Here is a 72089-nt window from a genome sequence, read left to right as displayed (position 1 = left end):
ATCAAATTTAAAATGGCAGGCAGCAATGCCCCAACCAGCACATAATGGAAAAGGAAAAAGGTGCAAGATGGAATAGTCGTTGGGCCCTCCCACCCACCCTTATGTTGTATACAAAACAGGACATTCACAGTTAAACAAACCAATAATTTCAGTGACAAGGACTGCCAATTGTGGCTGAAATTATTGGTTTGTTTGGACCCCCATAAAACAAGCTGCCAATGTGCATTGGACATGGAAATTAAAATGATCCCTTACATAAACTGGCTTTACATTACAAGTTGTCATCATCCTTGTCCTCGTCATCCCCATCAGTGTGTACATCCTCTTCTTCACACAATGTTAATTTGTCCCCGCTGGAATCCACTATAGGCGTCTCTGAAAGTTTTTGATGTAATTGTTGGTAGAGGTGTTTGTAATTCATTTTAATGAACATCATCTTTTCCACATTTTGAGGAAGTAACCTCCTACACCGATCACTGGCAAGGTTGCCAGCTGCACTGAAAACTCTTTCAGAGTACACACTGGAGGGTGGGCAACTTTAGTAATGCAAAGCCAGTTTGTGTATGGGACTCCAAATTGTCTCTTTTTCCTGCCAGTACTTAAAGGGACTGTCTGACATGCCTATTAGGAAGTTATCACTGAAATAGTCCTCCACCATTCTGTGAATGGAGACCATATCACACATAGTCACAGTAGACATGTCACTAGTAGGCAGTTCTCTCAGGCCCGACCAGATGTCATTTTGAACGAATGCCTGAATGATCTGCATGACCAGCAGGCATTCTGTAAGGAAAATTTAGTCTTTTCCTGGTAGCTGCAGACACTGAAGGAGGAGATGATGGCATTACATGTGCGGCTGCAGCTGACAATTGTTTTACCAACAGCTCTGTGCATAGTTTTAGATTTCAGTCTGTTGGAAAAAACTCACAAGGTAGGACTTAAACCTAGGATCCAGAATGGTCACCAAATATATTTTTCAGATTTCTATAGATTGATGACTCTTGGATCCTGGTGCAGTGAATCAAGGGCTTGATCCACCAGTCCGACATACCTTGTGCAATCGCTCCGTTTCAGCTTCTCCTTCAGTTTCTCCAGCTGTTTTTGCAAAAGTCTGATGAGGGGAATGACCTGACTCAAGCTGGCAGTGTCTGAACTAAGTTCACGTTTGGCAAGTTCAAAGGGTTTGAGAACCTTGCACAACACGGAAATTATTCTCCACTGTGCTTGAGTAAGGTGCATTCCTCCTCTACGGCCTACGTCCTAGGATGTTATATAGCCCTGGATGGCCTTTTGCTGTTCCTCCATCCACTGAAGCATATAGAGGACAGAAGTACACCGAGTTACTACCTTTTGCTTCAGCTGATGGCAGGGCAAATTTAACAGTACCTGCTGGTCATGCAATCATCGACAAGTGGTTGCCGAATGTCTAATATGTCCGGATATTTTGCGGGCCACCGAGACCATCTCCTGCACACCTCTGTAATTTTTTTAAATATGTTGCAACACCAAATTAATTGTGTGAGCAAAACATGGGACATGTTGGAATTCGCCCACATGCAATGCTCTCACAATATTGGTGGCATTGTCCGAAATCATAAATCCCGAGGAGAGTGCAAGTGGGGTAAGCCATTTAGCTATGATTTCCCTGCGTTTTTCTAAGAGGTTGTCAGCGATATGCCTCTTAGTGAAACCAGTTATACAAAGAGTAGCCTGCCTCTGTGTCTTTTGGTAGATGTTGCTGCTGCTGTTGCTGTTGGATCCCACAGAGAGGGAACAGGTAGGTGACACTGAACTTGTTATGTTTTGAGTTTTGGAACTTGGCGACATACACTTTGATATTTGATGAAAGCGCTCCAAGTGACGTAACAAGGAAGAGGTTCCTAGGTGGTTTAGGTCCCTCCCTCTACTCATTCTTGCTTGGCAATGGTTACATATGGCTTGACAACTGTTGTCCGGATTGGCGTGGAAATAATTCCACATGTGAGAAGTGGATTTTTTTGTCTTTTGCCCCAGCATGACAACAATGAGCTTTGGCTTTTTCTATCCATGGGCAACAGCTGTTGCCTTACTTACGCAAAGGACATACTCAACATCAACATCCTCATCACCAACATCTTCATCATCCTTAGCGCCTTCAACTACCAAAATATCCTCCTCCTCCATGTGCAATTCCCCAGAAGCATCCTCACTGACTATGTCTGCAAGGTGTTGACTGCCCTTTCCCACATTTGCAGAGGGCACACAAATGTTAGAACTAGGAGGATCCTCCAGTACACTAGTATTTAGGTCTGGCTCACACATGGCAACCGCGGACACATGCACTCTCCTCGGGGATTTGTGATTTTGATTTCTCAGGTCACACAGTTGGTTTTTCCGGAGCTGTCTTACTCTTCTTAACAACATTCAATTTTTTAATGGTACCACCACCACTACTACTACAAGCAGAAGGGCTATCAGAACCAGCAGTCATCATATATAAAGGCCAAGGACTTATCCTTTCCTTGCCACTTCGTGTAGTGAATGGGCATATTGCCATTTTTTTGTTTATCTAAAGGCAACTTGCCTTTCGATTTTTTTTTCTTTACTACAGTAAAAGTAGCTTTACCATATCCATGGCGTGACCTATGCCCTGGGGCATGGGCCTTCATAGAGGACGAGGAAGTTGACGGCCTTGCATTATCATGATGACTGCTGGCGGCAGCTACAACATGTGGTTCTTGGCCATGCTCGCCTGTCATGTGACAGTCCTCCATATTTTCTGCAGTCTTGAAGCAGTGTCACAAGCACCAATAGTGTAGCCAAGGTGCGGTTACAAAATTCACACACATGCAGTCGTGTGCACACAGAAAAAAAATAGACAAAAGACACTTTTTTGGGGGGTCCAGAACTTGGGCCCAAAGCACAGATTGATGACGACTGGAGTCGGGCAGCACTAGGTTGCATTACTGTATCTTGTGTGGCTAAGCCTAACATGCACACACAGAAAAAAAATAAAAAGACAATATATATTTTTTTTTTTCGAGTCCAGAACTTGGGCCCAGATGGACGCAGCAGACAGCACAGCACCAGCCCAGATGGATCAGCACCAGCCCAGGTGGATGCAGCAGACAGCACAGCACCAGCCCAGATGGATCAGCACCAGCCCAGATGGACGCAGCAGACAGCACAGCACCAGCCCAGATGGATCAGCAACAGCACCAGCCCAGATGGACACAGCAGACAGCACAGCAGTGACAGCACCAGATGGATCAGCAGTGCACCAGCCCAGGATACAGCAGACAGCACAGCATAGCACCAGCACAGGTAAGTAGTACTACCTCTCCCACCCCTACACTACCTACCCTCCCTGTTCAGTCTCCACAGCCGGAGTGAAATGGCAGCTGCCATGTGGTCCCTTATATACATAGAGATGAAAGCTCGTGAGCCTTAAGATTTCGTCTATATGGTTTTGCTTCAGTTGAGATTTGGGGCAAGCGCATGATCACAAAATTCGGGTTGGTTCGGATCTCTGATATCCAAACTCACTTATCTCTAGTTTATATACCTTAATAATTTAATTAATTGGCATGATCTTACCAGTTTTACTTTCAATCAAATTCCCTATATTAGTAATTCCTTGTCCCCTCCATCTCACAAAGGGGCTAACAGCCTCTCCTTTTGAAACTGTACATTTTAAACGAATGGCAAAAATAGTGTATATCTACTATTTAAACTCTGTTGTTTCTTTATATTTTTCCATTACCGTCATTAATAGTGGATTATTTGAACTTCTGTTGTTAAATCCGATCTTAAAGAGTGAAGGAATGATATTAATGACTCATTTTTTAGAAGTGTTTGCTCTAAGGTGGAATTAGCTTAGTTATTTCTGACATGTATCCAATCTCTGGTGTATCTCATTGTACTAGCCAAGTTGTATCTTCTAATGTTAGGGAGGTTTATTCCTCCTTCAGATGTATTTTGTTGCAACTTAATTAAGGCTATTCAGAGCTGTTTATTGTTCCAAATGAATTTTCTAAATACCTCCTCTAGGGTTTTCTCATTCCTTTTTGATATCAGTACTGGTAAGACCGGTAGGGGGTGAAATATTCTGGGAAATATGGTCATCTTTATCAGATTCACATTTCCCATGTCTGTGTGAGGTAGTTTCTGCCACCTCCGTAGGTCTGTCATACTTGCCTTAATTAATAGCCATATATTAAGACCAAAGACCATATAATCTATCAATATCTTTAGGAATTTGAACACCTAGATATTTTATTGAGGAGCCCATCCAATTCAATGTTGGGCCTCCCAGCCACTTTGGTTTTTTATCTCTATGTATTTGTAGCACGTTCAATTTCTCCCAATTTACCAAGAATCCTGATATTTCATCAAACTGTGAGATCGTTCCAAATATGTATCGTATAGATTATGATGGATTTGATATAAACAACAACAAGTCATCTGCAAATGCAGTGATTTTAATCTCATGCCTCCCTATTTTTATTCCTTCAAATTTACTATTAATGCGAAAGGTGCGAATCACTGAGTCTAGTGCTAGGTTAAATAATAAAGGTGATAGTGGGCACCCGTGTCTTGTGCCTCTATTTGTTAACAATGGTGTAATAAACAATCAAAGATGTCTTCTTGTGTAAATAAACTCTTTGAATTCAAAGATTTTTTGCAGGTGATTCCATGATACTTTATCGAATGCTTAAAAAGTTTTTATGCATCTAGACTTAAAAGTACATTTGGTGTTTTAGAGCCTGATAATCCTTTTGAAGTTATTGCTGCTATCGTCATCCTAAACCCTTTTACCGAGAAGTGGTTCTGCGTGAAACCTAACTGATGTGTAGTTATGAAGGTAGTATATTTTGTAGTCTGTTGGCTATTACTTTCACTAATATTTTAAAGTCTTGATTTAGTAATGTAATTGGAGAATATGCCGTAACTTCTTCCATTGGCTTTCCTTGATTTAAAATAAGTATTGTGTGTGCTGCATTAAATTGTAGATAATTAATGCTTTATGCAATCTATTAAATAGTTTAGTGAGATATGGTGTCAACTGTGGCTCTAATAATTTATAAAACTCAACACTATACCCATCTGGACCAGGAGATTTATTATTATAAAGTGCTCTTAGCACCTCCCTCACCTATTTTTCCATAATGTACTAATTGAGGATTTCTCTTTGTGATTCAGAGTTTTGGTAGTTGTGCATTGTGTAAGAATAAATCATGCAGTTGTTTGTGTGCAGATGCTTCTTTATAAAGTGATTCACAGTATTTGTAGAATGCTGACACAATCTTTGCTGCCTCTGTGTGTATTACTCTTGACTAAGAGTCCCTAACAGCTGCTATCCAAGGTTTTTTTTATTATCATTTTTGGTCATATTAGCTAAAACCCTATCAGTTTCCCCAACTATAAAATTTGATTGTAGTATAATCCATCTGATTGTGAGCTTATGTAAGCAAAAAACATTCCAATATTTGTCATGAAGCTGTTTAAAATCCCTAATTGGATTCAGTGGGTGAGGAAGTATAATCTTGAAAGGTTTGGGATAAACTTAGATGGAGCTCCTCATACTTAGCATTGACTTGTTTCTTTTGTTTAATTCTATAGGAAATAATATGTCCCCGTATGACAGCCTTAGCTACTTCCCAGAACACTACATGAATATTAATGTATTCCATATTATCCCTCATATATTCCTCCCATTTTAGCATTAAATATTTTAATGTCTTCTCATTGTTTCAAATAGGAGGGCAATCACCATCTAGGCATTACCATTTTTGTAACTCGTACTTGTAAAACTATTGATGTCGGGGCATGGTCGGATATTAAGATTCCGCTTCTTCAACCCTACCAGTCAGTGAATCAGACACCAACAAATAGTAAATTCTAGAAAATTATAAATTTGGGTGCGAGTAGAAAGTATATTTGCTATCACTAGGGTTAAATAATCTCCAGGGGTCCACCAGTGAGTGGCAATTTTTAATCATTAGAATGTTATCTTTCTTTTGATAGTTTCTTCTCCTTATTAATAAGATTTATCTAACTTTAGATTATCTAAACAGTTGAAGTACCCACCTTTTATTAGATTTGGGGTCTCATGCTATATTAACAGTTGAGAAATTGACAAAAAGAATTCATGATGAGGTTCATTTGGTGCACAGATGTTAATTAAAGTGAATTTCTCTTTACCTAACTAAGATCTAGTAGCAGGTATCTTCCCTCAGGATCCGCTAACCTGTGGTCTATAGTGTAGTCCAGATTTTTATTAAATATTATTGCTACTACCCTCGCTTTTTTTGATGTAAGAAGCAGTTACTCATTCACCAATACAATTGGCACTAAGCGGTAAATTTATTAAGATCCGTGTTGGTCCCAATTTGTCCCGTTTTTCAACTCAGATAGGATCGATCAAAAACGGATGTTTTTTTCACTTAAAAAATCTGGAATTTACCAAGGTCCTGATTTTAACAGGATCGTTTTGATTGATGGTGTATTTGGTCATTCCTGTCTGTTTTGAAGTCCCGAATTAACCGCCCAAATTTATTTCCCGAACAAGCAGCTTGCACATATCAGTGAAATATGTGCAGGCTGCTTGTTTTTTTATTTTGTTTTAAAAGTTAATTTTTTCTTAAAAATTGATGTGAGGTCCCCCCCCAAAAGGCTAACCAGCCCCGGACATGACAGCCAGTCCTGGTTCTTAAAATTACGGGGAACAAAATGAGTAGGGTTCCACCGTAATTAAGAACCAGCACATGGCTGCAGGGCCAGACCTGGTTTTAAATAAAGGGAGAAAAATAAAGCATGAGGTTCCCCCTGTATTTAAAACCAGCTCTGGACCCATACCGACTGGGCTGTAATGCCACAGCCTGAAGACCCTTTCACCGGGGCTCCATGGCCAAAGCATTCACAGCACAAGCCAGTCAGGCCAAGCTAGGGATTTCAGGGGAGGTGGGGACCCCCAAAGAAGGGGTCCCCACCCCAAGAACCCAGGCTTGGTCTGAAGCACGGGGCTCTTCCCCGCACCCCTGTAGTGGTGGGTACGTGGGTAATGGGGGGCCAAATAAAGTGTAACTATTGTATTTTACTGTGGAACTACACATGCCAGCATGTCCATCATTAAGCACTTGTGGAACTACAAGTGCCAGCAGACATCCGGCACCTGTATCTCCACTGTAACACAAATAGTTAAAAAACCACATCACTCACACACCTTTGAAAGTAGAACTTTATTTCACACCTACCACACTCTCACATACTTACCTGCTGCCTGATGTTCACATTCCCTTGTCAACATAAAGTATCCATGGATGTACCTGTTTAAAAAAAAATCCAATACTCACCTTTTGTCCCACGATGTTCTCTACAGAAGTCCATTAATGACCATGTGGACCCAGCCAACGAGCGGCCACTAAAGTAAAGCCGACGCTCATTGGCTGACGGCCCGGGACTAATGACAGCTCATTCCCATGAGCTGTCATTCGTGTACTGTAACTACATGCTGAAGCATGTGGCTACAGTGTGTACGTGGTCATTAATGGACTTCTGCGGAGAACATCATATATATATGTTGTGGTTAACGCGGCCGCTTTACAAATATTACTGATGGATCCGTCAGTAATATTTGTAAAGTGGGCGCATTAACCACAACTCTGTCAATTCTAAGCATGATGTATAGTGGAGTAATTTGCCTCTGACATTTAAAGACGCCCCAAACAGCCCAGACCTCATGGCTGAAGTTAGAGGAGCAGGAAGAGTGCAGTATTTTGTGAGTCTTGGCGATTTTTGGTGGGTTGGTTAGTGTGCAGTGATTTCTGAGTGTAGTTTTGTGTTGAAAATAGTCTCTTGTCTTTTGTATTGTCGTTTATTTTTGATTTGTTTGTATTTAATTTGATTATTGTAGTCTCATGTGTGTGTGTGTGTGTGTGTGTGTGTGTGTGTGTGTGTGTGTGTGTGTGTGTGTGTGTTTGTGTGTGTGTGTATTGAAAGTGTAGGAGTCTGTTTGTCTGATTTATCATTTATTTGTTCTTTGTTAAGTGCCTGATGTCAGGGACAGAGGTTAGTCAGGTGGAGGAGGTGGGTGGCCATGATGTGCAGTCCTCAGAGTCCGAGAGCGTGGGGGAGGACAGGCCCAGTACTAGCACCAGGTCAGGGCGCAATGTTTGCTTCGCTTTTGTGGAGAATATGGCTCTGGTGACTGAAGTTATGCTGCACCATCGGCAATTGTTTGGGCATGAGGCTGCATGGGTTAGCCTTCGGCGTAAAAATGCCATATGGTTGAATGTGGTGGCATCGGTGAAAGCAGAGGGTCCAGTGAGGCGTACCATGGACATCTATAAAAAAAAGAAACTCTGACATCAAAAGGAGAGTCAAGCTGAAGATGTCTGATGAGGTAATATCTGCTGCTGGTACAGGTGGTGGGTCACCCTATATTGCCACCTACCTGGAATATGAGGAGCCAATTAAGGCATTGATTCAGCCAGAAGTAGTGCATAGGGCACATGTGCGTGACACAGATCGTCCGAGGCAGCCTGGTAATTATTGTTTGTGTTTGTATTTCTTATATATAATTGTCTTTGATTTTTTTTATTTTGTATTAGGAATCATTATATCCAATCTCATTACAGCCAAAAAAACAACACAGAGGTCTAAACCACAACCTGAACAAGAGCCAGACGAGGAGAGGCCTGGTATTTGAGAATTGCAAATATGTTTTGTGTAAACAAGTTAACAGATTGGAACCATGTAACCGGTCTTTTTGCCCATTTCTAAAAAGGCCCATCTTCAGAAATGTTTATTTCACCACGAACAGCCAGACGCTCTCCAGAAAGGAGTCCCCAGTCAGTGGTTGTTGATGTACAGACTGAGCCACTACACTCCCTGCAGCCTCTGGGTGAGTCTGTGCCAGGTTGTAATGTTTTTTTGTTTGAAGCACGCACACAAATTTATTGATATGTAATGGTTTATTGGCAAATTTGGAAAATAAAAATAAAAATTACATTGTTCAAAAAGATGACCCATATATTTCCTTACATACGCAAGGAGAAATGTGGCCACAAACAGCATGAAGAGATTAAAAGAAAGAGCCTGCTGTCCTATTTTTAACTAAGGTCTGTGGATAGTTGGCCAACTAAGGCATAATTGTTTGTTATTTTTAGGGAAAATTTGGAATGTAAAAAAAAAAGGACGGAAACATCACACAGCAACCTAACTTTAAAGCAAAAACGATACAGTATTTGAAATATAAACATCCACATTTTACTGTATTAACCACTTTACTATTATGTTGATAAATTAAATCCATGGATTTGTATTTGGCCACACTGAAAGCATCCTTTGACTTTGGACCCTTAAATAACAGTTGCATGTTTTTTTGCTGCGAGATAGTAATGCTATGTTTTTGGTTTTGGAGAAGCAAATTACCATGTAAATTTATGTATTTTACATTGTCAACTTTACCCTTGTTTTTAACTTTAGAGCGTTAAGTGGAGAGCCTGCTTACAACTGAATCAACAGACATCCAGGGAGAACCTCCAAGTGAGTAGACAGTTACTTTACATTTTGAACCTGTATCACCTGATCCAAATATTGCATCAAAACGTGAGGCACAGAAACAGACAAATCTCAGGTGCACAACTCCAAATTATTAATAATATATATAAATGCAATAAAATTTTGCAATCAATAGAGGTTTTTAGCATAATCATGGCCAAGGTTATGGGCCTACCCACCATATCCAGGTAACCTCTTTCGGGTAGGTCCCTAACATACTAGGGTTCAAATCCAGAGCACAGGACCACCCAAAACTGGCCCAGCCAAGTTGCCCCAGGGCACCACCATAGTAAGAAAAGTGCAGTGTAAAGAGATAGTTAGGAGCAGCTGCAGCTGCATATAAGAATGAAAATAAAAAAAGTGAAGTACATATATATTAAACACACAGTGAAGGGTTAAAATGTGTTATAAAGGAAAATGTGTTATAATGTGGTGCCCTGAGACAGATCAACCAATGCAGGTTGTGCACCTGAGATTTGTCTGTTTCTGTGCCTGCAATTAGTCTCATCAGGTAGCACCTCCCATCATATATATAGTCAGGTTGTGCAGTACAGAAATCTTTCCCAACAAAACGTGAGGATCAATTTTGGAATTCATGGACACAACAACATAACCAGAAATTAGATTGCATGCAAAGGCACATTTCACATATTGCTGCACATACAAGAACAACCCAACGTGTTGGCAGGAATATTTTGAGATTAACAACAGAGGAAACCCATATGAGTAACACTCTGGGATTAATGCTGGGGGACATCAACCGGTTCCAAGAATAATTTCTTTGTCTAATAGAAGACAATCAACGCTTCCATGAAGCCTACCTCAATATGCTTGAAAGAAATCCAAGCAACCAACAGACCATCATTGGTCTTTATCAAGGTCAAACAGCTGCACTTCATGAATTAACTTCCACAATTCCTCAAATCAGAGCACAAATCATTCCCCAGCTACCCCATACCTCTTCCACTACATCAGATAACACCACCCAGAGAAACCCACGTGTAGTTTCTCCAGAAAGGCGCCCACTGCGCCAACGACCAGATCAAGGGACCAAACCAACATCATCCAAATCCTCTAGGGGTTGAAAGTGAAGTTGTGTGTAGGTTTAGTCCATAAAAACAATAAAAGGGGTTCATAAGGCAAATATTTTAAATCACATTTTTTTAATTATTATTTGTGTTTGTTATTTTTCTTGTTTTGTGTTTTCATATTAAATTTGTACATTTTGGTGGATAACAATTACAAACTTACCAATTTGCCATTAAATGTGAAGGTAGTAATCTAACTTTTATATTTAAACATAAGAATGAATGCATTTTTAGGGCAACAAAGAGTCTGCTGCTTATTCAATCTGGATACACATACTACCTTGTTTGTTGTGTTACATTAAAAGTGTCATTAAACTTTTTTGTGCAAAGAAAATGTACTTGACCTCTAATTAATGTTGTTTTAGGAATGTTTTTTCTGGTAATTTTGTGTGTGTCATTTTCAAATTCACTTATGTTTGCTATTTTATAGTGTAAAAATGGACAGGATCAACACTTGTGTTAAGCAGCTTTCTACTACAAAATGACACCGGTGAGGTAATTTGGCTGTTGAAAAGTTATCCCTTTATTCCTTTTGTAATTGTTTAAAGCATCAACTGGTGAATTGTGAGTTTGCATTAAAAATGACTAACATGGGGGAAACTGTATGTAGCCCCCAAAAAGTTCACAAAACATAGGGGGTCACTATAGGGGTGTTTTGGAACCGCCAATAAAGAACAACTGGGTATTTAAGTTTACTGAATTGCTTGCTGTTAGTGTATAGGCCAAAGTTGTTTTGTATGGTAGATTGCCGGATTGGAGGTACAAAAATAATATTATTTTTCTATTTGGGCCACGTGAAAAGAGTGAATTTGTTCACGTCGTGTTTATGCCACCTGCCACTAGCACCTGCAAAGCCCAAATCTCCAGGCACATACTTGTGGAGCCCCCAGAAGTCTATTTTATCTGTTTTAAAGTGTGTCCCCCATCTATGTTTTTCTTTAACCCCTTTTTCAAACGTTATTATGGGTGTGTTTGTAACAACATTTTATTCTTTACAGTTTACCTTGGGGGGACTGTCTCAAGGGTGCAGGGTGCTTTTCCAAAGGTTGCACCACAAAACCACAAAACCACACTTTTGAAGCCTGCTATTCCTAGGCGAAACTTTGCAGCAAGGTTCGTTGGGTAGACTTTTTGGGGACCCCAAAATCCTATCATTTTTAAAACATGCCCAAATTTGCACAAGGCAAAATAATATCACACTGCTATATTAACACCAAATGTGTCTATAAGCATGGAATAGGGACCATAATTGGGTGCAGAGGGTTGTCAAGTAGTTACACCTGTTGAAGCCAATGGAATGAAGCTGGTTTTGATTTTCATAACATTGTGTTTTTCAAAGTTACAAGCACCTAAACAATTCCCAAACAGCACAATGTTTAGGTGGTTGTCTTTTTTTATATATTTTTTTTTTTACAAAAAAAAAACTGTAGGTCCCCCCCAAAAGGCTAACAAGACAGACCCGGACTTGCCAGCCATTCCTGGTTGCTTACAATACGGGGACCAAAATAAATAGGGTTCCACCATATTTTAAGAACCAGCACATGGTTTAAAATATAGGGGTCAAAAAATTGCCTGAGGTTCCCCCTATATTTAAAATCAGCACTAGACCCTTTCTAGTGAGAGGCTGATGCCACAGTTAGGGGAGCCCTTTCACAGGGCCCCCCAGCCCCAGCAACAGCCCTGATCGCTAGTCAGCCCAGCCCAGGGATCCCTGGGAGGCTGGGACCTTCCCCAATAAAGAGGTCCCCCTCTCCAGGGCACCCCAGTCCCACTCTGATAGCCCGGGGGAGTTGGGGACACCCCCAATAAAAGATGATAGCCCGGGGCTATCCCTGCAACCCCAGGGCAGTGGGTGGCGTGTTGATAGTGTAGGGGTGCTGTAAAATAATAGAAGTATAAACATTGTCTTTACAGTAGAACTGCAGGTCCCAGCAAGCCTCCCCCGCGTTCTGGTACTTGCAGAACCACAAGTACCAGCATGCGGGGCAATAAGGGCCCGCTGGTACATGTAGTTCACCAGTAAAGAAATTCCTAAAAAAACACAACACACACACACCATGAAAGTACAGTTTTATTTCATACATACACACACACACATACTCACCTACATTACCAGGAGTGGTCCCCTTGTCCAAAGTAGGCATCCAAGGTCTTCATAAAACAAAAAAACGCAAATTCCTAACTACGCAACTGATAACAACTAGGATGGTTGTTATCTCCCAAATGAAAGGCTCAGGCGCGGCTTCTGCCTTTATCTGAGAGTTCATTGGCTGAGAGAGGTATTTTTTTACACATTTCTTTACAGGTGAACTACAGGTACCAATGGGCACTTAATGCCCCGCATGCTGGTACTTGTGGTTCTCCAAGAATCAGCATGCGGGGAGGCTTGCTGGGACCTGTAGTTCCACTGGAAAGACAATGGCCCTCATTCAGAGGCACTCACAAAATGCGAGCGGTCGCTCTGAATGAGGGCGGCCGCTTGGGTTTTCAAGTGCAGCCTCCTGGTCGCTAGCTAAGCTGTGGGTTACCACCCACAGCTTTAGCGACCATCACAAGCCCCGACTATTGGGGCTAGTGACGAGACCCTAAGGTTGGGTCTCGGCAACCACAAGCCCCAGGGAGCTTCCTGCTCTGATCGAGCAGGAAGTTCCCCTCTGACATCACTGCTGATGTCAGTGCGGCCGCCCACAAAACGGCAGGCGTTCCTGAAGGAACGCCTCCGTTTGTGAAACCACGCCCCCGCCACGCCTACAAAATGGGGCGAGCTGTCGGTCAACATCGACAGCCGCCCCTTTTGTAGTGAGCTCCGGAGCGAGAGAATTTCTCTCTCCCTCCGGGGCTTGCGCACACGCAGTGCGGCCACTGCGCGTGTGCAGGCCCTAAACATCGACCCGCTTGCGAACGCTCAGTGCTTGCGAGCAGGTCTGAATGAGGTCCAATGTTGTTAAATCTATTTTTTACACACTTCATACACTATCAACCCGCCACCCATCGCCCTATGGTGGTGGGGATAGCCCCGGGCTTTCAGCCTAGGCCAGGAGTGCCCTGGAGAGGGGGACCCATTTATTGGGGGGTCCTCAACTCCCCAGGGATCCCTGGTGTTGGCTGACTAGCGGTCAAGACTGATGCTGTGACTGGGGCGCCCGGTGAAAGGGCTCCCCTGGCTGCGGTATCAGCCCCCCACTAGAAAGGGTCCAGTGCTGGTTTTAATTATCGGGAGACCCCTACGGAATTTTCCCCCCCTATAATTAAATCCAGGACTGGCCCTGCAGCCAGGTGCTGGTACCTAATTTACGGTGGAACCCTACACGTTTTATTCCCCATAATTTTAGCTACCAGGACAGGCTGGCAAGTCCGTGATATAATTTCTGTTGTTCAAAACAGCCTAATTTGCAGCATTAAACCACCCAATTTCAACCTGAAAAGATGAAGAAATCACCCAACTGTATTAATAGTACATTCCTGCAAAAAAGTGATATTATCACCTGAAAATGCAAATCGGGACCAACACAGATCTTAGTAAATTTACCCCTAAGTCTCCTCGGGTTAGTTATATCCCAGTGTGTCTCCTGTATGTAGACAATATCTGGTTTGGATTTTTTAAAATGGTTAACCACTTTTTTCCTCTTAATAGGTGTATCTGAATACATTCCACATTCCATGATAGTATACCAGAGCCGTAACTAGACTTTTTGGTGCCCTGTGCCAGAGTGAGCATTGGTGCTCCCCCCCCCCCATTTTTTAAATAGGGACATACGCACAAAAAAGCGCCATGGCCTCATGGGGAAGGGCCAGGGAAGAGATAGGGGTGGTCAGGAGATGCTGAGGATAAAAGAAGAGGAAGCTACAACTGAGAATGATAATAAACAGGAAAACTGACAGGCACAAACAGCGCCCCCTGCCCTGCGGTGCCATGGCACAAGTCGCACCACCCTAGTTACAGCCATGTAATATTTGGATATTAGATGCAGGAATTATATTATCTACTACTCCCCTATCTAACATGGTTAATTCTTTTCAATTTATTTAACCCTCTAATTCTACTTCCCCTCTAAATTTATCCATTATCTCTTATAAAAATAAAAAAACGGCCACATTCAGCTCTCCTAATTACTTTGACACTGTTTAGAAAAATTCCCTTTGTTCATAGTTTATTCTGTTCTTCTCTTTCTTTATACCAATACCTCCTTTTTTCTATGTTTTCCTTCTTATATTTATAAATGTAAAAAACTTTTGCCTGTGCAATATTTTTTTAACCATTATTAAATAATAAAGCCATCTTCTATATAGGATAGATGCTCTATTTCTCTTTCTAACATTGCTATATATCTGCACTAATCAGTTGGTCAATGAAAATGTTTGCTTCATTAGCTTCTTCAAATACCTGCTGTTGACCATTATGTGTTATGTTAGCTAGTTATGCCAGTATAAAATGGATATGGTGTTTATACAGTAGTGAGCATATTGGAGTAAACTCTCTTCTTTTCCTGGAAACTTGAGCAGAGAAGTCCTGAAATATCAACATTCTATATTCACATATTGTGACAGAGGGGAGTTTTCTGTATACTCTCAAACTGATCTCTTTATCTCTGAAATTCAGGAATCTGTGATCACTGCTCTAGGTCTTTCTGGTCTCTCTGGGCGTTCTGGGACCCATCTGTAGGTTCTCTCAATTATAAGGTCCCCTAGAACGTCTCCCTGTGAGAGGGCTTTTATTAATTTTTTTTGTAATAATTCCATCAATTCCTGACGTCTAACATACTCTGGGTTCCCCACAATACTATTCCAATGGTGCCTATTTTTAAGGTCATATATTTTTTCCTCAAGAGATCTACCATTATTGTCTGTGTTTGAAGTTGTTTTTGAAGACTCTTTGTTACTGTATATCTTCCATATCACTTACTCTTTGCTCCGTCATATCAATCCTTTTAACATTTGCTTCAAGATTTGTAATTACTGAACTTAAAGATTCTTGAAGCAGGTCAAACTTTTGTTCAATCATAGGGATAAACCTTTTTTCGACCAGAGGCATTAAGATAAGTGACACTTCTTTTGCCACCTTTGCTGCATTTATTATACTGGCAGGGTTTTCAGGCCTTGTCGTATTCAATGTTGCTGGACAGGTGGGTTCATTTTTGGGTGAGTGCAGATCGTCCCACTGGGGGTTCATAACTTTATTTTTCCCTATTTTACTACCTCCTGAACTGTCTAGACATCTTTTCATAACAGGTTTATTTCCTGGGGGTATTATTTCTATGAGCTGAATACTGGTAATATTAATATCCCTGTGTAAAGTCTCTTTATATATCAATATTAATCCATATTCTCTTCACAGGTACAGCCCAGTTGTTAAAAACAGCCCACATATAGCCCACATATAGTGTTGAGTTACACTGTCTCTTTCAGATCCCCAAATTGTCTTCCTCAGTTTCTCCTCCTTGCCTATACTATGCAGGGCCGTCTCTTCCACTGGGCTTCTTGGGCAGGGCCCGAAGCATCATAGGGGCCTGCCAGTCCCCCTGCAGCAGCGGCCAGTTTTTTTCTCTTTTTTTTTTTCAAAGCACCACTGTGTTCCATGGGTGATGAGCGGACCGAGGAAAGAAACTATTTAGATGCCTAGATGTCTTTACAGTCCACGCTCTGTATCACCTTCCTGAAGGTAACAATTTAAACAAATCATGACCAAGATGAGACAGATCTCCTACAATATTCCTAGCCCGCTTCCTGACCCTGGACAGATACAACTCCTGCACAGGGGGGGTTCAACCTCTATTATCCTCTCCGTTGTCCTACCTACTTTTTGATGCCTGGCCCTATCTCATTCAGTAGCTGAGCCAAACCACACAATATGGGAAGAGCATAACACAGACTCAATTATTGCTGAATGAAAAACAAACATCAGCTCCTGTGGGCCGCTAAATTTTCTAAGCTTCCACAAAAAATACAAGCTCTGCTGCGCCTTCTTGTACACCCACTTCAGATCTTGCAAGCTAATTGAACCCAAAAATGTGAAGTATTCCAGCATAGATACATAGATACATCCATGGTAAGTGGAGACACTACAACTGTTTCCTAAAATCAACTATCACCTCCACCATTTTAAGTGAGTTTAACTCCAAGTGATTCTGACTGCACGACGGCGCCAACTGATCCACCACCCTCCTGTAAGCAGACTACTCCCCATCTTTGATCAAACTGATAACCGTAGTGTCATCTGCAAATTTCAATATATTCACTGATGGATCACTAGAGGTGCAATCGTTCATGTACAGAGAGAAAAGCAAGGGGGAAAAAACACATCCCTGAGATTCCCCCGTGCTGATCCTCTGTACACTTGAAATAAACTCCCCCATTCTCACACACTGCCTCTGATTGATTGCTATCTCACATACACCCAGAGGCATTTTAAGAGAGGAGGGGGCCCGTGTGCAGACTCAGGGCCTGATTCAGAGCTGGACGCTATTTGCGCTCGTTCATTCAGAAAAAGGGGCCGGCTATTTAAATTGAGCACTCGCTCTTTGCGGTCTGTTGACGCCTCTATGTCTGAGCGAGCGAACGAAACATGCGCTCGCTATTTTGTAAAGACGCCCCCTGGCCGCTCACATCATACGTCATCTTCGCTATTTATTAGATTAATCGAGTACATCGAAAGGCGTCTGAACTGCTCGCAGTGCTTGTGGTTGGATTTTCCTACCGCAATCATGCAGACAGTTCAGGCTAAGAAACAACCAAGTGACATGGTCGATGACGCTGCTTTGTTAATTATGCACACCCTTAAAACGCCCATTTTGACCGTTTGGCATGCCTGCGTTCGGATCTCCACTCCCCGTTTTCAAGCACCTTCCCCTGTTACCACCCACAAACGCCTCATCCTGTCACTCAAATTAGCAGGCACTCGCAATTTTGCGAACACACTTTTTCCGACCGCACTGACTGGTTGGCACATGCGCATTACGACCCATACGCATACGCAGATGTGCAAACATCGCTCGGAGCGAACGAGCAGCCGCTTACGAGCGGCTCTGAATCAGGCCCTCAGTGCGGGACCTTTCCTCTCCCTAGTGGTGCACTGGGTGCACTAGATTCTGGCTTAGTGACTGAAGCTACTGCACATGCATGAGTCTCCGGGAAAATGGCACCTGCGTCATTTTCCTGGGGACAGCAGTACTGCACATGCGCGGGTCGCCGGGAAAATGGTCACCGCCATTTTCCAAGTTATTTTTGCTGCCCTGCAGTGCCAGGATTCATCCCCCATTTGTCACCACACCCAGAAGCTCAGTCCATCCCCATTATTAGCCTAGTCAAATGGAATAATTAATTATGTGTTAATATGATTTTATGATACTAGTCTATATCTGCTGAGAAGTTGCAGGAAACAGGGCCTATATAACTGGATGAGAAGCTGGTGATAGATGGCATTGCAAAATGCAAAAGAACATGAATGCCCCAGTAAAGTACAGTTATTTACAGTACACAGTCTGTCAAACACACACAATCTTGACAAAACCCATAATGAAAAGTGGTGCACAATAGAATTGTCCTTGGGCCCTTCCACCAACACTTATGTTGTATAATAAAAAGGAAATGCACAGTTCAACATCCAGGCTCTTTAGCGACAGGGACTGCCACTCTTGTGGCTGAAGTCCTTGGTTTGTTTGGGCCCCCACAAAACAAGCTACCAATGGACTTAAGGGGACTAACAGTGTTGTTAAACATGTCTACAGTTGAAAGATGTCATTATTATCCTCATCTTCACTTCATCAGTGTTGTTGTTATTATCATCAAATTCAAACAATATTAGGTCACTCTCACTGGAATCCACCGTTAAAGACGTCTCTGTACTTTGTTATTGTAATTGGCTGCAAAGGTCTTTCTCACAGAATTTGTAGTTAATTTTTATGAATATCAGTTTTTCTTCATTTATAGGAAGTACTGTAGCCTCCTACACCGATCACTCACAAGGTTCCCAGGTGTGCTAAACACACTTTCCGAGTACACACCGGAGGGCAACTTAATAAAAGAAAAGCTAGTTTGTACAAGGGGTTCCAAATTCACTTTTTTCCTCCCAGGGCATTCTAGGGCATGAAACATCAGTAGCAGGACCACCACTCACAAAGAAAGGCCATGGTCTGAGCCTTTCCTTCACTGCATGTTGTGTACTGTATGGCATGTTGATTTACAGTACATATTTTGGCAGTAAATTTTCTCATTATTGTTAGAGTTGACTTTTTTTTTTTTAACATTGTGAAATATTATTTATATATCAGGTGCCCTTTCTTCAACTTTCTTTCCCCTGTTTAATAGATGTTGACGTACTATCATGACTGGCAGCAGACGCAGCACTAGTACTGGGTTGTTGCTTTTGCTCTTTTATTGACTGATCCATGCTTGGCTTTATGTTTGACACCAGCCAAGAAATTATTATTTTAAACTTGAGAATTGTTTTGGGGGGCAAGATGATGGGGGAACACCATCACCACACACATCATTGCTTACACTGGAAGGATAACACACTATGCAAATTTATTTTGTACTAATGGCTTTGTTTTATAGACACAGACAGCACTGGCAATTATTTTCACAAACAGTTCTTTGTGAGAAATTTTCTGGGGTGCAGATGATGGAGGGACACCACCACACACACCATTGATTACACTTGAAGAATACCACACTATGCTAAATTTGCACTAATGGATTTGTTCTTCGATTTACAGACAACACTGGCAATTGTTTTCATGCACTTGGAATAGCAGGTATTTGTGTGAATAGTTTTGGGGTGCAGATTAAGGGTGGGACATCACTGAACACAGAACAGTAATATATGCTGCATCACTCGTCTCAAACAACTTCTTGAAGGAAACAGTATAATTTTTAAATTCAATTAGAAAAGACTGCAGTTTTTTTTTGTTTTAAACAACAGAAAAAATATATATAACTAAGAAAAAACTCAAAACAAAGGTCTTCTTGGGGTTCAGCAGCTTTAAACACAGTACAGTATTTTTTGGACAGATAAACAATATGGGATGCGGTCAATATCCCCACCACGGGGATTCCAGTGCTCAGAATGCCGGCACCAAAATTCATTCACTTGTCAGAATCCCAGCGCTGGCATCTCAATCACCGGAATTCCCAAGGTAAATAGCGGGGTTGGGGGGAGGGTTAATGGTAGGATTAGGCACTAGGGGGAGGGTTAGGGTTAGGCACTAAGGGGGGAGGGTAAGGATTAGTGTGCGGGAAGGTTAGATTTAGACACTTGGTTGATGAGTAAGGGAAGGGAGGGTTAGGGTAGTGAGAGGGGGAGGGTTCGAATACTGACCGACAAGTGTCTGTATTCTAACCCTGTTGGGATGCCGGCATTGGTTTTCTGACCACTTGGATCCTGAATGCTGGAATCCCATACCAATGCCAAACAATATAGTATACTGCAGTGTCAGATTTCCTAGAGAAAAAAATAAAGCTGCAGGTTCCCTTTAAGAAACAAAAAAACCCAATCAACAGCACAACACAGACAGTAGCCTGTTTGTTTGCACTGCAGTGTATGAGTGTGTCTATAACAAACACACATACACTGAGTCACAAGTGACAATGATGCAAGCAGTCACACTTCCCAGGCACCTTCTCTTGTCTCCAAGTTCACCTACTGTTAAACTAGTATAAAGTCTAAACCTAAACTTAACCAACACCTGATGGCACACTAATGGCACCCTGATTGCTTGCTAATGGCGATTTTTTTAACATAGTGCCTAACAGCGCTCTAGCCCATAGTCCCACACCCTGAACTGTTGCCCAATCATGAGGAAAGGACTTTTATATGCAATTCAAGACACACAAGATCCAACTCCGAGTTTGGATGTGTTTGGTTCCTGGGAAACTGAACCGCTCATCTCTAGTTGTAAGTGTTTGGTGACACTTTTTTTTATAGTAGGCTGCTTTAGCTGAAGGGGTGCAGGTATTTTATTTAGTATCTATATACTGTAGCTAGTCCTACCCAACATATTCTCATGCTATATACAAAATTGGTCTTTTGAATACTGTAGTCTAAAAATAAAAATATATATTATCAGCACTCCTAACATCCCGTTTACAACCTTTTCATTAAAAAAAACCAATTTGATTTTGCATGTGGGTTCCTTCATGTTATGATGAATCAAAATATTGAAACCTTTACATTATATATCTATAGCTATAGTGTTTTATTTATTAGCTTATGTACATTTACAATCTTGCTTACAAATAACTCCACAAAAAGAAAAACGATAGCATGTTCTTAATTAAGTAAAAGTTTGTTACAGTAAAACTTTTGGCTATAGCAGACGTTTCAGCATAATGTTGTGAAATATCTGAGCATGTGTCTCTACATGATTACATAAAATGTCTTGGTTACCTGCCAATTTTAAGGGGAATTCAGTATTATCTACAAAATGAAAAATGAATACAATTACAAACAAACAGAGAAAGGGATTCCCACTCGCTGTCACACCCCTTTCCATCACTTCATTCACAGTATAAATTCCTGGCACAGGTCACATCTGTAACAGAATCTTCTGTAACAGTCACATGCTTCAATTTTCATCCAGAGCCCATATACTGTATACCTATAATGTCTAATGAATTGGAAACTGGTATGAATGTTCCAAACTGTCCGTCTCGAAGGGCCAGTCTCCCCATTTGGATTATATGTGCCACCTTCTTGCTTTCATTACTTGGCATAGTGATTTTTTGTCTCTGCCTTTTCTCCTACTACCGGGTGAGTTGTTGATTCTACTAATTTGATGTTATAATGTAGTATTTGCACGGCTCATGAGAGAACAAAATGTAATATATAAACTTTTTCATTTACTTCATTTTTTTAAATCTTTCTATTCATTATTTGAATAGGACATGAAATAATGTTAGAAATATCGCTTACAAATATAATTTTTGGAGATAACATAATTGAATATGTTGTGTAAAAATAGTACAATCAATTGACTGTATCAGCTTCTATTATGCAAATAATAATTCCATCTATACATTTTATGTCATTCATTGTTAACACAGCATTTTCAGTATTTGGAACTAATATGTTTTTGTCAGTACCATCAGTATTGTATGCATACAGAAATGTGTGAAATTTCTACACCATCTTGTAAATTGAAACCATGCACAGAGGTCCTGAGTCAGCAAGGATCGCAGCTGCTAATTCGCATGAAATTGGACGATTGTTTCGTTCTGTGCATGATATGTATCACACTGCGCGAATCGGCCACTGCGATCGGGACTGCGATTGCAGTGACTATACAGACCCACCGCAGAGTGATTGACAGGAAGTGCCATTTGTAGGTGGTGACTGGGGGCCTGATTCAGACCCGGTCGCAAGCGCTGAGTGCTCGCAACCGGGTCGATGGTGGCCCAGACCGCATGCGCACGACGGAGCCGTCTCCGTCGTGCGCATGCGCGAGACCCGGATTGCGACGGGCAATCCGTCGCTCCGGGTCTCGCACCAAAGGGGGCGTGCTGTTGATGTTGAGTGACAGCACGCCCCCTTTGGTGGGCCGGGGGGGTGGCTGCTCAGACGTAGGCGTTCCCATGAGAACGCCTACCGTCTGGGGGCGGCCCCACTGACATCTGTTTGAGCCGAAAGCTCTCTGGGGCTTGCGGCCACGAGACCCTACCACAAGGGTCTCATCACAAGCCCGATGGTCGCGATGGTCTTGACCATCGCGACCATCATCCTGGCCGCTCGCATTAGCTGTGGGTGGCAACCCACAGCAATGCGAGCGGCCAGGAGCCCGCTCCATAAAAAAAAAAGATGCCCGATTCAGAGCGAGCGCTCTGTTAGAGCGTCCAGCTCTGAATCAGGGCCTGGGGGTGGTCGGCGAAACCCAGGCATGCCAGTGTGTTTCAATGCCATTGCATGGTCATGCATAAATTATCCACATTGATGCCTTACACAGCCTCAGACTGATAGCGTGCATGGAAGTTAGCAATTTCTGAGTAAGGTCAGAGCTTGTGCAAGTGTGCGTGAGGCTGCGATGGTACTCTATTGTACCGATGTTTTTGCAGTCTTGCTAAACATTACAGATGTGTGTAAGGTAAAATGGGCATCCTTATGTAGTGCTGCGGCTGCATAGTGATAGCAATGAATTAGCATGCTATCGCAGTTAAACTGTGTGCTTAATCGCTATTGCATTCGCAGTTGTGATCAATAATGAATCAAGCCCAGAGTTCAAAATGGCTAAAATTTAAATAACAAATTGTATATAAAAGCTACTTTCTCATATATTTAAAACCTTAATCATTACATTTCAGCATAAAAAATACTAAGCTTCACTGGGTAACGTCTTCAGCCGGTATTCACTATTCATGTAGAAGCTCACATTGTCTGGAAGATGCCTGTTTATGTAGAAATATAACTAATGTCATCATCATTACCTACAGTAGCAGGGCAAAATTAATTTCCCAGATCAAACAATTTCTGTGTCTCCAGATGCTGGTATGTCTCTCCATCCCCAGGCTCTCCTGTGGTTCTCCAGGCTTTCCCTGTCTCTCTATTTCCAGGACCCATTGTCTCTCTCCAGAACCCCCTACGTCTCTCCAGGACCCCATGTGTCTCTCCATCCCCAGGCCCACCTGTGGCTCTCATCCTCATTCCCCCCAGCCCCAGTGTGGCTCAGCCTCATTCCCCCAGCACCAGTGTGTCTCTAAGTCCCATTCCCCCAGTCCCAGTGTATCTCTCAGTCCCATTCCCCCAGCCCCAGTGTGTAAGAAAGGACCTCTGTGACATTGCAGTCACGTGACCGCTGCAGGAGGACCAGAATGCTCCTGTGTTACCATCCACATGGGCATAGAGGGGGAATACATTTTTGTGGCGAGCACAGTGAGCCACCATGCCCGAAACATGGTGAGTGCAGCGAGCCAGCGAGGGGACAAATTTGGCCCCCCTCTATCATCCTGGCCCCTCCCCCTCTGATGATGGGTCACGTGGGTGTGATATCACAGGTCCCTTGGAGCACTGTATTATCTGTCCCATTTCCCCAGACCAAGTGTATCTCTCAGCCCCATTCCCCAATGTGTATCTCTTGGCCCCATTCACCCAGCCCCAGTGAGTGTCAGCCTCATTCCCCAAGCCCCAATGTCTCTCTCAGCCTTATTCTCCAGCACCAGTTTGTCTCTCAGCCTCATTTCCCCCCCATCCCTTGTGTATCTCATCCTCATTCCCAGAGCCCCTGTGTGTCTCAGTATTATTCCCCAGCCCCTGTGTCAGCTCCAACCCTCCTCCAGCCTTGCATCATTAGCTCACCCACCCCTCCCCCCTGCGTTGTCAGCTCCCCCTCCCATCTCCCCCAGACTCCCCCCAACACTTACCTGATGATGCTCTGGCTGACCACTGCTTGTCCATGTGACCAGCGACCAGCGTCACCTGCTGCTCCTCTGGCTGTCCGCTGCATGTGACTTTGGCCGCCCAATGGCGTCACCGTGCAGGCTGCCAGTGCTTGTTGCAGCATGCACAGAGTGGGGCCGGGCAGCGCGGAGGGGCTGGAGGCAGAGCTGTCAGCTGTGACTGACAGGCTCTGCAAAGGCTTATGGGAGGAGCTGCTGCCGGGCATGTGCAGCAGATCCCCCGTCGGCCATTTTTTTTTTTCATTAGTAAACTACTGCACATGCGCAGAAGCTGGACTACTGTAAAGCTGCCCGATCAGAGCTGAGCTCCGATCATGGCAGCGGGTGGGTAGGAGAGTGGCCAGCCATAGTAGGGACCAGCCCAGCAGGAACCAGCCCGGTATCCCAGCGGCCCAATCCACCCCTCTCAGGCACGCCTGCGTTTCTCCGACCACTCCCCCATCACCACACCCAAATGCTGACATCCCATCACTCGCTCTGCGATAGCTTTGTATCTGCAATAGCAATGCTGACCTGCGCAGCGTACGCACCATCGGCCGTACTGCATACGCTGTTGCAACTGCGATCAATGATGAATCAGGCACAATGTTTGCATGTATCTGTAGCTGATGAAAGTTCAGCATGTCACATGACTATTAGGGACTTTACACCAGGAGGTTCAAATGGTTGAATCATAAAATCGAAGTCCACAACTGGAGGAATTTAGTTATTAGCATTTCTTTTAAGCTGAAGTGTAAAGCCACTTTTCACATTTCTCCTCCTGTCTGGAAGTTTTTATGTCTCTTAGGGGACTATTTATAATGCAACAGCATTACAGCAATATATAATGTTGTACTGCTGCAATTTTCCATGATGGGCCCATCATCAACAGTATTGTCACATTCACTAGCAGGCAAACCAGAGGTAATATGGGCGTTCATGGCTTATGTCACCTCATTTGCATAGTGCAGAGGTGACATAAGCCATGCCACCGGCATCCCAACAGCGTTAGGATTCCGACACCTGTCAGTCGGTATCCAAACCCTCCCCCTCTCCCTATCCTAACCCTCCACAGTGCCTGAACCTAACCTTTCCCCCCCCAGTGCCTAAACATAACATCCTTCTCTCCATACCCTAAACCTAATCCTCCCACCTTAGTGCCTAATCCTCCCCCTAGTGCCTTACCCCTAATGCTAACCCCCCTAACCCTGCTATTTACCTTTGGGATTCCAGAGGCAGGGATGCCCGGTGCCAAGAGTCTGACAGGTGTCTGGATTCCGGGGCTGGCATTGTGAGCAGCGGAATCTCTGCGGTCGGGGTTATAACTGCATATCCTATAAATATATGGAGGTGTTAATATGGTCCATTGATCATCCCAAGGCATGTTTTTTTTTAATTAAAACATTGATGTGGTATTATTAACTAAAAAATAATAGTTATGTTGGGATAAAATTATATATTGGGGGAAATGTATCAAATTTTGGAGAGAGATAAAGTGGAGAGAGGTAAAGTACCAACCAATTAGCTTCTGTCATTATTCTAGCACAACCTGTAAAATAAGTTGGATGCTAACTGGTTGGTATTTTATATATCTTTACTTATCTCTTTCCAAGATTTGATAAATCTCCCCCTTATAGTCTTATTTTAATGTATGAATGGAGCCATGACTTTCCCAAATTAATATACACAGATGTCTTATAGGGGCCTGTTCAATTAAAATAAATGGCTATAATATGTTGTCATAATCACAGCAGAAACACGTGAAATGAGGAAACGAAGCAAGCACAACATCTCTCCTTTTAGCTTGCACCACCATACGGGGTGCACAGTAAAAGGAGTGAAATTGCCATGACATAGTTATTCCTGGTCTGCCCATGTTCCACCCATCATTGCTAATTAAATTGCCTCAATATATATGATATATTTATATAATATATGATCCTCCTGAAGAAGTCCAGCCAATGGGCATAGAGACGAAATGCGTTGAGGAGACTTGGTGATTGTGGTCCACTCTCTGCTATCGGTGACCTGAACCAGATAAGCTCTACAAAGTGTTCTGTATGTTTTAGATATTATTTATTACATTTGTTTTTTACTATATACCTCATTGGTACCTTTTTCCTTACTTTTATCCATAAAAACCTCCCTGAGTGACATTGTGGGCATCAGGACAGAGCCATATTCATCCTTTGGTATGAGCACATGCACTTTATACATTTTGGAATAATAATTTTTGGGTGCCTATAGACAGGGCCGTAACTAGGGTAGTGCGACCAGTGCCATGACACAGGGTACTGCAGGACAGGGGGCGCATTTTGGGCCTGTCAATTTTTCTGTTTATTATCATTCTCACTTGTAGCTTCTTCTTCTTTTATCCCCAGCATCTCCCAGCCTCCCCTATATCTTCCCTGGCTTTTCCCCATGAGGCCATGGCCCTTTTTCGGGTGTACTATTTTATGTTCCTATTTGAAAAATGGGGGGGGCGCCAATGAGCTTTCTGGCACAGGGCACCATAAAGTCTAGTTACGGCTCTGCCTATAGAGTCATTTGCACAAGCACAGTGCACTTTGCAAATTGCTTTGAGAAAGCACAAATGCACTTTATTTGCAATTTGTTTGTTTGAAAGTGCACAAGCACGGTGCACTTTAAGAATTTCTGGGAGAAAGCACAAGTGCACATTTTTGCTATTTATTTTGTTTGAAAGCACTATTGCACTTATGGAGCATTTTGTTACATACACTTGTGTGAAGTGGTTTTATTCACAAAAAAAAATACTGCGTAATTTTCTTTCTTGTATATACTATTGATCAGAGAAGTACGAGCATAATTTACAAAGTGGTGGGTTCTAAACCCCAGTGGTTTGGTGGCGGTTTGACGGTGGGTTCCAAACTCCTGGGGTTCGGTGGCGGTTTGGTAGCGGTTTCTAAATGACAGCCCTGTTCTATTATAAAATTTGTTTTGACAACGGTTTTGCAGTGGTTGTGGCCTTAGTAAATCTGCAGATAGCAAAACCGCTGACAAACCGCCACCAAACCGCCGGGGTTTAGAACCCGCTGCTTAGTAAATTTTGCCTGAAAGGTCTTTGGAACAAGCACAATTATTTAAAAGAATTACGTTTTGGTACACTAGATGGCGCTGTTATCTCACTATTGTTGAATCTATATATAAAGTAGTAGTAGATGAAGCATACTACATCATGGGAACCTGAAAAAAAAAAAAAAATAAGGAAGTTGTGCATCTAGTTATGAAAATGAACACCTCATACAATGGAGTAACTAAATTCTCAGTGATGACTGTCGTGAGTAAAGTCAGAATGCTGGTACATTGCATACATAAACATCATCAATTTTACATTGCAGGTGTGCAGGAAAATAAAATGTGTGTGATGTCATAATTGTAGGGGGTCAATCCAATCAGCCGCAAGGGGTGCAAATGGAATGTGTTTTGCCATTGCCACGGCATTCAAATGCCACCAATGGCACCGCATATCGTACCCCTCGCGGCCCTCTTTTAGGCTGAATTCGTTACATTTTATACGCAGCCCTGTTTTGAGCGAATTCAGGCTGCCGTCAAGCACGACCATTGTCTGATGACTCGCACCCGCAAGTGCATCGCGCATAATTGGATTACCCCTAGGGTTGTTCACAAACAAAACTTGTGACTGCAAATCATCCTAAATTTAATTTCCTAAATTAATAAATCAAAATAAGTGTGATTACAATATTTTCATCTTCCTGTTTATCCAAACTATATAATATTCAAATTAATAGAGAGTCTATAAATGGACAAATGTAAATATTGTCTTTCCGTGTTTCAAAAAGTATGACAGAAAGCTGAATAATGGATATTAAACCCCTTGGTTGAGTCTCTAGTGACATTAAATAATGCTAACGTTTGATAAGGGATAAGTGTTTGTCATGAGATATGATTGATTTGAGGAAAATCCAATGCCATTCGTGTGATTTGTCTTTAAATGGCTGTGTGTAAGCCTGCAGTCTCTTTGTTCAGCTGGAAATTGACCACCTTACCACACAGTAGTATGGTTTTGCTGTTCACAGCAATACCCTTTGCAGTGGCAGGAAATCGTTGCAAACAGGGTCTGTAGTTGGAGCAAGAGATGGCAGGAGGCACTCTTATTTTAAATTGCTCGATTGTTATTATTGATACTAGGGATGTGCACTGAACCCCATGTTTTGTTTTTGGTTTTGGATCTGTATCTCCTTCAAGGTTTTGGATCTGGATTTGGTTTTACAAAACCACCCTCAAGTGTTTTGGTTTTGGTTTTGGATCTGGATTTTTTATTTTTTTTTAAATAGATAAAAAGGTTTAAAAATAGCTAAAATCATGTAATTTATGCAATGCAAAACCCGAAATTTGGATTTACAATCCGACCTGTATTTACCCGGATATCCTCAGGAGATCAGAACCGTGACTCGGATATACCCGAATTCACGAAATTTGTGTGGATTCAGATTTCTGGAGAACCGAACCGCACATCTGTAATTGATACTGATGTGTCCTTACTTAGCTATACTTCTGGCCGGACATACACATGGCTTTCTTTTGGTACCTTATCAGGAGATGTTTAGCATATTACAAGCTACATAATAGAGTTCTATAGAATAATCGCTTGTGATACCTTATCACTTGTATCATTTCATGCCGCTATAACTAAATTATGTTTACCTGGAAGGTATGTTCGAGAGAAAACATCTTTAGCGTCTTCGCAGGATACCACCCATATGGGGATTCACATTTATTTGGCTAAAGTTTTCAGTGAAAATGCTTTGGTCACACCCAAGCACATTGCGCGATTTTGCATATGATAAAGTCGCCTCATTTCTGTAAGGTTAATTAAAACTTTTTTAAGGTGGGAGTTTTGCATTGTTTTTTTGTACCACCAGCAGTTAGTTCAATATGTCAACAAAATTAATTACTTTTCGCCGCAAAATATCTCAGCATGTTTTTAATAGAGTTATGACTGTTTATATAGTGTGTTATAAATATTATTTCTTGGTAAGTAGAGATATCAACCAATAAGAAAATAAAAGCCAATTTACTGGTCTTCCCTTTAACAGATTTTCACCCCTACAATCTATTTTGAATGCAGCAGCTAGACTGATCTTCCTTGCTGCTCTACTGTCAGTCCTTAAGTTGGTTGTCTGTATCTTATCAAATTCAACATAAAATACTTTTGCTAACATACAAGGCCATAAACAACAATACCGTAGGTTGCACCTCTTCACTTACTCAAAATATCTCCCGGTTTGAGCCATCAGCTGTGGCCAAGATCTGCATCTCTCATCCAAAACCGCACAGAAATTGTTTTTTTATTTTATTTTAATAAAGTTTAAAAAGTATTTTTTTAAATATATTTAAATATGTAATTTATTAAGATTAAATATATTTTATTTAATATTTTTTAAAACAAATTTACCTAAGGGGTGTTTTGCATTGTAATATCACTTCTTACACCCCCATCAGAAATAGATACCTAATATTATCAACCACCACCCCCTAGTGGTTATATATCTCCATGGCAGAACCCCCACCCTCGCCCCCAGTGTCAATGGGTCACCATTTTAGTCCCCCCTCCCAATGTGTCAATATACAATACTGTGCAAAAGTTTTAGGCAGGTGTGGGAAAAAATGCTGCAAAGTAAGAATACTTTCAAAAATAGAAGTGTTAATAGTTTATTTTTATCAATTAACAATATGCAAAGTGAATGAACAAAAGAGAAATCGAAATCAAATCAATATTTGGTGTGACCACCCTTTGCCTTCAAAACAACATCAATTCCTCTATGTACATTTGCACAAAGTCAGGCATTTTGTAGGATTATAGTCAGGTGTATGATTAACCAGTAATACCAAACAGGTGATATTGATCATCATTTTCATATGTAGGTTGAAACAGTCATTAACAGAAGCAGCTGTGTAGGAGGCTTACAACTGGATGAGGAACAGCCAAACTCTACTACAAAGGTGAGGTTGTGTCACAGGTCATGCACCATGGCAAGACTGAGAACAGCAACAAGACACAGGGTAATTATACTGCATCAGCAAGGTCTCTCCCAGGCAAAGATTTCAAAGCAGACTTGGGGTTCAAGATGTACTGTTCAAGCTGTTTTGAAGAAGCACAAAGAAACGGGCAATGTTGATTCAGGCGCGGAAATCCATTGATTCAGCATAAACTGCAGAATAAATGGGGTTTTCCCCACACGCGTACCCGATTTTGTGGTTTTTCCGCAGACTTTACCTCACACCTCTATGAGCTGCAAGGTTTAGTCCAACATGGGGAGGCTCGCACGTGGAGTAATCCCTGCTGCTAATTGAGTACCACCCCTAAGAGCGCATGTTTTCCAGATGTCCTAGTTGGTACACAGGTGTATTTATTACTGACTAACACATGGTAAAAGATCCAAAGGTGGTGCTAATTATTTAATTTGTGATACTGGGAAGAACATTGTGCACTAGTAAAATTCTATTATATTACTATTTCTATTGTGGTCATGGTGTGGGCTGGGAAGGCGGTTTCCAGATAACCAGAAACCCCCACCTGCATTTGACTATGTAAATTGCACCTAAATGCATTCCAGCGAAGTTTAAAAAGTAAAATAAGGACACAAATAAGTCCATCCTATTCACACTTTGACCAGACCACACATAGGGCTGATTTGGAGTCACACACAATCCACACACAATACCGATGTTCACATAGTTAAGCGTTTTTTTACAACTGTGCATGACTGAAAAGTTCAGAAAACCCCCACAGTGCATGCATTACACAGAGTGTACGCACTAAGGTGCTGTTGTGATAAATTCAGGTGGTATCAGAAATGTAGCAGAAAAGTGATGGGCGTTCCAGGGCAGTAACTGGTAGGTATAGACATAAACAAATTGTATTTAAACCAATGGCGCTGCACTTAGGAGCAGCAAAGGTGTAAGAAAATAAGTCACCAAACTTATAACCAAATTGCAGAAATAGGAGAAAAGTAAAACAACCTCACTTGCGCTCCAACCGTTTTCAACTTCAATTATTAATGGCAGTTTTTCTTCAATGGTAGAACCGCTCACACATGTAAACAAAAAACAACAAAAAATGCCACAATAGTGTAATATTGTAAACAATATAAAAGTTCAGTTCCCGTTGTGGTGTTTACATGGAAATGAGTGCATGAAAGGTCCTCTCCAAGAAAATCACACCTCTGAAAGACTCCAAAAAGATCTTCATATACCAATTGAAACACCAAACTCGTGAAGAATATAAAGCGTTGTGGATTCTCACATGAATGCTTACTGTTCAAATAAATTTATTGCAAAGCACATAATTTGATTTGATAAATAAATTTGTTCAAATAAATTTATTGCAAAGCACATAATTTGATTCCCAAATATCCATCAATAAATGACAGGGACATATGATTTCCAAATAATCTCCGAAAAATCAGAAAAAATGCAATTGTAGTATATAATGTAGGAAAATGTATTAATAAAATGTATTAATAAAAACAGTAGGTAGCTGTACCATATAGATGGAATGACACTTAAGATGGAACCTGGGTATTTTCAGTATGATATATGTGTACTGGCTATACACCAAACCAATGTGTGACACGCTTTTCTACATGTTTCGACGCACTGCGGCGTCTTTTTCAAGTAGAGTGTCAATATAAATAGGGTAAAAAGTGGATAAAATGACATTAATGAGGGTCAAAATATCCAAAATGTATTAAATATTTATGAAATTATTTTCATAAGATATGCTTGTTCCTTGAACTTGTTATCACTGGAACAGTTGCCTATTGTTCCAGTGATAACAAGTTCAAGGAACAGGCATATCTTATGAAAAATAATTTCATTAATAAAGGATATAAACCCGCACATCTACAAACTATTATGGATAATGTGGAGAAAAAAGATAGAAGAGAACTATTAGAATTGAATAAAGTTCTCAGATATAGGCGCTCTAAACTAAAACAGAAACCAAATCAGTCCTGGGTTTTATACTTCCGAAAATATTCACCCATCTGGGAATTAAAACATTTTTAATTTACCTCGGATCTAGCTGTATGATTTATCAAAGATACCTTTATGGGAAAGAACATCTGAAATTTCACGTGAGTATGGTACGCTCACCAACACTAAATTGCTAATGTTACAAGTATGGTCAGATGGTGGTTGAAGTTGGAAGATTAAAGATACCCTGTATACAGTCAGGTGCATAAATATTGGGACATTTACAGAATTTTTATATTTTGACCTCTATTCACCACCACAATGGCTTTGAAATGAAACAAACAAGATGTGCTTTAACTGCAGACTTTCAGATTTAATTTGAGGGTAATTACATCCAAATCAGGTGAACGGTGTAGGAATTACAACGGTTTCTATATGTGCCTCCCACTTTTTAAGGGGCCAAAAGTAATGGGACAATCAACTCAAAAGCTATTTCATGGACAGGTGTGGGCTAGTCCCTCGTTATTTCATTATCAATTAAGCAGGTAAAAGCTCTGGAGTTGATTCTAGGTGTGACATTTGCATTTGGAATCAGTTGCTGTAGACTCTCAATATGAGATCCAAAGAGCTGTCACTATCAGCGAAGCAAGCCTTCATTAGGCTGAAAAATGAAAACAAACCCATCAGAGAGATAGCAAAAACATTAGGTGTGGCCAAATCAACTGTTTGGAACATTCTTAAAAAGAAAGAACGCACTGGAGAGCTCAGCAACACCAAAAGACCCGGAAGACCACGGAAAACAACTGTGGTGGATGACAGAATAATTATTTCCCTGGTGAAGAAAAAACCCTTCACAACAGTTGGCCAAATCAAGAACACTCTCCAGGAGGTAGGTGTATATGTGTCAAAGTCAACAATCAAGAGAAGACTTCACAAGAGTGAATATAGAGGGTTCACCACAAGATGTAAACCATTGGTGAGCCTCAAAAACTTGAAGACCAGATTAGCGTTTGCCAAACAACATCTAAAAAAGCCATTACAGTTCTGGAACAACATCCTATGGACAGTTGAGACAAAGATCAACTTGTACCAGAGTGATGGGAAGAGAAGAGTATGGAGACGGAAAGGAACTGCTCATGATCCAAAACATACCACCTCATCAGTGAAGCATGGTGGTGGTAGTGTCATGGCGTGGGCATGTATGGCTGCCAATGGAACTGGTTCCCTTGTATTATTGATGATGTGACTGCTGACAAAAGCAGCAGAATGAATTCTGAAGTGTTTCGGGCAATATTATATGCTCATATTCAGTCAAATGCTTCAGAACTCATTGGACGGCGCTTCACAGTGCAGATGGACAATGACCCGAAGCATACTGCAAAAGCAACCAAAGAGTTTTTTAAGGCTAAAAAGTGGAATGTTATGCAATGGCCAAGTCAATCCCCTGACCTGAATCCGATTGAGCATGCATTTCACTTGATGAAGACAAAACTGAAGGGAAAATGCCCCAAGAACAAGCAGGAACTGAAGACATTTGCAGTAGAGGCCTGGCAGAGTATCACCAGGGATGAAACCCAGCGTCTGGTGATGTCTATGCGTTCCAGACTTCAGGCTGTAATTGCCTGCAAAGGATTTGCAACAAAGTATTAAAAAGTGAAAGTTAGATTTAGGATTGTTTAGTTTGTCCCATTACTTTTGGCCCCTTAAAAAGTGGGAGGCACATATATAGAAACCGTTGTAATTCCTACACCGTTCATCTGATTTGGATGTAATTACCCTCAAATTAAATCTGAAAGTCTGCAGTTAAAGCACATCTTGTTTGTTTCATTTCAAAGCCATTGTGGTGGTGAATAGAGGCCAAAATATGAAAATTCTGTCAATGTCCCAATATTTATGCACCTGACTGTATGTCTAACCTCTCATGTACATATGTGAGTGGGGTGCGTGATAGGAACAATTCTTCCCCGTCTGCTGATATTTAGAAATTATATTGTTGAGCAAAAGAAAGACCGACCGATTGCTTCCCTCTTCTTCTCTCTTTTTTTATGTGCATCTCTGAAATATCGAGTGATAAAAAGAAGACGCAAGATTGGGACATAATCGGAAGTATAAAACCCAGGACTGATTTGGTTTCTGTTTTAGTTTAGAGTGCCTATATCTGAGAACTTTCTTCTCTTTGGTATAATATATGTATTTGGTGTTGGGTGGACACTAGTAGTTTTTGTTGATAGTGGCTGCTTGAATTGCGCTTGAGAAGTGGATCTCCTGTTTGTTTTAATAGAATTGAATACTGGTGAAATTAAAAATAATGCAAATTTTCAAATATGTTTCAGTAACCCAGTTCAATCAGAGATATAAGAAAATTGAAGGGATTGTTAAGAAAAATTGGAATACTTTACTTAAAGATGAAATTCTAAAGAATATTTTACCATCTAGGCCTAAATTCGGCTAAAGCAAGGCCCCGACGATTAAGGAGAAAATAGTTTCCAGTGCCCTCCCAATGGATGGGAAATGTTTTATACCTAGGAATAAAGTTTTTTTCAGATGTGGGGAATGCAAAATGTGTAGGTCATGCTATAGTCCCAATTCAAAAAATACTGAATTTATTACAAAAGAACATTAGGGACTTTATCACATGCAACACAGATTATGTGATTTATGCCATCATATGCACATGTGATCTTATATATATATTGGTAAGACAAAGAGACAAGTCAAAATTAGGTGGGCAGAACATGTCCGAAACATTATTAAAGGCAATGAAAACCACCCCTTTTCACTACATTTTAAAGAAATACATGATAAATCAATGAAGGGGTTAAAAAAAAAAATAATTTTAATCGCTTTGGTTAAAAACAATTGGAGAACCAGAGATAGAGATATAAGATTGGCCAAAACGGAGATGAGATAAATTTATGATTTAAATACCCTTAAACCTAAAGGTCTTAATCACGATTTTGAGGTCAGATGGTTCTTTAAATTCCCCATTTTTTATGTATAAATCTTGGTGTTTTTATCTTTTATTTTTTATTTTTCATCCCTACTCTCATGTATTATGTTCTTATTGTAAAATATGTTAATCGGGTATTTACATTTTTAAATCAGTATTTAATTAATGCATTTTATACATTTTTTATTAGTACACTATTTATACTATAGTTATAGATGGTGGAACGCATAAATGCATTCCACAATGCATGCTGGGATGCATGACATTCTCTTAACTATCCTTTCTATTACTATGATGCCCTGTATGGGTATGAGAGAACCCGATCATGTGACCTGGGCTGGACATGTGATGACGGCTCTGGGACTGTTCGGGCGTGACGTGATGATGCATAGTGCGGGCCCCACGGAGAGAGCCTGGAGTTGGGCATGATATTGTAGCTGACAGTTAACATGCTGGGGGCGTCATCCGAGGTCCTCCTGGTGCTACCATCTTCCGGATTTCATGTCAGAACTACACACATAGCAAACGCCACTCCTATTGGCTTACAAGGTAGGGTTGCTAGGCAACCATACCCTATTTAGCCACACCTGGAACTGTAGAGGCTGTCCCTTCACAGCTCAGCATTATAGCTGTAACTCTAACAAAGAGATCCAGGAATATCAACATAAGGAGTGGTAAGTTGCTCTGGTCTATTGTTTAATATATTATTCTATATGAGCTTGTTTTATTTAACACACTCAAGCCTGACTATAAAGCACTTTATGGCATATTGAGAAATATATATATATATATATATCATTGTGAATTTTGGGTATTTTGTCCCTCACTAATGTCATTTTATCGACTTTTTAGCCTATTCATATTGACACTACTTGAAAAAGATGCCGCAGTGCGTCGAAACGCGTTGAAAAGAGTGTCACACATTGGTTTGGTGCATAGCTAGTACACATATACCATATTGATAATTTCCAGGTTCCATCTTCAGTGTCATTCCATCTATATGGTATGACTACCTACAAACCTTTGTTTTTTATGAATACATTTTATTAATACTACAATTGCATTTTTTCTGATTTTTCGGAGATTATTTGTAAATCATTTGCCCCTGTCATTTATTGATGGATATTTGGGAATCAAAGAAACCATTATGTGCTTCGCACCAACTTATTTGAAGTAAGCATTCATGTGAGAATCCACAACGCTTTATATTCTTCACGAGTTTGGTGTTTCAATTGGGATTTGAAGATCTTTTTGGAGTCTTTCAGAAGTGTGATTCTCTTGGAGAGGACCTTTCATGCACCAATTTCCATTTATACACCACAACGGGAACTGAACTTTTATATTGTTTACAATATTACACTATTGTGGCATTTTTTGTTGTTTTTTGTTTACATGTGTGAGCGGTTCTACCATTGAATAAAAACTGCCATTAATAACTGAAGTTGACAACGGTTGGAGTGCAAGTGAGGTTGTTTTACTTTTCTCCTAGTTGAGTAACTGGGAGGTGGCTACTAGTGCATGCAAAAATGGTCTGTCCAACGGGCGAATTATGGGAGGGTCGCACACGTGTAAATGCAAGCGGCTGTGTTTCCAAGATGCACAGCCACAAGAATAAGCCATAGTGTGACTGAGAAGCTACACCTGCTATAGGGCTGGTGAAAATTTTGATGGTGCCACTGATGGTGGCGTATAAGATTGTACCAATCTGTATTATAGCGTGCACGGATGCTAAAAGTGGCCATCTCAGTCCTTGCACATTCAGCCAAACAGATGTACACTGGGGAAGGAGTTTGTAGTGGCATTTGATTAAAATGGCAGACGGGTAAGCACTAATAGACACTGCTGCGTAAGCTTTTGCGTGCGACTCAGAATGAGGCCCATTTTAAGTACAATAGGTTTGCATGTACATTAGAGATGTGCGCCAACCCCTGTGTTTTGGTTTTGGATCTGGATTCATCTTCATGTTTTGGTTTTGGTTTTGCAAAGACACCCTCAAGTGTTTTGGTTTTGGTTTTAGTTTTGGATTCGGATAAAAATCAAAAAAATCGATTAAAAAAATGATAAAAATATATACAAATCAATAAAAACAGCTGAAATGTCCGAATCCAAAATCCGAGTTCGTTTTTTAAATCCAAGTTCCGAACTGGCAACAGGTGCGAACCAAGATTCGGTTCGAACCAGGACACAAAAGTGAACCCGAACCTTAACCCAGTTGTACTCGGAACCCTAAATTCGGGTGTGTTCGGATTTCAGAAATCCGGACCCACACATCTCTAATGTATATATTTACAAAGTCTAAATCACACTACAAATTACATCATATCTAAGTAGGAAAATAATTTGGGCCTTGATCACTAACAACAATTTGTGCATAATGGAAGAATTCAGGCCTTCAACATTTCAAACATATAAATTAGCTCTATTATTAATGTATATGCGGTTCTTAACTATAAGCCCATATGTCAGTTCTAATGAATCGCAGAAAGCTCTCATTTTATTTATTTATCTTTTTGACACTTGATTTTTCTGTCTTTGCAGGTGAAAGATCTATGTTTTGCAGAAGCCACATTTGGTAAGTGACTCATTGTAATTTAATTACATTCCAGATACTATGGACCTCATTCGGAGTTGAACGCAATTTGCGACTAAGTGCAAATGTGAAATGCACCCAGGGCAAAAATGTAATTTTGCTATATATACAGAGGTGGGCACAAATCCGAGCTGCTACCAACTCTGCAAGTGCAGTTCCCTCCCCATGAAAGTAGTAGGAGCGGATTAGCAGGAATATCACAAGAGGTGTAGCTTCACTGTGAGTACACTGCGCCGAGAACTACAGGCCTGCTTGGAGCATCCTCAGGAGGCTGTACAGACTGCAGTGTGTATGTCTGGAGCATCCAAAGGATTCTCCACATAGCACTACAGCAGTGATCCTGGCTGCAAGGTGTTGTTACATTGGTGAAGAAAAAGAAGACTCGTTGTTGGGGGCACTCTTATCAAAAAATGAAGGATTCTGAAGTATATTAAAATGTAACTTTTAATCTTATACCTTAAAATAAGGGGGTATCACAAATCATATGATGTACACACAAAAATACACAAAATATACAACACAAGTGTGAATGCAGACTCGTATTATGAGTGAAAAATTCAAAGAAGGAAGATAAATTAATTCCTCATTCCGAGTTAGTCATAGGAGGAAAGATGTTCTCTCTGTGTGAGCAATAATGGTTATTCTCGGCGAATTATATGAATACTTAGAAAATGATGCACCCTTATATTTTAGTCCTATGGGTATAGGTACCAAGAATGACACAATTAATAATTTTCATGGGTGCTAAACATCGTTAACCCTATGTCGTCCACACTGTATCACATTTCCCATCCAATATCTGAACAGCATCCTGTATGAATCCAGGAGTGTCCAAAATAGTTTGGAGTATACAAAATATTACACAATTAATGAACAAAAGTATTGCAAGAACAGGTATGTTGTATTGCCAGTGCACTAATGCAAGTTCAAAAGAAATGTGTATTTAAATGATAAGCACATTCTTAATCCTCTAGTAGGATGATTGTAGAAGATATTAAACAGGTTTCACCCCTCTGTGATGGGGATATTGTCAAATGTTTACCATATGCTGTTGCAGGATATATTTCAGAATATTCAGTATTTCGGAATATTTGGATATGGGAGACTCAACCTGTAACTGGTTTATTTTAAATAGGAGACAGCTGGATAATATATATCATAATACTGTAATTGTAACTGAAAGAGTCTCCTAATTGACAGACAGCATGAATTGCAAGCATACACTCATATAGTCCCTTGAATCAAAAATATAAATGTATTCCACAGTGTCACCTAGAGAAGAAATAATGAATGCAATGGTGTTACAAACAAAATAGTAAATGAAAAGATATATGAAAAAAGGTGCCCAGACGTAGTGCTCCCCATTTCTACTGAAAGCAGAGGACAAAGGATGAGAGAGCGGAAAAAAACAGCTGGTGGTAAGAAAGTAAAGACACTTCTGCTGTCGAACCGCACAGAGTGTGCCTGTCTTGGTGACAGAGCAGGGCAGAGCATAAACGGCAGGCCAATGAGAGTGCTGAATGATTTACCTGAGGTAAAAGGGGTTTTGAGTCATATAGTGCAAACAGCTGTAAGAAATGGCAAATTGTTCGGTATATACTGTACAAAGGCTCATTTAGGCAGAGAGGAAAGAAGATACTTGCAGTGTCTTGGTCCCGTACATGTGAGGGATAGGGCATCTGGGTGGACAGTGGACGGCGTTTAGATGCAGGGCTGTAATCAGTAGCTTAGAGCTGTGCGAGGATTCCAGAATACAGTCTAAACGGGATGGTGCCCAGCCGGCTGCATCACATGTCCCTGTGTGATGATGTACGTTTCGCCTGGGAGGGAGGCTTGTTCACATCAGTCAGGGGCCTTGCTAGCCAGAAGCAAGTGCAATAGGACTGCGATAGTGCCGCCCACAGAGCCATTGGTGTATCTTTAATGGGTGCAGGGTGTGCGGGGCTGCACTACACAACCTGCACCCATATTATTTAAAACTCACCTGTCTGTGGTCCCACGTCGGGTGTCAGCTCTGCACAGAACACTGGAAAATGGCAGCCGCAACCATTTTTTTGGTGTTCTGCGCATGCGCAGTAGACTCTGGGCACACTCTAGTGCCCAAAGTTTACTGCTTCTGCGGTGTACAGCCAGCTACGTCAGTCGACTGCCGGGTGCTGGGGAGAAAGGAGGGGCTCTGCATGGGGAATGCACATGGGCCCCCACCTCTCTTAAAATGAGCTCTTATGGTTTAATGTTAATGGCCTCCTGTCTCACCCATTCTAGAGGGCATAAGCAACCAGGTGTTAGGAGCCCTTCTGGGGAGTTAGGAGTAGACGATTGTATGAGTAAGGGAAGGAGAAGCACATGAGGGAAGAGGGTGCTGCTCATGAGAGCTTAAATTCTAAAGGGGAGGGGCAGACAAAAAGGCAATACACATTTGGGGTAGACAGAGAGTAAGGAGCATGTAGTAGATGGTGAGGATGAGAGCCCAATTAAAAAGTTCCAGAGGTAGGGAACAGCATGGGCAAAATCCTGGAGGCAAGAGTGGGAGGTAGTAATCGGTTGGCAGGAGAGGCAGCATGCATTTATTGAGCAAAGTGGGTGGGCAGGTGTGTGAACTGAGATGAGGTCAGATATGTAAATGGGTGAGGATTGGGTGAGGGCTTTTGTAAGTGAGTGTAAGAACCTTGAATTGGGTTCTGAAGGGGAAGGGTAGTCAGTGTAGGGCTTGGAAAGGAAGATGAGCTGAGCAGCAGCAGCATTGAGGACATGTTGGATTGGAGAGAGGTGGGAGTCATAGAGGAAAGATAAGAGGAGGTTACAGTAGTCTAATCTTGATATGACCAGTGAGTGGATGAGGGTTTAGTAGCATCCTGTTAGGAATAGAGGATTAGTCAGGAGGATTTAGGCTATATACAGTCTTGAGAAGGGGGTGCACTTGGCAAATAATGACCTGTAGGTCGTAACCACGGTGCGGCTTTTGAGCCATGTAGCAACCTTGAGGGCTGGAATGTATTGGCTGGAAGCAGCCTGTGAGTCATGAACAAGATGCAGCCTTTGGGCTGTGCAGCAGCCTTGAGGGCTGGTATGTCTTGGCTGGTAGCGGCCTGTGAGCCGTGAACAAGATGCAGCCTTTGGGCTGTGTAGTAGCCTTGAGGGCTAGTATGTCTTGGCTGGAAGTGGCCTGTGAGCCATGAGCAAGATGTAGGGCTGTGTGGCAGCCTTGAGGGCTGGTATGTCTTGGCTGGTAGCGACCTGTGGGCCATGAGAAAGATTCAGCCTTTGAGCTGTGTAGCAGCCTTGAGGGCTGCTAAGTCTTAGCTGGTATTGGCCTGGGGGCCATGAGCAAGATGCAGCCTTTGGGCTATGTAGCAGCCTTGAGGGCTGGTAAGTCTTGGCTGGTAGTGGCTTGTGGGCCGTGAGCAATATGCAGCCTTTGGGCTGTGTAGCAACCTTGAGGGCTGGAAAGTCTTGGTTGGTAGCAGCCTGTGGGCTGTAAGAAAGATGCAGCCTTTGGGTTGTGTGGCAGCCTTGAGGGCTGGTATGTCTTGGCTGGTAGACACTGGCATTGGTGCGCCGGATTGCGCACTTTGGACACTGAGGTGCGGCCTATGTCGCCGGGTTGACACAAGCGTCGGTGAGCTGGATTGTGCACTTTGGATGCTGAGGTGCGGCCTATGTTGCTGGGTTGACACAAGTGTTGGTGCACTGGATTGCACACTTTGGACGCTTAGGTGCGGCCAATGTCGCTGGGTTGACACAGGCGATGGTGCGCTGGGTTGCGCACTTTGTATGCTGAGGTGCGGTCAGTGCCGCCGAGTTGACACAAGCCACTGGACACTGGATTGCGCACACAGGACAGCAAGTGCACCTAGTGCCGCCGGGATGACACAAGTGGCTGGGAGCAGGGATGCACGCCATGCTGCCTAGATGGCACAAGATTGCCGCCTGGATGGTACAAATGGCAGACAAGAAATGAGGCAAACAGCAGAACTGGAACTTGACTGAAACAAACAGGAGACTGACCACAACTGGAAACACATGAAAATGCTATCACTGGCATTGGAGCAGTATTCACATAGGGAGGAAATAGAGACAGGAACCAATCAAGGTCAATCCCAGCATGACAGACAGGACGTAGGAGGAGTTTCAGTGAACATTCGTCAGGCATTCACCTCGTCCTGAGGACGCAGTTTGGCGGCTTGTGACACATCCCAGGTGAGAAAGGGTCTAATCCTGGAAATATTATTGAGATGAAAATGGCAGGACTGTGAGAGGTGATGAATGTGTGGTTTGAAGGAGAGAGAGGAATCCAGGATAACTCTAAGACAGCACATTTTTGGGGCTAGAGGAAATAATTGTGCCATCAATTGATAATGAAATTGTGGGAAGTGAGGTAATGTGGAAGGTTAAGTTTAAGAGAGTGCTGAGAGATCCAGGAAGAGATAGCAAAGAGACAGTAGGAGATACAAGGGAGGAGAGAGTGGGAGAGGTCAGGGGAGGAAGGGTAGATATGAGTATCATCAGCATAGAGATGATATTCGTGGTCAAACAAGCTGATGAGTTCACCTAAAGAAGACATATAGAGGGATAATAGGAGAGGCCCAAGAACAGAACCTTGAGGAACACCTACTGTTAGTGGAAGTGGGAGTAGAGGAGTCATGAGAGGATACAGAGAAGGAACGGTCAGATATGTAGGAGGACAGCTATGAGAGGGAAGTGTCATATGGACCAAGGGAGTGAAGGATTTACAGGAGGAGAGGGTGGTCCACAGTATCAAAAGCAGCAGAGGGGTAAAGTAGAATGAGCAGAGAGTAGTGGCCCTTGGTTTTGGCAGCAAGGAGGTCATTGCTGACTTTCGTGAGGGCCGTTACAGTAGAGTGGAGAGAATGTAAGCCAGACTGAAATGGGTTAATGAAGGAGTAGGAGTAAAGAAAGGCTGTAAGGTGGTTGTAAACAATATTCTCAAAGAGTTTGGAGGCAAAAGGGAGGAGAGAGATTTGTTGGTAGTTGGAGAGAGTGTTAGAACTAAGGGTAGGTTTTTTAAAATTGTGGAGACAAGGGCATATCTATATGCAGAAGGGACAGGGGCAGGTGAGAGGAATAAATTGAGGAGCTGTATCCCAAGGTTAACAGAAACATATCTTATTGATACCAAAAATATCTTTCCAATGTCTACACCTGATGAAGTCTGATTTAAGATGAATCGGGTAGGGTAAAGGCGCAGGATTAACTGTCATTAGGTAAAGCTATTGTGAAAAGCTCACAAGCTCTAGCAGGGTGAGACAGGGCTATAACATCAAACCATAAGAGGGGTTAAAAACTGCATCTTATAAGGAATGCTAGGTAAGCACATTTTCAAACTCTTAAGAATTTGTAATAAATAAATATTTTTAATTCAAAGAATGACCAAATTGGGTGTGTCATTGGATATTGTTGTGGAGCTATGAAGATATCTGGATCTGCATAGGATCTCTATTGCAAGCATATTTAGATGCACATCCAACTGTTGATGGTACTTGGCTGATCTGTGCGGATGGGTACTTGTTAACCAAATCCCAAATTGGTCTGGTTTTAAAACAATGTATTGGTTATTTGGGTTTGCCTGTAGGGAAATTTGGCACCCATTCATTTCAGAATGGGGCAGCCACTACCACTGCTGCTGCAGGCTTTTTGCCATCGGAGAAACAAGCTCAAATTCAGTGGAAATCATCTGTTATTTGGGCAAAGCGATTGCTGGTTCTTCCTTAGTTTGCTTATTAGAGATATTAGACTACTCGCTACCATTGCAGGGGTCTATGAGGCATTTTATTTTTCCTACAGAGGCATAAAGTTATTTAGTTGAATTATATATTACATAGAAAAGAATCTATCAGGATTTTTGCTTTTACCACTGTTCTGGTTACCATGCCTGTTATTGTCAAAAAGGTATTGCAGGAGATATCTCCCGGACTGACCAGCTGTCCCCATACACTAGTATGGGGACAGAATTCATCAAGCTCCAAATGTACAATATTTTCAGAGCTTGACTGCGGGAGCATTCGCCATCTTTAGGCGGTGTTTGTTCCTGCAACGTGCTCTTTCCCTATGGGAAATCCCGAGTTATCCCGGGAGTCCCGGGTTGTGAAGTGGGATCCTTTCCATCTCCTTCTTCCGGACGCCGTGGCTTTTGTGCACATGCACTGTAGGTCACGTAATGTATGTGCACTAGTGTCACTGCTCTGAAAGGAGCAGTGAAAATATTCACTGCTACAAAAGGAGCAGTGAAGCGCTTTGGGGAAACAGCTGATTTTTGGATCAGCTGTCTCTGCACCGGAGCAATGATGAAGCATCCAAGTCCAAAAATAATTACAATCTTCAAACAGTGATTTGACAATGGCATCATGATCTGGATGGATAGCCATTTTCTGACCTTACTGTCCATGGTAACATTTACCAAAGACTCATTGTCCAAACAACTAATCTCTGAAAATACTGCACATCCATTACATAGTTTGGGATATATGTTGGCAATGACCATGTCCACAGTCATAATATCAACATGGTCATAATGTCGACAGCAAACATGTAGACATGTCCATCATGTCAACATTCACCATGTTAACAATCAACATGTTGACACTAATGATATGTCAACATGGTCAGAATGACAACAATGTGTTTAAGCTAAGCTTAACCTTAATCCGTAAAAACATAAGTCTAACTCTAACCCATAACCTGAACCCCTAAGCCTAACCCTAGACCTAATGCTAATGTCGACATTTTCACAATTGCAATATTTCTTATGTTGACATTCTGTCCATGTTGACATTTTACAGGTGTCAACATTTATGAATGTCAATATAGTGAACATTGACTTATAGACTGCATACCTACATTACATGCACCAACTGGAAACTACAGGGCTAAAGCTACCACTAGCAACCTAGGGCACCATGATTTAAGTGGCATCTAAATGACATAGTATTCCTTCACTGATATTCTCAACTGCAAAGTGGCGAGCATGTCATATTGAAGATGGCCCGGAGCAGTGGCATTACTTGAAGTTACGCTGCCCGGTGCTGGCCACGCCCCCTCAGCGCATGACATCATGATGTCATGCCACAGGTGACGGGGCCACCAGCGACAGGAACAACAGTGTTGCCTGGAAAATCCTCAGGATGATCCGGAGGGCTGTTATTGCTGCAGTCTGCCATTTGAAGCATCCAGAGAACACTCCGGGCAGCACTGCATCTGCGATTCTGGCTGCAGGGTGTCATTTCAGGCACCCTGCTGGCCTGATACAAGGACAGTGGGTAGACAGCAATCCCGCTGCTCTCTGTGCAGCTGAACTGCTCGCCCATAGCTAGTTACGACCCTGCCCGGGAGTGTGAGGTTGAGCTATAATGTCACAGCTCAGAGCCACTATACCAGTCTCTTACAGATGAGCACAATAATATGTTCCCTCCATCCTGCTAGCAAAGGTGGCACAGCACCTAGGAAGCTTCACATCCTCTAGATGTGTATCTTATGAAAGGGCAAGGGATCCTCATGGTTTTTGAGATGGCAAAGGAAGTTTAAGGTGACACATTTAAATCTACCTGAATTGACCAAATGTAGATACCATTGTTTATTTACATCTTTACTATGAACTCTGTGGAGAACATTATTTGAAATTGATAAACTAATACTATTGTATTAGTCATTAGAAATATTATCACTTATGCATGACATTTGCCACTTAAAGCTAATCATTTCATACCTCTTTTGTTCAAGCAGAGCACCAGTCATCTGAATGGAACTGGACCATGAGAAGATGCACTGGGCAACTGAAATGGAACCAAAGTGTGATGGAAATAGACAGTGGGGGAATTTATTTGATAAACATTCAAATATATGTTACAGGTATAAATGAATGCACTGACATTGAGCTGGAGATATTAAGCAGGCTTAGACGCCGCATTGTTACAGGCTCATACGAAAATCATGTTACAAATAGTTGTTATACTATCTTGGGTGCAACATCCTTTGAGCTAAGTAAAGGAGATCAACTTAGCCTGAAATTAAATCTAAACACAAAAGAAATCTCCACAATTCCTGAATCCACATTTTGGACAATATTTAAAGCAAGTGATACATAGATCATAAAGTAGATGCAATGTTGACATGATAAATATGAACTGATAAACTATAATGAGCCATGTTGTTAGAATAAAGAGAAAAATCACAATTTGTATTTAAATGAGATTTTCACTTAATATATTGCCTATTCTTTCTGACCTAATTTTCGAATTTTATAAATAGAGTATATGTATTTATGTTGCCCTTAGATGCACACATCTGTTATGCTATACCAATTTTGTACTGTAAACCATGGCAATAGATATATACAACTGTGCCTAATGATATAAGGATGTGGTTGAAAACGACAGCAGAAAACTAAATTAAAAAACAAAGCAAATAATGTATTTAGTAAACATTTATGAAGCCCATTTTCAAGACAGTCAGTTTGTCATCTGGATTGGAAACCCAATTTAATGATCAGAGTAGCAAAAACACAAAATTGTTCAAATATTTAACATTTTTAAAAAACCTAGTCATTGTGGGGCTGATTTAGAATTGGGAGCAAAGCAAAAAAAAAAAAGCAGCTATAAACCCAGACAAACCATGTTGCAATGCAAGGTGTGCAAATAGTAATACATTTATTTTTTAAATTTTTTTTATTTTTCATACAGAGCAAATACAGGCTACTTTTGCATGTAGCCCACAATAGTGGAAAGCTTTAGTTTTATACTGCAATTTAGAGTTCAGCTAGTACCCTCCAACTGTTAGGGAGGCGGGGCGATTCCAGTGAGATAGTCATTAGATTTAAAGTGGCAATTAAAGCAGGTTGGTTTAGCTTTTAAACTCATTGCCACTTAAAATCTAATGTTGGTTTTGCCTTTTAACTAATTGCTGCCTTAAATATAATTACTATCTCACCAGAATCATGCTTGCTCCAGCAAATCATAGTTATTACATTAAGTTCTTAAACTGGCCATACACTTTAATATTATCTGTCCAACTAGTTTGCTGGATGGAACTAAAATCTGGTAAAATATGAGAGCAAATGTCAATTGGCCATTTGCTTCTAAAGCCAAAAAATTGACAAAAATGGTCATTCAGGCAACTGGTTAAATCAAACTGATTTTTGTCCATTTTCCTGTGTTTGGGAGCAAATGGTTGCTAATCATTTGCTCTAATACATTACCAGGTTTACATTCCAACCGGTCAACTAGTCATATGGTTGGACAGTTAATCTTAAAGTGTATGGCCAGCTTTAATCTGTTTGCTTATTTTAAATCTCCCCCACCTACTGTGCAACATGATTTCCCCAACATGCAAATTAGCTTTTTTGTTTGTTGCTTTGGGGGTGATTCAGAGGTGGACTCAAGAAAATCATTGGGCGCATGCACAATGGTTAAGGACAGGTTACACAGATTGAGCTTGAAGGAAAGTAAGAGGGGATGCTTCATAGTGTTTAGTTCCTTAAAAATGTACAGTATAGTGTTGGTAACAACAATAAGGTACAGATGCAGAATATCTCTATAATAGTGACGTCCAGATTGTTAGCTGATGTCCTGTAGTAGGAATCAGATGGGAATATCGAGTATTCTGAACTCTGTGATGCACCACAAAGGAAACTTTCACTAAGCCACACCTCCACATGTTTTCAAAGGGATTGCTTGGTGCAAAATAATGCAAGTTCAATAAGCTGTGATACTGTATGTACCACAATGGTTAATTATCCATAGCCACATCTGCTAGCTCTATAGCACGATTATAGCAAATATCATGCAAGTTTGATTCAGGCAGAGGGTAGACAGCTTGTGATGTCACTTCCTTTTTCTTTAGTATTTGAATGTACAGTTACTACCAAAATGTTTTGGATACCCTGATACTTTAGGAGAGTGGTTCCCAGATCTATGAACTGAACTTCTATACTTGTGGCTATCTCATCTTCCTATGTAATACTAATAATATATAAAGAGCCATGAGACATCTTGTGAGCCCCAGTGCACAAAATGGACATTACCAAATACAGGCTTGGATACATGCTAATTATGTCAAGTGATTCTCTATATGGATGGATAGATAGAGTTCGGATCTCAATAAAGGCAAACATCTTTCATAGACATCTCGGCAGAGATCTCCATAAATGATAATGTTTCATCCATGGAGGATGATGTTTTGCTTCGTATTGACATCTGAACTTGGCGAGAAGATCCAAGACAAAATAAAACTGCTCCTCTCTAATAAATTATCCTGTATGCAGAATTGCACACATCTATGTGCCCAGACTTCCCTATCCATATGCATAGTTTCATAGTGCTCATCATTATCAGTGCACATTTGCATAACCCCTATCATTTTGCCAAATATGAGTCTGTAATCAGGCTTATTTATGCATACTCACAACTCTGCATAGGCTGCTGGTTCATCAATGCGTCCACCCTGAACTGAGCTTACAGGATAACTGTTCAAGGCAGTAACAGCCAATTATTAGTCATTGAGGGGTGATGAAGGGTCTTAAAACAGAAATCTTCAAGTGCACAATCCCAGATTGACTGCGGTGTGGGCTGCATTTGATATTGAGCAGATCTCTTACTTTATTGAGCAGATCTCTTACTTGCTGCCTGACTTCCGTAACACCTCATCATCATAATACAGGAATCTGTCCGTGAAGCTGTTGGCAGTATGTTGAATAGTGTGAGATACACCTGTGCACCTATCTCTAAAGTCACACATCCACTAGCAGACCTCAAAATGACTGCACGATTGTGACATTGTAATCATGCAGTCGTTTGATAGTCTGTACTGTGCCTACACTGAACGAGCAGTCATTCAGTGTAGGAACATCAATCATCCCCTAACATACTCAACCTGACATTATCGTCAGGTTGTTCAGCATGTTTGGCCGATGATAAATGTCTAAAACGACCAGAAGGAGTGTGCATCGCTGGTCGTTTTAGACATTTTAATGAACGATTTGCGAATGATTAATGAACGATTGAACAATAGCTATATAATTTTTGTGTAGTGGATGTGCGCCATAACACGTTTCAGCTCCTGGGCAGACCGTGACTCTGTCATATATTGGCTGTTACTGCTTGGAGCAGAGACTGTATATATCTTATATTAGTTTATGGAGATTCATTCATCTACATCTGCTATAAAAAGTGCACATCACACTGATTATACACAGCATACCTCAGCAGGGAGCATCATTCCAACTGGGAATAGAGGTGTTTTGCTGGATGACATCATATATTTTCATAAAAAATTAACCCTAAAGTCTACATAGTTATTAGCATCATAAACTGGCAATTCATTAACCATCTTAATATTTCCTACAAGGAGACAATCTTCTTTTTATATTCAAGTCGTTTAGTATTTAGTTTTTTTATTTTAACTGGATATTACCGGTATTTTTCTATTTTTATTTTTGTACTTGTTTTTCTTTAATCACTATTTTTTATTTTATCATTTTTTTTGTACTGACTAATTTGTACTGACTAACAAACTTTCCTAAACATATATATACACCCGGTGGCAATATATTTTAAATGTATTATTGTAAATTTAATATGATGCTATAGGTTAGTAAATATAGATTGTTCTAAAAATTCTAGAAACGTGCTCTGCTCCTTTCTTCCATATCAATTCATTAAGGATATTTCATATAGCGCAGATCCTCTTTGGTGTGACTGTTTTACAAACTACAGTATAAAGGGCCTTATTGAGGGTCACACATAATGCAGTTGCAATTCAAACCACTTCCAGAGATTAGAAACCTATGAGAATATTCAGCTGTATTTTGAGACAGCAATTTTACAGTATGTGACAGCACAGCCTCCAGCCCCCCTCTTGGGAAAACGGGCATAATCACTATTATCTATCTGGATTGGTGCAGGAGATCCATCTCAAATCTAATAGATCTCTGCATATGTGCATCTCTGAAAAGCCTGCAACTCTGTCTACACACTCATAATGCACCCATGGGACGTTTTTTCTACATGCAAATGCCCCTTTGACACCTAGTCATACTCACTTAGCCTTATGTGAGAAATGTCCAAGATGCAGCTAACTCAAAATCATTTGTATTTGCTTTAAATTACGTATGCAGGCCATGATGCATATGGAGTTTGCGAAATAAACGCGAGATCCATCCACAATCAGAATTGCATGTAACATCACCCCAGGAATATAATTATACAACAGCAGCATAATAACAATGTTTCAAGATCTATTAGGTCTTTTTTAATAGATGTTTGTATCTGTTGTTGTTATTATTATTATTATTATTAATAATAAAAATAATTATTATTTAAAATATATAAGCAGTTATGCAAAAGTTAGCAATGGTATTTATATTTGTTGTTAGGATTTATCAAAAAAGGAATACAGTAAAATTAAATACAGTGTTCATGTATACAATTTTATGTAGCTGTAATTATTTTGTGCATGCTGAATTGTAATACTAAATTATTTCATAGCTTTTTTTAATAAGATTAAAAAGTAATCTCAAATACAAATTTTATTGCATTTTGTACATAATTTGTAAAGGTGTCTCTTGTATTATTTACAATTATAGCAATATACAGGTTGGTTCTCCCATATCCAAATATTCCGAAATACTGAATATTCCAAAATATGGAATGTTTTTAGCATGACTGAGATAGTGAAGGTTCAATGTACACAAACTTTGTTTAAGGCACAAAATTATAAAAAATAAAGTATTAAATGACTTATAGGCTGTGTGTATAAGGTGTATATGAAACATAAATTAATTTTATGTATGTACACAAACTTTGTTTGAGCCACAAAATTATTGAAAGTATTGTATACATTTACCTTCAGGCTGTGTGTATAAGGTGTATATATCACATAAATGCAACCTGTGTTTAGATTTGGGCCCTATTCCTAAGACATTTCAATATGGTATACAAATATTCCAAAATATGGAATATTCTGATATCCAAAATAGCCCTGGTCCCAAGCATTTTGGATATGGGAGACTCAACCTGTATATGATATACATTCTTACTTAGTATACATCTGTCAGCTGTTCAATTAAACAGTATTGTAATATATTTTAACTAGAGACTCAGGAAAATTTAATCAGCTAACCTAATTTTCCTTTTCAAAGGATACAAGCTACTATTCCCATGTGAAGACAAAATAATCACTTCACTTTGTGTATTTACAGACATTTTCTAAAACTTAAAATTTTTAATGCAAAGTGAAATTGAACAATTTCATTATAAATGTTCTTGTTATATTCATGAAATTGTAAAACTTTTATTATTATTTACTATGTTTGTATCCTATACTGTTCTCTTATACAAAATACAAAATACAAAATAAATTATCTGTTTGTTTTTTGGAAAACATCACTAATTTGTTGAAATGTATTTAATTAATGAAAAAAATATAGTTTAAAAAATATATCAACTGTGTTTTTTCATTGGTCTCTACTTACACTACATGTATTCCATAAACACATGTGCAAATATGTTGTTAAGGATATATTATAGAGCAATCACCATCCCAGTTGGATTCGAAGTGTCCCACAAAGTCCGTTTACACGTATAGGAAGGAATTGTACAAATCTTGAGGATTATGAGACACAGAAATCTAGTAAGCCAATTTGAGGAAAAACATTATGATAGGTCACAAGTGGAGGAAGCCTATGAGAACATAAAAAAGAGGCCTAGGGAACAACTACTTATGTACAAAGAGAAAAAGAAACAGGGAGACGTGGAGAGCAACAAAATATATTTTATTACCAACTATACAAGTTCACCTTCCACAGTTAAAAACATCCTGAAGAAACATTGGTCCATTTTTCATCTAGACAACAAGTTAACAACAATGTGCTTGACAAACTCAACATAGTATATACTGTAGAAAGGCATTGGATCTTAAACAAAAGTTAGTTAGGAATCACTTGAAAAGTAACAACTCCATCAAACAATCCACATTGAATGGACAATTAGCAAAGACAGGTTATTACTACTGCGGCCGTTGTCAGCAATGTAAGAAACTGGGGTACCGAAGTACCGCTCTAATAGACAGACTCACCAGCAACAAAACTCAGCAACAATATAAGATATGGCATACACTAAGTTGTGACAGTAAGAATGTCATCTGCGTCCTTGAGTGTCCATGCCATTTACAGTATGTGCGATGAACAACCAGAAGTCTTAAAACTAGAATTGGTGAACGCATTCGCAACATCAAAAGGGGTTCTGAACAACACAGTGTGTCAGAATGCTTCAAGAAGGAACACCACAATGTCCCCAAAGGGCTGAAATTAATAGCAATAGATCAGGTTATACCCAATTAGAGGGGAGGGGACCACAATTTGAGAATAGATAAGATAGAGAGCAGGAGGATCTTCAACCCACATATCCTTGCCCCAGAAGGACTAAACATTGACCCATAGAACAATGGGTAATAGTTACATATGATATGATACACAATATAGCTACATGTTAACCTGTGGGTTTTTGGGGCCAGATGTACAATTAATAATCAAACAAATACCCCTTTAACTTATATCCACCAAATACCAACCCCTCCCATGGTTTAAATTCCTGAGATCAAAGCAACCACCCAGTGGCATCACAAGGGGGGTGTGGGCTGCACCTGGGTGTCACCTGCTGAGGGGTGACACCAAGGTGCAGACTCCCCCTCAGGGAAGTGACACATTTAAGAACAAGTCTCATATTATTAACATGGGTTTCTAACCAATAATATGGCTGCCGGGAAGAATAATAAGAACACTGTTTGTTAACAAGGGAGAAAAATAGATGGAATCAGCAGAGATAACCAAGATGATGGCTGTCCACAACTAAGTGACACAATTGAAAATGAGTCTAATCTTCAACCAACAATATGGTTGCCACACAGCAACAACAACAGCGAACAGTCACTGCCAAAATAGGCGGCGCATGCGCAATAGATTAATGGGGACTTCAATTCATACTCTAATGAAAGGAGCATGACTACTGAAGAGGGCTGGCTTTGGTACAGTGCCAAACCCGGAAGTGCCAGTGGAGCAGACCCCGGGAGTGAGGACTCAGGTAATTAAACAAATATAAGGAACAATGTGGAGAGGAATGGGCACCCTTGAAAAAGTCCAAGAAGTGGATGAAACACATTGGGACATGCCCCTTATCTCACAGACTAATTGAATAATATTTTTCTTGCATTTTTGGGACTTTTTAACTGACTATAATTAGTCTATTGACATATATGAACCTTTTTTATTACATTACAGGACCCTGATGGGTCACTGATTATCCTTTTGTACTAAGAATAAAAGTGTTGGATTAGACAAAAGTCCATAATGTTTATTATTAGAGCACCACTTACTTGCACATAGTATTAATCCTCACACAATTTTTTTCTCCATATATTTTAAAACAGGTGTGGCTCTGCTGCCTGGTGCTGGTTCTTAAATTACAGTGGAACCCTACACACTTTTTTCCCTGTAATTTTAAGAACCAGGACAGGCTGACAAGTCCGGGGCTGGTTAGTCTTTTTGGGGGGGACCTCACGTAATTTTCAAATAATTAAAAAAAAATTAACAAGTTAAAAAAAGAAACATACACAAAACACAATGATTTGTGTATGTTTCAGCCAAACTCGCAAATCTGGAGGTGAGTGTTTAAAACATCAATTTGGCAGAGAGTTTGCAGACATCTCACCTGAGATTGTCATCCCAATTCTTGGTAAATTTGCGAGCTATATCTTTTAGGTGAAAAGTAGTTCAGAGTTTGGCCGATGGTGAGAGGATTCGAGTTTGCTAGCTCTCCCGAGTTTTGCGAGTGAGATGAGAGAAATCTCTGTAACTCACCCGACTTTGCTTTTAGTAAATTTATGGTTTAAAAAACATGCCTCATCTCATCCGTGATTGCAATCTCACCTAAACTCAATTCTTAGTAAATTTACCCCCTAGAGTTCTAACTTATGTAATATTAGATAGGGATGTAGTTAATAGACCGGCGGACTACATGCCGCCGGTCTATATCCCGACAACTAAAGCCCGACGGGGGACTTAAAATAGGCGTCAATATACCGTTGCCTATCTTAATCACAATGATGGAATACAGAAGGACGCCGGGCCGATCAAGTCTGGGCATCTTAGCACTTAGCCGTGGGGGGGAGGTTAGGTTTAGGGACTCCCTGGGGGATTTAGAGTTAGGCACCCCCTGGGGAGGGTTAGGGTTAGGCTATGGGTAGAAGGGGTTAGGGTTAGGCACCACTGGGGGAGGTTAAGGTTAGGCAAAACCCTGGGAAAGTTAGGGTTAGGGTGCGGGAAGGGAGAGTTAGGTTAGGCACCCCCAGGGGGGACTTAGGGTTAGGCACCACCCAGGGAGTTTTAGGGCTTGGCACCACTAAAGGAGGGTTAGGTTTAGGGGGGAGAGAGGGAAGGGTTAGGGTACTTACCAGCCCTAGTCAGGATCTTGTCCTGTCAAGCTTCTGTAGTTGGCATTTGAACCAGTGGCTAAACAGCTTACACAATTCACACTGTACCAATATTAATTTACTAAGTCTTTGTTCAGATTTAAGATAATCTTGCAATGTCAAATATTGTTTATTACCTCTCACTATTCTTAATTTAACATTTAATTAGTTAGTAAACAATTGTCCCTGTCTGTGCAAAATCCACTAGTTCATATCATAATTAGAGATCAGTGGTTCAGTTTCCATGGAAACCAAATACACCTGAACTTAAGAGATCCAAGTGATTCTGAGTCCCGGCTCGGCTCTTCCTCCCAAGTTCCTGGTTTCAGATCTTGCATTTTTTGGATTACATATAAAGGCAGAGGGTGTGGGTCTGTGGGCTGGAGAACTGTGTTGACAAATAAAAATGCCATTAGCATGCCATCATGGCACCATTAGGACTATGAGGAGTAGGTAGGAGTGCAAATAGGTTTTTAACTATTACCTGGAGTATGTGCCTGGTGGAAATACAGGGTAACTCAGGCATCTTAATTTTCAGTGTGTTTGTTTAATTTGTCACACACACTGATTGCACATTCACACTCTGCAGTGTAGACAAACAGGCTACTGTCTGTTTATTTGTTAAAGTGAACCTGCACCTTTTTTTCTGAAATCCATCACTGCAGAATACAATTATATATAAGGGATGTAGTTACCAACCTAGCAGTCTGGATGTTGGCACTCAGAATACTGGTGCCGGAATCCCGACCTCCGGCATCCCGATGGTATGTATTAGGGTTAGAGGAAGGTTTAGGGCTTGAGGTTAGGGTTAGGCACTAGGGGGATGGTAAGGGTTAGGTTTAGGGGTTAGTGATTGGCACTAGGGGGAGGGTTAGGCTAAGGCTGCGGTGGGAAGGGTTAAGATACTGGGGAGAGGGTTAGTATTAGGTTGCAGGAATGGTGGGATAGGGTTAGGGGGAGGGTTAGGGGTTAGGACACTTACCTAATGGGGTTGGGAATCTAACTGTTGGGATGCCGCTGTATGTATTTTGACCACCGGCATGTCACATGTCCCATTAAGGCTTCTTAAACATAATCTGAAATTTCACAAAACCTACTGAATTTCTGCCATTCAAACTAAAAAAGCAATGAAATTATGATCATTAATTGACATGTTCCTTGCGCAATACAGATATGGTATGCTATCACACCCTGTGGTTAACTGCAGATTCAGCACTCTCACAGAGTGAGATTGCTGTCACTCACAAAATGGTGGAGCTACTAATTCACATAATTGTGTGCTTATTGAAATACACACATGCAGTCTATGCAACTGAATCCTGAGCAGAAGATAGAGATGCACAGATGGGATAAGAGTGGGCTGGATGTCGGAGACAGAGCGGTGTGGATGGGGGAGACAGAAAGTTTGGAAAAGGGGGGAGATGGGGGAACCACCGTGAAGCAGATGAGTGGAAAACAGTGGTGCAGATGTGGGGGAGACAGAGTGGCATGGTTTGGCAGAACAGAGCAATGTGGATGGGAGTACAGAGTGGCAATGGTGCAGGAAGACAGCAATACAGATTGGTAAAGACAGATTGGTACGGATGAGGGAATACAGACTAGCACAATGGGAGAACACACATCAGTAGGGATTGGGAAAGACAGATTGGTACAGGTAGGGGGGAGACAGTGACGTGGTTGGGGGGGCAGAGTGGTGCAGATGGGGGAAGAAAGTGTGGCACAGATGAGGGGAAGACAGGGTGGCATAGCTGGGGAGAAGGTAGTGGTGCAGATGGAAGGAAACAGAGTGGCACGGATGTAGGAATGATCAAAATTTCATTGCTTTTTTAAGTTTAAGTGGCATAAATTCAGTAGGTTTTGTGAAATTTTAGATCATGTCTAAGAAGCCTTAATAGGACATGTGAAACTAAGGGTTTTTTTTGTCTATGAAATTTCATTGCTTTTTTATAACTTATTAACCATCAGGGTTTGGAGTAGCAAACCGTGCCACCTGCAGTAGCGAAAGGCAAAAAAATTGAGCATTAGCATGGGTGGAGGAGGGGACAGCAAACAGGAGGTGTGCGGGTGCAGAGTGAGAGACGACTGCGGAGGTGGGCTGCAGGTGTGCAGGGCAGTGGCAGCAGCGGTGGTGTGGAGCAGTGGCAGCAATGCACAGGGGTATCAGCAGGCGACAGAGGGGCTCATTGGCGCTAGGCATTCATCTATAAAAATCAAATCAATAAGACACAGAAAAATGGACGTATCACTGAGATCCATCTATGCATCTGTGTTAAAAATTGAATATGTGTAAAATAAAAAAAACCCGTGCCACCCCCCCAAAGCACAACCAGCCATTTTCAGGGCCAGTCCTGGTTGTCGATATACATTAAACAAAATACATAGGGGTCCCTTGTATTTAGCACAACCAGCACTGAGCTCAGCCGAGCCGCTCCTGGGTTTGGAAATACTGGAGACAAAAATATTAGGGGTCCCCTGTATTATCCATAGCCAACACCAAGCTATTTCTAGTGGGGGAGTAATGCCACAACCAGGGGAACCTTTTCATCGGGTCCCCCAGCCAAATAATTACCCCTTAGTGACTTATATAACACTGCACTGATGTTGGTTATATTTAATAAGCAGTCCACTTTTTAGAGGTCAAATGATTAAAATAAAATAAGGAGCACTTGTAATAGTTTAAAACTTATATTTAGTGTGCATTACCTGTAAAATAAAATTGTGTTAATGTCATAATGTTTATAAAACTCTTTTTTGGTTAAAAGTGCATAGTCCGTACTGGGAGACAGGCAGGTTCCAATGTTACCGGCAAATAGCCGCGCTCAGATGGCTGCAGTCTGGAGCTAGCTAGCCCTATTTCTGCCTACCTTCTCCGTAGCATTTTGCAGCTGCCGGCTAGTTCCTTTCATGGCTGTCTTCACCGCCCGCTTGACAGCGCAGTGTTGTGGTGAAGCTCCTTGTGCTGGAATACATTCAAGGATAACGGGTGGGATCTAAAGGTCTCCTTTTATTGTGAAAAACTTTATTTAATTAATTCAAAAATGGAAATTATTAAACTGATCTAATTGAGATTAAAAACTGGTGGCTGTCATGTTTGTTTAGACCAGCAGTTGCCATTTATTGTTAGATAATAATAATAAAAGGTATTGCACTTCTAAATGTCGATGAAATATGTAGGTAAAATGTGTAATAAAAATAATATAGAATCTAAGGGGTATGTTCGTTAAATAAAATAATGAAGAAAGAAGTTTATTTGACTGTTTAATTAAGTAAGAAAGCATTGAATTCTATGTCTATATTTAACCCCTCGGGTTGTAAAGTTTGCATGAAATAGATCCATTTGGGCTCTTTCTTTTTTAATTCTTGGGAAAGGTCCCATCCTCTCCAATTTTTAGGTACTTTTTGGATTTGCATATATTTTAATTCAATGGAATCTTTTTTGTGATGATCCATGAAGTGTTTTGAGATACTATGGCCCAAATGTATTAGGGTTAAAGTTTAGAAAACGTGAGAGTTTAGCAGTTTAGCAGTAAACTCTCACCTGGGTCGAGTTTTATCTTCAAAATGGGAAAACATCTGGTTGAGAGCTTACAGCGTGAGAGTTTTTGGAGTCTGAAAAACATGCAAGTTTGCATGTTCTCAGACTCTATTACATTGGCCGAGCTTAAAAAGTGTCAGAGTTTACACTAAACTCTCACATTTTCTAAACTCTCATCCTATTGCATTTGGCCCTATGGGTCTGTAATCCTTTCTTGATGTTAAAGATATGTTCTGTAATCCTTGTTTTTAGTTTTATTTATGCTTGCCGTATGTACTGATAGCCACATGGGCACTCCAATAAATAAATTAATCCTTCTGTCTCGCATGAAATTGTATCTTTTATTTCTGTTGTTGGTTCTGTAGTAGTTTTCTTTGTAGTTTTGCATGCCAGACAGTTTAAACAGAAAAAGTTTCCTTTCTTTTTTGTGTCTCCATTCCTTTTTTCTTCTTTGATGTAGTTTTTCACTGGTCCTTGTTTTAAATTCTGTTCTATCTTGTATATAATGTGTGGTTTTTCCTGAATGATCGGTTGTATTTGTTTATCTAACTGTAAAATATGCCAATATTTTTTTAGTATTGTTTCAAAAATATGGTGTTGGCTATTATATTGTGTAACAAACGCTATTTCATAGCTGTTCTTATTTTTTCTATGTTCATATTGTAACTGTCAGGACATGGGATGGAATCAGGAGTCAAGGCAGGGATGGTCTGGTTAAACTGAAAGGCAGCTGGTTTAATGGGAGTATTTGGATTTATGGGATAAAACAACTATATACTGTAAGTACTGTAACAAAAGTCCAAAGGTGAACTGAGGATAAATGTCTTGCAGAGAAATAAAGTCCAATTGTTGTGGAACTGAGAAACAAGTGCCTGATAATAAACAAATCCAATTGATGAAAAACAGAGGAACAGGTGTCTGGTAATGAAATGAATCCAATTGCTGTGAGGCAGAGAAACAGGTGCCTGGTAATGAACTGACAGAAAAACAAAGTCTAATAGAGGTATGCTGAGGATCAGAGGTCTGTAAACTGCGGTGGGTTCTGAGTGCGTCTGGCTGGTCAGTTACCAGTGGAGGGTGAGATGTGGGGTATAGCTGATAGGTGCAGGAATCCTGGGAACTACCTGGAATGCTGACAGGAAGCAAGTGAGACGCTGCCGAGACTGCAATATACCAAGGCTAGGGAGCACAGAGAACTCTCTCACAGCAAGGCTGAGTACTCGTTGCACCGGCAACTAGAGAGCATGCTGAACACCCTTAAGTACCATTTTAAGGTGCAAGATAGGCTGTTGAGAGTCACATGCAGAAACTCCAACCTGATTGCCCATTCAGGTCACATGTGCAGAACCAAGATGGTGGTGCCCAGCAGTCTACAGTGCAGAGCAGCTGCCAATCTTACCTGTACCAGCATGGCCTGTTCCCCCGGGACCTCCTCGCACACCTCCCGCCAACCTCCAGGAACCAGCACCGGTCCAGAGCGCTCGCACAGGCAGAGACCATGAGCCAGCAGGTAAGAACGCTCTGGTCGTGACAGTACCCCCTCCTCTATGGGTGGCTTCTGGACACTTTCCAGGCTTCTCTGGGTTGGAGGTATGGAACTTGTGGATGAGCTAGGAGCATGGACATCCTCAGCTTTGATCCAGCATTGCTCTTCAGGGCCATACCCCTTCCAGTCCAGCAAATATTGTAAGTGTCCATATCGCATACGGGAGTCTAGGATTTGTTTCACCTCGAACCCCACCCCCTTCTCGGTAAGAACTTTAGGAGGTGACAGCAGTTGATACTGCACACAGGCAGACAGTTAATTACTGAACACATGTGATCAGCACACAGACAGACAGGACTAAAGGCAAAGTTCAAGTAGCAGCTAAGACTGGGAACTGCTACCAAGATGATCAGCTAACCGCAGATCCTAACAAGAATATGTGAAGTACAAACAGTTAAGCCAAATGAGATGTGGAAGATAGCTTTTTAAGTGGCATATAATGGACCATCTTGGAAACACGGTCAACTACCACCCAGATGGTGGTATATCCATTGGAACCCGGCAAGTCTGTCACAAAATCCATGGACAGATGTGTCCATGGACGGATTGGAATGGGAAGAGGCACCAGGTCTCCAGCAGGAGCTTATCTAGGGGTCTTATGTTGGACACACTGGGTGCAAGAAGCAATGAACTCAACCACCTCTGTTTTCATAGCGGGCCACCAATAAGAGCACTGCAGAAATTCCAATGTCTTGCGGTTACCTGTATGGCCTGAGAAGTGGGATGCATGAGCCCAGGACAGTAGTTGTTTTCACAATTCTGGAGCCATGAAGGTTCTACCAGGAGGAGGTTGAACTTGAATGCTGGCAATGACTCTGGAGTCGAGGACTGGTGTTTCTCAGAGGACTTCCATATTGTTGTAAGGAGAGAAGGAGCATGACAGGTCCTTTTTATTGAGGGATCCCAAACGATAAGTCAGTGTGAAGCTGAAGCGGGCAAAGAATATGGCCCAGCGAGCCAATCTAGGACTGATACATTGTATATGCTTTAGAAACAACAGGTTTCTATGATCTGTATATACTGTGAAAGGGTACTTGGCACCTTTGAGAAGATAACGCCACTCTTTTAGGGTTAATTTGACCACCAGCAATTCCTGTTCCCCAGTGTCCTAATTTTTTTCTGCTGGGGAAAATTTTTTAGAAAAGAAACCACATGGATGGATCCTGTTGTTTTTGAATCTCTGTGACATGACACCTCCCACTGCCTCAGAAGAGGCATCCATCTCCAGATGGAAAGACCTGTTGGTGTCTGGCTGCCTTAGTACCGGAGCTGAGATGAACAATTGTTTTTAAAGTTGGAAGCCTGGCTCCTTTACGGGTCAAGCATGCAAGTATACACATTGCCATCCCGTCAGAATGGATGACTGACAGCAACTAGCTCCAATCTAGAGTGATTGTACGATCCACCAATCATTAAAGCTGGGCTTCCATATGCTAGAACCATCCCTAGACTACTTATCCAGATCCCAGGTATTCAATCATGACAATTTCTCCTTGAAACAGGCCTTAAAGGCTGAAACGCGTTGGAGCTCACTGCATGCCAAGTTTTATATTTATCTGTTTTTGCCAATACCAAAGACCTAAGACCAGCATGCACATTGCCCATAATCTGGAACTATTCTCAAGTATCTGCACTTCCCATCAGAACATCATTATCTGTTACCACCTCAGTCACGTGATCAACCCCCGGACAACCCAGGAAGCAGGCATTGCCGATCGTTGGAACAAGATCCATCAGGGTTAGGAGCGGTGCCCTCCACGGTAGAGAGGTAAGTCCCTCATCCACAGAAGGGGACATGTGGCACACTACTCTAGCGAGTGGTGGGGCCGTGTTGTCTCCTCCTTAGACCACAGCGCACACCCCGGCATGGGCTGCCGGTGAATGACACACGCGCTGTAGAGAGACAACCTCTCCTCAGCAGATTACACCGTACTCCTCGACTCAAAGAAGATCACCCCGGGCACCAGTGTCAACCATCTCATCCTCAATAATATAAATACAGCGGGACGCCGCTATTGACTTTATATCATATTTTCATTATCCACATACTATAGTGTTTCTGGACATTACTCATCAAGTCACTTATTTAACTATTGACATTTCCAGTCCGGATCCTAATTATTCATTAAGTATTCATTAATTATCCATCAGTTTGCCCTACATTCACAGTTGGGTGTTACTGGCACCATTCTGCATGTGCATCTTTTCTGGCTCTCTTTGGTTTAGTGCATGTTCTAATAAATACCTTAATTTTTTATTCGTATTGGCCAATTTCTACATCACTATACATTATACTTAACATAGAGTGCATGTCTTTGTAATAAAAGGTTATTATTACCTGCTTTTTGTCATCTGACATATTACTACTACTTATGTGTGTTTAAAACCAGTCATCTACGGTTTTATATCTATCTGACCTCATACCACTAGCTGGTATATATACATATCTATTTAATAATATTCACATTCATAACATTACTTAAATACTAGACATGTTTCATGTAGGTTGAGTGCCACAACACTTTCTTTTGTTTACCTTTATGGGTCAAGGCTGTGATAGGGGCCACCAGAGAAGAGAATGAATCATCTATAGTAATTTGCAAATCCGAGAAGTCTTTGGACTGCCTTTAAGGAAGTGGGGTGAGACCAATCCAGGATTGCTTGAACCTTTTTTGGATCCATCTCCAATCCAGATCCCGAGATGATATACCCCAAGAATGGAATGGAAGAGACTTCAAAACACACTTTTCAAGCTTACAGTATAGATGATTTTCCCTCAGCCGTGACAGGACTTCTTTGACGTGGGCTTGATGTTCTTGGAGAGTGGATGAGAAAATTAAGATATCGTCCAAATATACCACCACAGAAACATAAAGCAGATCTCTGAATATCGCATTCACAAAGTTTTGGAAAACTGTGGGGGCATTACAGAGTCCGAAAGGCATCACCAGGTATTCGAAATGCCCATCTCGGGTATTGAAGGCAGTTTTCCATTTGTCACTGGATCAGATCCTGATGAGATTGTAGGCCCCATGTAAATCAAGCTTTGAGAAGATAGTGGCACCCTTGACTCGGCCGAACAATTCTGTGGTAAATGGTAATGGGTATCGATTCTTTATGGTGATATCATTCAACCCTCTATAATCAATACATGGTTGGAACCCCCATCCTTCTTGGACACAAAAAAAATCCAGCACCGGCAGGAGACATGTATGGGCAGATGAACTCCTTACTCAGGTTCTCCTGGATAAACTGTGGCATGGCTTTGGTTTCAGGTAATGATAGCGGGTAGATACGACCTCGAGGAGGGGATTTGCCTGGTACCAGATTGACTGAACAGTCCTAGTCCCGGTGTGGAGGTAAGATATTAGCTTTCATTTCAGAAAACACATCGCAGAAGCATCTATATGCATTAGAAATTTGCAGGTTTTCTGATGTCTGAATTTTCCTTATAGGTTTAATAATCAATGATATTTTGATAATATGGGATGGGGAAGAAAAACTGCTCCTGGAATTCATCCAGTTACTAAACTCCAATATTCTTAACCTGAGATTAACACCTGAGATTAGTGATACCAAGATCTCATTTCTAGATCACAAAATCTACAAAAGTCTTTCTGGCATGTTAGAAACAGAGTTATTCATAAAGTACAACTATCAATAGCGTACTCCACCAGACCAGCTCACATTTCCCTCCAACAGTAGAAAACATCCCTAAAGGTGAATTTCTCCGTCTACGAAGGAACTGCTCCGATCCAGTCATTTTTAAACAACAGATGAAGTACTATCATCTAAGCTAAAAGAGAGAGGCTATAGTAACAGATCCATTAAAAGAGCCTTAACATTCACCATGAAAACTGACAGAGAAACCCTTATCTTTGGAAGAAAGGATGGACCCAGAACAACGGAAACTGAGGTCACTAGATTTATGGGAGATTTCTGCCAGGAATATTCTAATGACTTTCTGGTGGGCTATTAGGAATTATGCATACATACAATGTCAACGTTCCTTACAAACGAGAATGCATATAGGTCTCCTTTAGACTAAGAGCCATTGCTTATTTTTTATGGAGTTAAACTGCTGAATTCCTTCTGGCTTATTCTGACAGCTAGGGGTATATTTACTAAAGTGAGAGTTTTTAGAAATTGAGATGTTGCCCATAGCAACCAATCAGATTCTAGCTATTTTCTTCAAGAAGGTGCTAGTTAAATGTCAAGTAGAATCTGATTGGTTGCTATGGGCAACATCTCTTTTTCTAAAAATTCTCACTTTAGTAAATATATCCCCAAGAATCCAGGCTAATTATTGCCCTTCGTACTTACAGTAAAATGTATCTAATTAGTTGCACAGATACAACTTGTCTCTATAATATCCTTTTCACTCCATACATCAATTACTTTTTATAAATTGGATACTAATGTTGGATAGTCTGAAAATGTCAGAGTCTGCTCCATTAACTACATTTTTTTACTTTTCCTCCCCCGAATCCTCCTTGACTTTCGAAATTACGCTATTGGCTAATAATATCCATAGGCTTGTATGTCTTAAGCTGGCCACACATCTAAAGATTATCAGTCCAACCAGCCAACTGACCAACCGTCCAACTTGTCTGTCCAACTAAAACTCTTCCCCACACATCTAACCAACTTTTCATCCAACCAGGCAACCTGCCAACTTTTTCAACAGACCAGCCAACTTCTGTCCAACTTGTGATGTCACAGAAGTAGGCGGATACTGCCATGCCTACTTCTGCATGTTTTGAATAAATATATTGAACACACACACACACACATGTCTGTGCATGTTTAAATATATGTGTATATATATGTGTATAACACACATAAAATACATTTTATATATATATATATATATATACATACATATACATACATACACACTTATACATACACATACATACAACTGGGGGGGAAACTCGTGCGGGAGAAGGGGTGCACCTATGATGGAGACCTATGATGGAAAGGGGGGGGGAGAAGACCGGCGGGCGGCCAGACCTGTGATCGCGGGGGAAGGAGTGCGGGCATGGGACAGTGAAGGTGCAGCTGCGGGTGGTGATCGCGGAGGGGGGGCGGTGCACACGTGGGGAGGGGGTGAGGGCAGTGCACACTGAAGCTGCAACAGTTGGTGGTGATGTGGGGATGGCAGTGGAGACCAGTGCTGTTGTCAGGATCCGGGGGGGGGGGGACTACGTACTTACTGGAGACTGGTGAGAGACTGTAGTGCTGCAGCTCCACCGATCCTCTCCTACGCTGCACCTGCCCCATCCCCTATACAAACAATGTCACACAGACATACATGGAGGAAAGGACAGATATATACACATACAGTACATACACACACTGGCAAGCAGGGTCGTACTGTACATAGACACATACATACAGACAAGGAGGGTCACTCATATACACGTACAGGCAGGGTTGTTCACACATAGGCACATACATACATACAGGCAGGGTGGTTCACACATACATACATACATACATACATACAGGTAAGGAGGCTCACACAGACACATACATACGGACAGGGAGGGACGATCACAGATACATACAAGCAGACATGGAGGTTCACACAGACACATACATACAGTCATACATACATACATACACGGAGGTAGGATCACACATACATACATAGTCATATATATATATATACATACAGGCAGGCAAGGAGGCTCACAGACACATACATACAGGAAGGCTCACACATACACACATACATACAGGGAGGTAGGATCACACATACACATATAGGCAGGCAAGGAGGCTCACACAGACATACATACAGGGAGGATCACACAGACAGACATATACACATGATACATACATACATACATATACACATGATACATACATGTATACATATAGATAATATATATATATATATATATATATACACACATACTGTAGATATACACACACAATATGGGGCAGCAGGAACAACCTCCTGAAGAGGGAGGCCATCCACAGCACTCCAGGGATAGGAGGTCAGCCAGGCAGCACCCTGTCAGGTGCCACAGAAGTGAGAGGATGAAGGTCTGGAGCTTCATCAATGCACCGGGGATAGAGCAGGTGAGTATGTATCGGGCTCTGGGAAGAGGGTTGGTCGGCACCAGATGCAGTTGTGATCGCGGGGGTACACCCGCGGGGGGGGCTAGTGCACTCGTGGGCGTTGCAGCTGTCATCGCAGGAGTCTGTACCCATGGGGGGAGGTGGGGTGCAGCACTGCAGCTTTGATCGAGGTTGGAGAGGGGGGTGCAGCTGTGATCGCGGGGGGGGAGGGGGTGGTGTGCACCCGCGGTGGGTGGCAACTGTGATCGCAGGGGTTTGCACCAGCGGGGGGGGGGGGCAGCACTGCAGTTTTGATCGAGGCTGGAGAGGGGGTGCAGCTGTGATCACGGGGGGAGGGGACGGTGTGCACCCGCGGCGGGTGGCAACTGTGATCGCGGGGGCTTGTACCAGCGGCGGGAGGGTGGGGGGATGTGCAGCTCTGCAGCTTTGATCGAAGGAGAGGTGCTGCAGCTGTGATCGCGGGGGGAGGGGAGGGGGGCATTGGTGCTGCTGTGATCACGTACCTGGTCTGTGCAGCAGCTGTACGGATCCTCTCCCCCGCTCAGCGGCCCGCTGACAAGGGCAGTACAGTCGGCAGGTGGTGAAGTAGGCGGACACTACCGACCAGTGTCCGCCTACTTATCGTTCAGTCAGGGGGAACTATCCCCCTACACTAGAACGATAGTTGGTGAGAATCAAACATGTTTGATTTTCACCAACTAGTTGGAACGACCATTTCAGGCCGTTTTTCAGCGTGTGGCTGACTATCGTTTGCTCCCACACACAGGACGATTATCATTCCAACCTGCCAACTAGTTGGCTGGTTGGAACGATATCGTTCTGGTGTGTGGGGGCCTTTAGTCTATATCTTAAATTACTCCAGAACAATTAAATAGATCAACTACTGTACACTGTGCTTCTGCACTGTGCATGAATACTGCTTCCAGGGCAAGTGTATTCTTTTTACTCACGGCCATTGTCATGTGCAGCTTATAGTGAAGATTGCCAGCTGCATAATGCTGGCAGAACAGATGCTTCCAGCCTCTGACTGCCGTTTACAGTGATGCAGCCAGGCTTTACTATGCTCCTGTGTAACGCTGCCTGTAGATGGGGGTAGACTACAAAAAAATACTCCCCCTGCTGTCACTTTTGACATGTCACTCTGATGCCCGCCTCTTTCCTCACTTAGGGCTCTATTTACTACAATCCGCATTTGAAATGCAGATTGTAGTGTGATATTTTCGCCTAAATTCACATTGCGAATTCAGGCAATATCACGGGATATATCAAAAATCTCCAGCAGGGACAGAGCTTGCGATAAAGCTCTGTCCCTGTGAATCCCATCCGTAACCTTATCACTGTACTTTTTGTGAAAAATACAGTGACAGGGTATCCGCCTATGAGCCCGCGTCGCCATTGCCGCTCCCTCCCTCCCCTGGCATACAGTATGTCCACTGTTTGTAGCCCTCCCCCTGCCACTGAAATCTCAACTCCCCCCACCTGCTACTGCAAGGCCACCGCTGACCCCCCTCTGCCTCCCCTACCCCTGTGGCTGCTGCTCCATCACCTGGTTCACACTTACCTGTACCTTGGACTGGGCGGTAATCTCCGATGACCAGCAGATTAGCAGATGCTGCAGTCAGCTGAGATGCAGGAAAGTGCCGGTCATCTGATAACTGACAGCAGTTATCAGCTGATTGTCCGGTCAGAGATCACAGATCGGCGGTCCCGGCACAGGTAAGCAGCTAAATGTGAACCAGGGGCAGGGGGCAGGGAAAGCAGCTACTGGGGGTTCAGTGGTGGGAGTCAGCGGCAGTGGCAGCAGAGGCAGGGGGGGTAGCACACTCGTGGTGGGTGGGTTTAGGGGTAGTGTAAATTGCAGCCAGGGCGGCGTCGGGGGTTTTGTAAACCATTGGTTTCTTTTTGTTTGTTTCTTTTTTATAGTGATCAGCGTGTGGGGGCCGGGGGAAAGCCCTAATAATGCTATTTACAGGTGGCTTTATTATCACAGGGCTTTCCCACTTATTTTTTTACAATTTATTTTTAGTAACTACCAGACAGATAGCATTTCCCAATACGAGTATGGGAAATGTGATCTGTTAACTAAAAATATATGAATAGAATTGATTGGGGTATTTTTTCAAGAAAACTCATCCAATTGCCTTTTAGTAAATTTATGTGATACTAAAATAATGTTAATAAATAGGCACCTAAGGATTACAGCCAGTCGGCCCCCTGGGTGGGATCAGTACAGCCACCCACCATTCATGCTGCTCCCGCTGTCAGGGTGCCCGCTCCACAACCCTGAGGTAACAGACCACACTAGCTTCAATGCTCAAGGCTCCCAGCCACTGCTGCGACTAGTGCCCAGTTACAATGCAGCGCCGGAGAGTGCCTGGCTTGAGCGCTCGTGGCGAAACAGCAGACTGGCCCCCAGTGCTCCTGCAACGCCTTTTATAGCCCTGTCCTACCACCGTGCGACATCTTCCCACCCGCGACACGAGCAGCGGCACGCTCTGCCCTATGCTAACTGCTTAGATCACTAAACCTACATTTTGTGCCTCTTCTGGCACTTTGTCTGGATGGCTCTTGCCGCTGCTCCTGGCCCTTACTCTGACCTATATGCTTACAATTGTATACAATATATCTCACACATTTAATACATGTATATTTTATCCCATCACTTACCATGTAGAAATAGATTAATTGTAATTATTTATTTATTCATATATACACATATATATATGTGTCTATAATATCTGATACTTATGTGTGTGTTTGCCTGGATGCTTTATGAGAATATCTACAGTGTACTTTGTATCCTGGCTTCAATATATTGTTCGGTTGTATATTCATCTGGGTCTATATGAGAGTATATCTGGTGTGTGCACAGGTCCTAGCTCTAATGCACTAATGTTTTGGAGATTTACCATTGTGGGTTGATAGCCTCTAGTAGAGAGTGAAATTATAATATATCCTTTTCTATATCTTTTTGCTTTTGTGGTTTTCTGCTCTCCTAATGTCTCAAGAAAAATCTATTGCTTTGGATGATTGTCTACTATCTGAAGCAGAACATTTTCTTTGCTCATTAACAGATGAGGATGCTGAGAAGGTTTTGTTTGATAAACATGAATTTAGTAGTTTACCAGCTGAGAAACCTATTGACCTTTATTATAAATTACTCCGTATGACGTGACGTGAGGTTGATTTAGCTCTACACGGGCAATTTTTGTCAGAATATTTTAGATCTAAGAAAATCCCTAGGGGTTTTAGGGTCAATAATATTCCAACCATTGGCCATAATAACCCCAAATTCTGTGTGAAATGGTGTGGTGTCCTTAATAAGTGTGCACTAGATTTAATGCTACTTGTGATCGAGAAGGTTGGCATTGAATTAGGCCAGATTAAATCAGATATTGCACAGTTTGATCTATGCAGTTCACAACAACTGTATAGTGATAAGGCTGAAAATTGGAGCTCTAAATTACAAGCTCAGATTGATACGTACAAAGCTGATCTGATTTCCTTTAAAAGGAAAAAGCTCAATACAGTTAATAACGATTATGCGAACGACCATGTATATAGATGGTTGACTGGCAACACTGGACGTAAACCATATCATAGAACACAGAGAGTAAGGTGGACTGGCACACTAGATACAGTTGATTCCGCCTCATCCGCGACTGCCTCAGAAACTGAGTACTCCGATAATATACCTCCCAGTGGTTTTTAGGCAAAGGGATGGAGTCAGGGGAAGGACCTTCTACCCTAAAAGAAGGAGGCCGCACCTGAGGAGGGGCGGTCATAAGGAGAAGCCGTCGCAGGAGATGGATTTAAACTTAATTTTCAACCTATCAGATTATCGGTTATCCAAGGCTGAGACCTCTTTACTGGCTCTGGGTTTGAGCTTCGACCCTACTCTACGTCATGGTCCATTTGATTTTCAGGTGGATCATTATAGATTTGGGAGGAAGCTGAATCTGAAAGAGTATTTTTCTGATGATCCTTCATGTGAGAGTATAGATGCATGTCCATTTAAGAAACCTGGTAATTTTGATCTGCAATCAGCTAATGCGTCTATTAAGACCTTTTTGAGGATCACAGAGTGACATTATGAAAAATGACCAACAGTTTACATATGATAACCTCAGTAAGGAACAGCGTATAGCCCTTAGATCATTGATGAATAACCATAATTTGGTGATACGCCCGGCAGACAAGGGTGGGGCTGTAGTGCTGATGAATTGGGTGGATTATGATAACGAGATCCAACGTCAGATAAAAGATACCACTACATATGTTCCCTGTCTAAGCAACCCTATGGGTACTATCAAAAGGAAAGTTGATTTAGTTATCCAAAGAGCTGTACATCATGGTTAGATAGATGGTCTGATCAGCAATTTTTTGATTGTTGAGCATCCCAGGTGCCCGATACTCTATGCCTTACCTAAGGTTCATAAAACTCTAAAGGACCCTCCGGGGCATCCAATCATCTCAGCTGAGGGCTCTATACTTCAACCATTAGCCCAGTTTATAGATAGCTTTTTACAGCCTATAGTATGTTTAACCCCGAGTTACATTAAGGACACTGGTGATTTTTTGTCCAAAATGAAAGTGATTGATGGTATAGGAGAAGGGATTTTTTTTAGCCACATTAGATGTGGCATCTCTGTATACTGTCATACCACATGAGGAAGGTATGACAGTAGTACGTGAAATACTATATGGTTCAGGACAAAAAAAAACACCTGTTGAATTTTTGTTGGAATTATTGGAGCTGGTATTGAGTGAGAACCATTTTTTGTATGGAAAAAAGTACTATAAACAGTGCTCAGGGACAGCAATGTGTCGTAATTTGGTGCCCGCATATGCAAATATTTATATGCACAGTTATGAGAGTATTAACATCTTACCCAAATTTGGTCATGTAATTTTGCATTATAGTCATTTTATTGATGATATTTTTATGATAAGGGGTGATACAGTGGAAAGATTCTGGATGATGGTCAATGATCTTAATGCACTATCAAGCGAAATTAGATTTACTGCAAACATTAATGAGGATCGCATTAATTTTTTGGATGTAACTATATACAAGAAAGATGGTAAACTCTGTACAACAATCTTCAGGAAAGAAACGGATTGTAATACGTTACTCTATGCAATGAGTCAACATCCCCCGAGACTAAAGGAGAGTTTACCAATCTCACAATTCTTAAGGGTCTTGAGATTGAACTCTGAGGAAGAGATTGCAGAGAGACAGATCCTGGACATGAAAACGCGCTTTTTGGAACGTGGGTACACTAATTCTACCATTCAGAGATGCCTGCTAAAAGCACGATCCACGTTTGTAACTGGGCCGCTGGTTGATGAACGCACTAACTTTAAAAGGATGATTTATACCAGCAGATATGACAATAAGTCTAATCAGATAAACAAATCAATTAGACAGAATTGGCCTATATTGGCATCAGATCCTATGTTGAAGAAGAGCATGCAGCATCCACCTATGATGGCTTACAGGCGAGGCCCTAACTTAAAACAACTGTTGATGCGACCGCTTAGCCAGCCTGATGATGCACCTAGTGATAACTGGTTGAAGTCAACTAGGAAGGGTTGCTTCAGATGCCCTAATTGTGTGACATGTCGCTCGATGGTGACGGGTGCGACATTTCCACACCCACATAGTGGCAAACCGATTAAAATCCTGCATAATCTCTATTGCACAGTGGACCATGTCATTTATATGATTATATGTCCGTGTGGACTTACATATGTGGGCCTTACTACCCAAAATTTTAGAGAGCGGATGGTGAACCATAGAATTTTGATACGTACAGCTATTGCATCAGGGACGTCCGATAAACCAGTAGCTAGACACTGGCAGAGAAACAATCATCAGCTATCAGCCCTGAGATGCAGATTGATTGATTGGGTCCCTCCCCATCCAAGAGGAGGTGATCGTGAACTTATGCTACACAGATTGGAAGCACGTTGGATATATAGACTTGATACGATCTCGCCTAGGGGGCTGAATGAGCATAATGCTCTTCGTTCCTATTTACCACATTGATATTATAGGCTATATCTTTGATCTCATAATAGCCATTATATGGTGAAAAATTTTCTAAAGAATTTCTCTAAAAGTTCTTCTAAAAATATTTTTTTCTCTAATTAGCTTTTGGGCTAATACAGTACTCCACTAAATGTATTTATATGTGTAGGTTGTTTCCTTCACATAGTTAAATTCTTTTATATTTAAAAATGTTAGTTTGTTTGTCTAAATTGTACTATTTGTCTATTGTCTATTAGATATTTGATGTGTATTACAAGGGTCCTGATGCCCGCTTATCCCTAGAACTGCTGTTCTCTATAGCTATTCTTTTGGTATTCATCCTGATTGTGTATGATGTACTATTTAATATGTATGTTTTCTTGGGCGTTCTCTATTAATATTCTGCCCTAGTTGTTTCCAGTAATTGGATAGCCCTGTGGGCGTGGCTAGTAGTTGCCCTGTGATTGTAGTCTGTGAACCTATGGATGCTGATCACCTGATCGGAAGCATTGTGACTTCCGGGTAATGCGTTCCACTGCGTATGGACTAATCCAGGGTCTGTTGCTAGATATCACATGACCGGAAGTGGAACGCACGCGGTCTGTGAACGGCAAGAGCACCATGAGGACAGCATTTAAGGGCCAAGCGGGCGTCAGGTAAGTAGGATCTTACTCTAAGGGGAGCTGTATTTGGTTGTCACTATGCAAGTGAAGGCTTGATTGCTTGAAAAAGGTCCGTTTGGGGACCGAAACGTCGCCGCCTGTATGTAAGCCTATGATTGATTTATTGGAATAAATAAGCTGCATTTATGCTGGTGACTGCCATCTTCTTTAACTTTATATATCTGCTGACGAACCCTGGAGCCAGGAGGAACAGCTGGTGTGCACCCCTTTGGTGCTTGATGTGAGTGCTGGAC

At 41.5% G+C, this 72089-nt stretch overlaps 1 protein-coding gene across 1 annotated transcript; it reads left to right on the top strand.

Annotated features, from left to right (window-relative positions):
- The first annotated feature begins 21364 nt into the window (after positions 1-21364).
- LOC148540799 (uncharacterized) lies at positions 21365-45594 on the top strand. Its single transcript, XM_088481968.1, has 3 exons — positions 21365-21378; positions 37441-37474; positions 45233-45594. The coding sequence occupies exon 3, from the start codon at positions 45262-45264 to the stop codon at positions 45592-45594; it is 333 nt and encodes a 110-aa protein (XP_088338094.1). The 5' UTR covers positions 21365-21378; positions 37441-37474; positions 45233-45261.
- Positions 45595-72089: the final 26495 nt, after the last annotated feature.

Source organism: Taudactylus pleione, unplaced genomic scaffold (genome assembly GCF_031769625.1).
Source record: "Taudactylus pleione unplaced genomic scaffold, aTauple2 ptg000017l, whole genome shotgun sequence".
NCBI lineage: Eukaryota > Metazoa > Chordata > Amphibia > Anura > Myobatrachidae > Taudactylus > Taudactylus pleione.
The sequence above is the reverse complement of the archived record's forward strand: the minus strand, read 5'-3'. Positions and strand labels throughout refer to the sequence as shown.

Excerpts from the sequence above, each read along its gene's own strand:
- LOC148540799 (XM_088481968.1), top strand. The coding sequence starts at position 45,262 with ATGAGAAGATGCACTGGGCAACTGAAATGGAACCAAAGTGTGATGGAA.